Genomic DNA, 70,019 nt, shown 5'->3' with positions numbered 1-70,019 from the left:
AATGGGGGAGCTGAAAGAGAGGTATCATTTTCAATGGAAAAGCATTTAAAACAAGATTGAAGCTTTAACCAAGATTATTAGATGTACATCCTTGGAAAGAAATCACTTCATTTCTCTAATATTGACCTGACAAATAAGACAAACCTTTTCACTGAACTTGCTTATAATAAAGTGATGGAAATATCAAATGGAAATGTTAGAAACATCTTATTTTACCTGAGCCTTATACACTGTTCTATGTTAACTACAGTTTGGCTCACACATCTGTTCATTGAGGTTCCAATAGTCTCAATTTCTGTTACTGATCCTCCAGAGTGGACCCCAACAAGTGTCCCCCTGCCCAGTGTCATTGGGGCCAACAGATCGAGACTGAGTTTGGTTCCCAAGCAAAGGAAACTTTATATTTTGATCAGAGAATGGAGAGGTGAGAGCATGCACTACCCCGTGGGCTGTGGGCTGGGCTGCTGTGTAGAGATCCTGTCGGAGTCAGTGGGAGGGAGGGGGCGGAGCTCTCGAGGGCCGGGTTGGCTGCAGCTCAGGCTCTATATCGCGGAGTCTGCACTGGGCCCCAGGAGCTGAGGTGTCGACCCAGCCATTCTGCACTAGGAAATCTGGTCTGAAGTGCCGGGTGTGGAACCTCTGCATGCGGGACCCTAGGAGCACATGAAATTAGACAAAGCACAAAGGATAAAAAAGGTTAGACTTGACTTTATTGCCCAGATTCTATTTTTATCTCCCAGGGATTTTTAATGGGCTTTGCTGGGGACAAACCCCTCCTCTGCCTTTTGTCCCGTTCCTCATTCTTGGAGTGCTGAGGGTGCAGACCCTTCTTCTGTAACTGCTGAGTGCTGAGTTGGGAGCCCTCATACCCGGGGGCGAGGGTCAGAGCTTCTCCCCAGCAGCCTCCAGGTGACGTTGATTGTCCCCAGGACCCCTGCCTCCCTGCTCGTCCACCTGAGCACCAGCATTGGAAGTGTTATAGATTCTAATGGCCTTTAAGGGTCCAGGAAAGAGATGTGCAGAGACGCTGTGGGGGCCGGTTTCACCCCGCCCCACATTTGTTCGGCCACCTTAGGCTGACCGTTTCTGCCAGCCTAGATGCTCTGGCCAGTAGTCTGCGCTTTCTTCAATTAGGCCCCTGAATTAACGTACAAACAGCACCAGGTGTCAGAGCCCTGCCCGCTCAACTCCCTGACAGTCCAGGGTCAGTGGTGATCAAGGACCATGATGGCCACTGAGTCAACAGCCTTTTGAAGTAAACAGGAGTCCAGCCGGTCTTATTGGCCACCATCATCACGGTGTCTGTAGGCTTTTCTATGGTGACAGTGTGATATACGGTTCCCCCGCCAAGATTATTAGCTCCCCTCTGGGTGCAGTAAGTCCTGCAAGCAGTAGTCTACTCTTTTGGGACACACTCTTGTTGTTTTATGAGAGAAACTCCAGGTCAAGTGATGTTCACACGAGTCGTCATGGTGCCCCGTTGCCCCCGGTTATCTCTCTGGAGGTTGGAGTTGGAGGGCCTCCTCACTCGAGGTCGGTGTGCCCACGGAACGAACCCTGCAACTTCAGGGCATGGTTGGTGGTTAGGATCACCACGTGGGGTCCTTTTCCCTTAGGAAGGAGGTGGCCTTTTGGGCTGCTGATTTCCAGGTTTTTAGATACCGCCAGTATCTTGGCCAGATGTGGCAGTGGGCCAAGCCCCTTGGTGACTGTAGTTTATCCTACCTGGATGGCATTCTTGCATCGTTCCATTTCAAGTGGTCCCAGTTTTTGCAGTAATTCTCCAATGGCGATTCACCTTTCACTGGGAATGTAAAGGTCAAAGGGTTTAGCTAAATTAGGGAGTTCCAGGGCAAGGGTCTGAATTGACTGCTCTTTCCATTCTTGAAAGGCCACTTCTGGATTCTATTCAAAAGGATCATCATCTTTTCCTTTCAGTGTTTCATATAGAGGCCCAGCTAGTAGACTGTAATTAGGGATCCAGAAGCAGCAAACCCTGGCCTCCCCAGGAACCCCTAAGCTGTCTTCTAGTTTGAGAAAGGGGTAAGGCTGCAAATGGTTTCTTCCCTTTCCTGGGATGGGCTTCTCCGACCTTGTGTGAGAATGAAGCCCAGGCAGGTCACCGCAGTCTGTGATATTTGAGCTTTTTCTTGGACAACTTCTATCCTTTATTGGCTTGGTAGTTCAGAGGCCTCCTTAGTAGGGCTGGCGATCAGAATGTCGTCTGCGTACTGAAGGAGGGTTTCCTTTTCCAGAGGTAGAACTTTTAGGTCTTTAGCTAAGCTTTCCCCAAAGATGGTGTGGGAATTTTTGCACCCTTGGGGCAAGACGGCCCGGAAATATTGTTTTAGTTGTATGTTGAGTCCTGTCACTCACAAGCCAAAATTTCTTGTGACTCTGGGACTAATGGAATACAAAAGAAGGCATCATTGAAGACTAATACAGAATACCATGTCCTGGTGTTTGGTAGAATGACCAGCAGGGTGTAGGAATTAGGAGCAGCTGGAGGTATATCCTCGGTGGCTTCACTGACTGTCCTGACATCCTTTACCAGGTCCCCAGCAGCCCATGGGGCTCTCGTGGTCAGACCAATCCCCGGATACAGAGCTACCCTTGCAGGTACCGTGGCAGGGCTGGGCACACAGGAACCATGCACATAGCCCTCATTGCAGAGCACCCCCAGCTCACCTGTCACTCAGAGCTGACACAGAGCACCTCAGAGCAGGACTTGAACTAACAAACAGCAGCTGCAACAGTTCTGTGACCCTGGGCATCACTCTGTGCGGCCTCCCTCCACCTGGTCTTCCAGAGACTTCCACTGCACCCGGGGCACCAGGCCTCTGTCTCCAACCACCACCCACCCCTCCTCTCCCTGACTCCTGGGTTCCTCTCATTAGGAGAGGGTTTTCTTGAAGTTGTCTCCCACTCATGGGCTAGATAAAATGATTAGAAAATAAGCCAAAGCTGCAGCCCCTTGTCTATCCTGACTCTCAGGAGCCCACACCTGTTCCTTGGACCTGGCCGGTTCAGCAAGTTCCATTTTCTGCAACTGTGAGCCCCTGAGGGGTGATGATTGGCTGAGCTGGGCAGCCTTACCGTGCCGGCCAGCCCTCCCCAGGTGTGCCTGGGTTGAGATCAATATAAATACCACCCCAGGCAGCAAGAGCCCCTGCAGCCGTGCCTGACGCCATTTTCTCTGCCCTGTCAGCAGTCTCGGGGCTGGGCTGGTGGGAGGGAGTGAGAGGCCACAGCTTTGTGGGTGGCCTAGTGTGAGTGGGGCTCTGCTGGACTTTCTGCAGCAGTTGCCAGGCTGCCACCTGCTAAAGAAGAGGATGTGTCACCCATACCTGCTGCTGGAATTTCTCCCTGGGCAGAGGTGAGGAAGGAAAAAAGCAGTGGGGGCAGGGACAGGACGGGTATCTCAGGCAGGGAAATGGAAATCTTCCAGAAGAGCACCCAGGGCCAGGACCATCCTGGCTGGCCTGCAGGCACCAAGTCGGCTGGCATGCTGTCACTCGTGTGGCTCCATGGCCCTTCCTCTAGGCTTTCAAGTCCTTGTACATATTCATGTGTTTTACCTGGGAAGGTTGGGAACAGTTCAGCAGCAGCTGGCCTGGGGCTCATCTCACGTTTACTCACAGATGCCTCGGCACGGTCCCCCAGGCTTGTAATGAGGACACTCCTTGCGGGGGGGCTGCTGGCTGCATGCGAGACGATTCCCCACCTCTGACCAACTTCAGAATTGTCTACCACTGGAGCAAGTGCCCTGATAGGGTTTTCATCTGTATAACTGGTGGGTTCTGTTTTGTTTTTTTCTTTTTTGTTTCAAGGTAGGTTTTATTCCTCCTTTTTGTACTTATGGATGTAAGCATGGAAATAATTCATTCATATAAATACATGTATGTGAAGGGAATAACTTTTTTCCGTTTTTTAAAAAATTTTATTTTTCATTTTATTTTATTTATTTTTTATACAGCAGGTTCTTATTGGTTATCTATTTTATACATATAAATGTATACATGTCAATCCCAATCTCCCAACTCCTCCCACCACCAACCCCCCCATGGCTTTCCCCTCTTTGTGTCCATACATTTGTTCTCTACATCTGTGTCTCTATTTCTGCCCTTCAAACCGGTTCATCTGTACCATTTTTCTAGGTTCCACATATATGCGTTAATACACAATATTTGTTTTTCTCTTTCTGACTTACTTCACTCTGTATGACAGTCTCTAGATCCATCGACGTCTCTACAAATGACCCAATTTCATTCCTTTTTATGGCTAATAGTCCATTTTATATATGTACCACATCTTTATCCATTCGTCTGTCTGTGGGCATTTAAGTTGCTTCCATTACCTGGCTATTGTAAATAGTGCTGCAATGAACATTGTGGTGAATGTGTCTTTTTGATTTATGGTTTTCTCTGGGTATATGCGCAGTAGTGGGTTGCTGGATCATATGGTAATTCTATTTTTAGTTTTTTAAGGAACCTCCATACTGTTCTCCATAGTGACTATCAATTTACAATCCCACCAATCGTGGAAGAGGGTTCCTTTTCTCCACACCCTCTCCAGCATTTGTTGTTTGTAGATTTTCTGATGATGCCCATTCTAACAGGTGTGAGGTGATACCTCATTGTAGTTTTGATTTGCATTTCTCTAATAATTAGTGATGTAGAGCAGCTTTTCATGTGCTCCTTGGCCATCTCTACATCTTTTTGGAAGAAATGTCTATTTAGATCTTCTGCCCATTTTTGTATTGGGTTGTTTGTTTTTTTAATATTGAGCTGCATCAGCTGTTTATATATATTGGAGATTAATCCTTTGTCCATTGATTCAGTTGCAAATATATTCTCCCATTCTGAGGGTTGTCTTTTTGTGTTTGTAGTTTCCATTGCTTTGCAAAAGCTTTTACATTTCATTAGGTCCCATTTGTTTAGTTTTCTTTTTTATGTCATTACTCTAGGAGGTGGATCAAAAAAGATCTTGCTGTGATTTATGTTAGAGTATTCTTCCTATGTTTTCCTCTAAGAGTTTTATACTGTCCGGTCTTACATTAAGGTCTCTAATCCATTTTGAATTTATTTTTGTGTATGGTGTTAGGGGGTGTTCTAATTTCATTCTTTTACATGTAGCTGTCCATTTTTCCCAGCACCACTGATTGAAGACACTGTCTTTTCTCCATTGTATAGTCTTGCCTACTTTGTCATAGATTAGTTGACCATAGGTGTGTAGGTTTATCTCTGGGCTTCTTTCTTTTTTATTTTCCTTTTACACCTTTATTGGAGTATAATTGCTTTACAATGGAGTGTTAGTTTCTGCTGTATAACAAAGTGAATCAATTATACATATACATATATCACCATATCCCCTCCCTCTTACATCTCCCTCCCACCCTCCACATCCCACCCCTTTAGGTGGTCGCAAAACACCGAGCTGATCTCCCTGTGCTATGTGGCTGCTTCCCAGTAGCTATCAATGTTACATTTGGTAATGTATATATGTCCATGGCACTCTCTCACTTCGTCCCAGCTTACCCTTCCCCCTCCCCGTGTCCTCAAGTCCTTTCTCTATGTCTGTGTCCTTAATCCTGTCCTGCCCCTAGGTTCTTCATAAACTTTTTTCTTTAGATTCCATATATCTCTGTTAGCACACGGTATTTATTTTTCTCTTTCTGACTTACTTCACTGTGTAGGACAGACTCTAAGTTCATCCCCCTCACTACAAATAACTCAGTTTTGTTTCTTTTTATGGCTGAGTAATATTCCATTTATATATGTGCCAGATATTCTTTATCCATTCATCTGTCGATGGACACTTAGGTTGCTTCCATGTCCTGGCTATTGTAAGTAGAACTGCAATGAACATTGTTGTATATAACTCTTTTTGAATTATGGTTTTCTCAGGGCAAATGCCCAGTAGTTGGATTGCTGGGTCGTATGGTACTTCTATTTTTAGTTTTTTAAGGAACCTCTATACTGTTATCCCTGGTGGGTATAGCAATTTACATTCCCAGCAACAGTGCAAGAACGTTCCCTTTTCTCCAGTAAATGCCTCTCCAGCATTTATTGTTTGTAGATTTTTTGATGATTGCCATTCTGACTGCTGGGAGGTGATACCTCACTGTAGTTTTGATTTGCATTTCTCTAATGATTAGTGATGTTCAGCATCCTTTCATGTGTTTATTGGCAATCTGTATATCTCCTTTGGAGAAATGTCTATTTAGGTCTTCTGCCCATTTTTGGATTGTGTTGTTTGTTTTTGTGATATTGAGCTACACGAGCTGCTTGTAAATTTTGGAGATTAATCTTTTGTCATTTGCTTCATTTGAAAACATTTTCTCCCATTCTGAGGGTTGTATTTTCGTCTTGTTTATGTTTTCCTTTGCTGTGCAAAAGCTTTGAAGTTTCATTAGGTCCCATTTGTTTATTTTTGTTTTTATTTCCACTTCTCTAGGAGGTGGGTCAAAAAGGATCTTGCTGTGATTTATGTCATAGAGTGTTCTGCCTATGTTTTCCTCTAATAATTTTATAGTGTCTGGTCTAACATTTAGATCTCTAATTCATTTTGAGTTTATTTTTGTGTATGGTGTTATGGAGTGTTCTAATTTCATTCTTTCACGTGTAGTTGTCCAGTTTTCCCAGCACCACTTACTGAAGAGACTGTCTTTTCTTCATTGTATATCTTTGCCTCCTTTGTCATAGATGAGTTAGCCATAGGTACGTAGGTTTATCTCTGGGCTTTCTATCTTGTTCAATTGATCTATATTTCTGTTTTTGTGCCAGTACCATATAGTCTTGATTAATGTAGCTTTGTAGTATAGTCTGAAGTTAGGAAGTCTGATTCCTCCAGCTCTTTTAATTTCCCTCAAGACTGCTTTGGCTATTCGGGGTCTTTTGTGTCTCCATACAAATTTTAAGATTTTTTTGTTCTAGTTCTGTAGAAAATGCCAGTGGTATTTGATAGGGATTGCATTGAATCTGTAGCTTGCTTTGGGTACTATAGTCATTTTCACAATATTGGTTCTTCTAATCCAAGAACATGGTTTATACCTCCATATGTTTATATCATCTTTGATTTCTTTCAGCAGTGTCTTATAGTTTTCTGAGTACAGGTCTTTTACCTCCTTATGTAGGTTCATTCCTCCGTATTTTATTCTTTTTGTTGCAATGGTGAATGAGATTGTTTCCTTAATTTCGCTTTCTGATCTTTCATTGTTAGTGTATAGGAATGCAAGAGATTTCTGTGCATTAATTTTGTATCCTGCAACTTTACCAAATTCATTGATTAGCTCTAGTAGTTTTCTGGTGGCATCTTTAGGATTCACTATGTGTAGTATCGTGTCATTTGCAAACAGTGACAATTTTACTTCTTCTTTTCCAATTGTATTCCTTTTATTTCTTTTTCTTCTCTGATTACTGTGTCTAGGACTTCCAAAACTATGTTGAGTAATAGTGGTGAGAGTGGACATCCTTGTCTTGTTCCTGATCTTAGAGGAAATGCTTTTAGTTTTTCACTATTGAGAATGATGTTTGCTGTGGGTTTGTCATATACTGCCTTTATTATGTTGAGGTAGATTCCCTCTATGCCCATTTTTTGGAGACTTTTAATCATAAATTGGTGTTGAATTTTGTCGAAAGCTTTTCCTGCATCTATTGGGATGATCATATTTTTATTCTACAATTTGTTAATATGGTGTATCACATTGATTGATTTGTGTATATTGAAGAATTCTTGCATCCCTGGGATAAACCCCACCTGATCATGGTGCATGATCCTTTTAATGTGTTGTTCAATTCTGTTTCCTAGTATTTTGTTGAGGATTTTTACATCTATATTAATCAGTGATATTGGTCTCTAATTTTCTTTTTCTGTAGTATCTTTGTCTGGTTTTGGTATCAGGGTGATGGTGGCCTCATATAATGAGTTTGGGAGTGTTCCTTCCCCTGAAAAGTTCTGAAGAGTTTGAGAAGATTGGGTGTTAGCTCTTGTCTAAATGTTTGATAGAATTCACCTCTGATGCCATCTAGTTCTGGACTTTTGTTTGTTGGAAGATTTTTAATCACACTTTCAATTTCATTACTTGTGATAGGTCTGTTCATATTTTCTATTTCTTCCCGGTTCAGTCTTGGAAGGTTATACCTTTCTAAGAATTTGTCCATTTCTTCCAGGTTGTCCATTTTATTGGCATAGAGTTGCTTGTAGAGGTCTCTTAGGATGCTTTGTATTTCTGTGGTGTCTGTTACAACTTCTCCTTTTTCATTTCTAATTTTATTGATTTGAGTCCTCTCCCTCTTTTACTTGAGTCTGGCTACAGGTTTATCATTTTTGTTTATCTTCTCAAAGAACCAGCTTTTAGTTTTATTGATCTTTGCTATTGTTTTTATTTCATTTATTTCTGCTCTGATCTTTATGATTTCTTTCCTTCTATTAACTTTGGGTTTTGTTCTTCGTTCTCTAGTTCCTTTAGGTGTAGGGTTAGATTGTTTATTTGAGATTTTTCTGGTTTCTTGAGGTAGGCTTTTATTGCTATAAACTTCCCTCTTAGAACTGTTTTTGCTGCATCCCATAGGTTTTCAATCATCGTGTTTTTGTTGTCATTTGTCTCTAGGTAGTTTTTGATTTCCTCTTTTATTTCTTCAGTGATCTCTTGGTTATTTAGAAACGTATTGTTTAGCCTCCATGTGTTTGTTTTTTACGTTATTTTCCCTGTAATTGAGTTCTAATCTCATAGCATTGTGGTCGGAACAGCTGCTTGATATGATTTCAGTTTTCTTAAATTTACTGAGGCTTTATTTGTGACCCAAGATGTGATCTATCCCAGAGAATGTTCCGTGTACCATTGAGAAGAACTTGTAATCTGCTGTTTTTGGATGGAATGTCCTATAAATATCCATTAAATCTATCTGGTCTATTGTGTCATTTAAAGCTTGTGTTTCCTTATTAATTTTCTGTCTGGATGATCTCCATTGGTGTAAGTGAGGTGTTAAAGTCCCTTGCTATTATTGTGTTACTGTTGATTTCCTCTTTTATAGCTGTTAGCAGTTGCCTTATATATTGAGGTGTTCCTGTGTTGGGTACATATATATTTATAATTGTTATATCTTGGATTGATCCCTTGATCATTATGTAGTGTCCTTCCTTGTCTCTTGTAACATTCTTTATTTTAAAATCTATTTTATCTGATATGAGTATTGCTACTCCAGCTTTCTTTTGATTTTCATTTGCATGGAATATATTTTTCCATCCCCTCACTTTCAGTCTGTATGTGTCCCTAGGTCTGAAATGGGTCTCTTGTAGACAGCATATATATGGATCTTGTTTTTGTATCCATTCAGTGAGCCTGTGTCATTTGGTTGGAGCATTTAATCCATTCATGTTTAAGGTAATTATCAATATGTATGTTCCTATTATTATTTTCTTAATTGTTATGGGTTTGTCTTAGTGGGTCCTTTTCTTCTCTTGTGTTTCCCACTTAGAGAAGTTCCTTTAGCATTTGTTGTAGAGCTGGTTTCGTGGTGCTGAATTCTCTTAGCTTTTGCTTGTCTGTAAAGCTTTTGATTTCTCCATCAAATCTGAATGAGATACTTGCTGGGTGGAGTACTCTTGGTGGTAGGTTCTTCCCTTTCATCACGTTAAATTTATCATGCCACTCCCTTCTGGCTTGTAGATTTTCTGCTGAGAAATCAGCTGTTAACCTTATGGGAGTTCCGTTGTATGTTGTCATTTTTCCCTTGTTGCTTTCAATAATTTTTCTTTGTCTTTAATTTTTGTCAATTTGATTACTGTGTGTCTCGGCATTTTTCTCCTTTGGTTTATCCTGCCTGGGACTCTCTGCGCTTCGTGGACTTCGGTGGCTATTTCTTTTCCCATGCTAGGGAAGTTTTCAACTATAATCTCTTCAGATATTTTCTTGAGTCCTTTCTCTCTCTGTTCTCCATCTGGGACCCCTATAATGTGAATGTTGTTGCATTTAATGTTGTCCCAGAAGTCTCTTAGGTTGTCTTCATTTATTTTCATTCTTTTTCTTTATTCTGTTCCATGGCAGTGATTTCCAACTTTCTGTCTTCCAGGTCACTTATCCATTCTTCTGTCACAGTTATTCTGCTACTGATTCCTTCTAGTGTATTTTTCATTTCAGTTATTGTATTGTTCATCTCTGTTTGTTTGTTCTTTAATTCTTCTAGGTGTTTGTTCCTTAATTCTTCTAGGTCTTTGTTAAGCATTTCTTGCATCTTCTCGATCTTTGCCTCCATTATTTTTCTAAGGTCTTGGATCATCTTCACTATCATTATTCTGAATTCTTTTAATGGAAGGTTACCTATCCCCACTTCATTTCGTTGTTTTTCTGAGGATTTATCTTGTTCCTTGATCTGGTATAAAGTCCTCTGCCTTTTCATTTTCTCTATCTTTCTGTGAATGTGGTTTTCCTTCCACAGGCTGCAGAATTGTAGTTCTTCTTGCTTCTGCTGTCTGCTCTCCAGTGATTGAGTCTATCTGAGAGGCTTGTGCAAGCTTCCTTATGCGAGGGACTGGTGGTGGGTAGAGCTGGGTGTTGCTCTGGTGGGCAGAGCTTTAATCTGCTTGTCTGTGGACTAAATAAAAGTTTAATAAAAAGTTTAATCCGCTTGTCTGCTGAGGCATGGGACTGGGTTCCCTCCCTGTTGGTTGTTTGGACTGAGGTGACCCAGCACTGGAGCCTACCTTGCTCTTGGTGAGGCTAATGGTGGACTCTGGGAGAGTTCACGCCAAGGAGTATTTCCCAGAACTTCTGCTGTCAGTGTCGTTGTCCCCATGGTGAGCCGCAGCCACACCCCACCTCTGCAGGAGACCCTCTAAAACTAGCAGCTAGGTATGATCATTCACCTATGGGGTGACTGCTCCTTCCCCTGGGTCCTGATGTGCACACTACTTTGTGTGTGTCCTCCAAGAGGGGAGTCTCTGTTGAGACTCTGAGTCTCTGAGTGCAGTTGAGACTCTGAGTGGAGTCGCACAGACTCTGGGTCCTGTGAAACTTCGATGTTTTGTGGTTCTAGAAATCCTATAGGAGACGGTCCACAGCAGGTGAAGCTAATGCTGTCATAGAGGTGGTGAAACCAAAGATCTGCAGTTCCGACTAGAGGTGCTGATGTACAAACAGGACAAAATCATCTCATGTGAATGTAGTTCAGGCATGTTTAAAATGAATGCAGTCATGTTAATGCCTAACATCTTCTATCTTGTGCCTCTCCTCAAGGACCCCCTCCTCAGTTCCTGAGGCTCCTGTAAGTCGTGTACAGGGGAATGGAGAGTGGGCTCTGTCCAGTCTGAGCCCTGAGTTACCCTGTGTGTATCTTAGGATACTTTGTATTTCTGTGGTGGCTCTTGTAACATCATCTCTTTCAGTTCTGATTTATTTGGGCCCTCTCTTTTAAAAAAAGTACTACTGTTGTCTTTTATTCTTTACAGAAGTTTAATAAGTGTTTGATCTACTACCCTTACTCTATGTATACTTTTTGCCGTGAGATTTTTACTTTTGTTTGTTTTCTTGTTACTGTCAATAATTAGTGAGAATTCTTTTAAGCTACCTTCAACATTGCTTATAAAGCTGCTTTATTAGTGATGACAGAGCTTTAATGGAAGTCGTGTTCTGGTTGTAAACTAGAATGAAATGTGCCAGCAAAAAGTCCCTTAAGTGTATGTCTCATTACTTCTTGTTCTTTTTTTCCCTTTTTTCTCTCTTTTTTTTTCTTGTTCTTTTTTTAATTTTTATTTTTTATCAGAGCAAATTTGATTAAAATGTTTTGTTTGTTCTAGGTGTGTAAGATGTGGTTCTTTTACACATATACATGTATCTATACTTCTTCAGATCGTTTTCTCATGTAGCTTGTGACACAATGTTGAGTAGTCTTCTCTTGGTATTCCGTAGGTCTTTGGTGATTATATATTTCACATGTGTTCCTATATCTATGTTAACCCCAATATCCTAATGTATCCAGTCCTCACACCTTTCCATTTGGTGAACCTTAACTTTGTTTAATGAATCTGTGATTGCCTTTCTCTGTGGAAATATCTTCATTGGTATCAATTTTTAGCTAACACCTATAAGTGATATTATAGGATATGTGTCTTTTGCTGTCTGACTTAGTACAATTTGCCTGATTACCTCTAGAATCATCTACGGTGCTGCAAATGGCATTGTTTCATTTTTTTCCCTAGATAATATTCCATCTGTACATGTACCAGTTCTTCTTTGTCCACTCACCTCTTGATGGACTTTCTGGTTGCCTCCATGTCTTGGCTATTGTAATACTGCTGCACTGCACATTTGCCTGCCTGTGTCTTTCCAATTCTGTCTTCTTATGTTATAGGCCCAAGAGTGGGTCTCCTGTATCATATAGTATCTCAGGGTTTACCGTTTAAATGCACCATGATTCTGTGCTCATTAGTGGCTCTTTCCAGGTTACATCTCACTTAAAGTTGAGGGTATGCATTTCTCCACAACACCTTCAGCATTTATTTATTTATTTATTTTTAACATCTTTATTGAAGTATAATTGCTTTACAATGGTGTGCTAGCTTGTGCTTTACAACAAAATGAGTCAGTTATACATATACATATGTTCCCATATCACTTCCCTCTTGCGTCTCCCTCCCTCCCACCCTCCCTCCCCTCCAGGTGGTCACAAAGCACCGAGCTGATCTCCCTGTGTCATGCTGCTGCTTCCCACTAGCTATCTACCTTACGTTTGGTAGTGTATATATGTCCATGCCTCTCTCTCCCTTTGTCACAGCTTACCCTTCCCCCTCCCCATATCCTCAAGTCCATTCTCTAGTAGGTCTCTGTCTTTATTCCTGTTTTACCCCTAGGTTCTTCATGACATTTTTTCCCTTAAATTCCAGGTATATGTGTTAGCATACGGTATTTGTCTCTCTCTTTCTGACTTACTTCACTGTGTATGACAGACTCTAGGTCTATCCACCTCATTACAAATAGCTCAATTTCGTTTCTTTTTGTGGCTTCAGCATTTATTGTTTGTAGTTTTCTTGCTGATGGATATTCTGACTGGTGTGAGCTGATACCTCTTTGTGGTTGAATTTGCATATGACTCATAATCCTTTGAAATTGAGCTTTAAGGCATGTCCTTTTTATTTTTCAAACTGTGATTACAGCTTAGCTCTTCAAAGTGTTTTCTAAAGTATGTGTTACATTTTGAAATTTATTGGCCATTACCTCCCTCAAAACATTTTGAGGGCAGGTTTCATTTACAGCCCTGCAGTACTTGTTCACATGAAGTGACCATTAGCACAGGCTTTAAAGCTGCTTTTGCAGGTAACAGCCAGATTGCGGCAGCCTTTCTTTGTTCCCCATGCTGGTACTAGGGAAACAGAGCTTCCGGCCAGTGGTCTTCCTCGGTTATAAATTAGAGTGGAATGTGCCCGGATAAACCCCCAAAGGCTGATGTCTCCTTATTTTTGTTTGTTTTTTAAATTTAATTTATATTTTTATCAGAGTAATATTCCATTGTGTATATGGACCACTTCTTGGTGCATAGCTCTGTTGAGGGACATTTTCGTTGCTTCCAAGTGTTGGCTATATTAAATATTGCTGGAGTGCAAGATTGCCAGCCTGTGACTTTTTGATTCTCATTTTCTCAGGTGATAGGCCCAGCAGTGGGTGTGACTGATTGACTAGTAGCTCAATGTTTACCTTTTCAAAGCACCTCCATTGTGTTTTCATTAGTGGCTCTTACCATGTCTCCCTTAGAACCGAGGGTACGAACTTCTCCACAATCCCTTCAGCATTTATAGTTTGCAGCATTTTTGCTAATGGCCAATCTGACTGCTGTGACCTGATAGGTTTTTGTAATTTGGGTTGGCATGACTTTAAAAATTCCTAAAATTCATCATTTTCCACGCCTTTTTCCTTTCTGTTAAAAATCAAGTGTGAGTACAATATATCTCTTGAAGCTCTCTTCTTGGAAGGTTGCCCTCTTTTGAATTTTTGGTGGATATTCGACCCCAGGATTTTTTTGGAGGGCAGATGTCATTACAGAACTGCAAGTTTGGTTAATATTTAGTGACCATTAGCACTGGGTTTAAAGCTGCTGTTGTGGGAAACGGCCACAAGGAGGCAGCATTTGTCCTTTCCCAAATCTGAGTACTAGGGCAGCAGAGCCTTTCTGGAAGTTGTGGTCCTAGGTTTTAAGTTAGAATGGAATGTGCCAGGAGGAACGCCCATAAGTTTATGTCTCATTACATCTTGGTTTTTAAAATTTATTTAATCGGGGTAATGATTAGATATTGTTTGTCCAGATGTACACAATCTGGTTCATTTGTACAATATATATGTCTATTCATGTTCAGATCCTCTTCCCATGTAAAATATTACAGTGTTCCGTAGACCTCCCTTGCTATATGGTCCGTCTTTTTGCTATATGTTTATTATATGTATTTGTATATGTATGGTAATGTTAATCTTAATTTATCCATTCTGCCCACCTTTCCTTTTAGATAAGCATACTTAATTTCTAAGTCTGTGAGTGTCTTTCTCTGTGGAAATATGTTCATTTGTGTTAGTTATTAGATAACGCCTATAAGTGATATCATAGGATATAGGTCTTTTGCTTTCTGACTTACCTCATATTCTGTGATTATCTCCAAGCTCATCTATGGCACCTCAAATAGCAGTGTTTCATTGTTTTCCATGGCTAATATTCTATTGTGAACGTGGACCACTTCTTCTTCATCCATACATCTGTTGATGGACATTTTGGTGGCTTCACTGTCTTGGCTATTGTGAATAAGGCTGCAGTGTAGCTTTTGCAGCCCGCGTCTTCTCGATTCTGGTCTTCTCAGGTGAGAGGCCCAGTGGTGTGACTGCTGCATCGAATGGTATCTCAACTTTTACTTTTAATCGTAGCTCCTTTCTGTTCTCATTATTGGCTCTTACCATGTTACATCTCACCAGCAGCTAGAGGGTACACAGTTCTCTAAAACCCCTTCAGAATTTATTGTTTGTAGACCTTTTGCTGATGGTCAGTCGACTGGTGTGAGTTGAAACCTTTTTGTACATTAGATTTGCATGAGTCTAATAATTCCTGAGGTTGAGCTTTCACCCATTTTCCTTTTTTTAAACAAGAGAGTGAGTCAAACTTACCTCTTCATACTATCGTCTTGAAAAATTTGTCAGTTTTGAATTTTATTGTCCATTCCCTACCTCAGCACAGTTGTTTAGGGCAGGTGTCCTTTGCAGCCCTGAGTCCTTGTGAATGTTAAGAGAACATTAGCTGTGGGCTTAACGCTGCTCTTACGGAAAACGGCCACAAGGCAGCAGAATTTCTACATTTCCAACTCTGGGTTTTTGGGCAGCAGAGCCTTCCTGGAAATCGTGTTAGTAGGCTGCAAATTAGAGTGGAATGTGCCAGAGCACATCCCCAAGAGCTTATATCTCCTTACTTCTTGTTTGTTTTATAAATTTAATTTTTATTAATTATCAGAGCAAACTTGATAAAAATATTTTGTTTCTCCTAGGTGTACAGAATCTGGTTCATTATATCAATGTATCTGTCATTTATCTTTGCATTCTTTACCGTGTAGGTTATTACAGAGTGTTGCCTAGACCTCTCTTGGTATTCCATAGGTATTTTGTGATTATATATTTCATATGTATTAGTACATGTCTGTTAACCCTCATATCCTAATTCACACATTCCTTACACTTTTCCATTTGGTTAAACATAATTTTTTTTTCTTAATCCATGCTTTTCCTTCTCTTGGAAATAAGTTCATGAGTATCAACTTTTAGGTAACACCTAGAAGTGATGTCATAGGATATCTGTCTTTCACTTTCTTTCTTTAATTTGAGTGATTATCTCTAGGTCCTTATATGGTGGTGCAAACGGCACTGTTTCATTGTTTTCCATGGCTAATATTCCATTGTTTACATGGACCACTTCCTCTTTGTGCATTTTTCTGTTGATGGACATTTTGGTTTCTTCCAAGTCTTGGCTATGTTAAATATTCCTGCAGTACAGGATTGCCAGCCTGTGTCTTTTCCATTCTGCTCTGCTCAGGTGATAGGCACATCAAAGGACCTACCAGATCACATGGTAGCTCAATTTTTACCCTTAAACGCACCTCCATTATGTTCTCGCTACTGGCTGTTACCAGTTTACATCCCCCCAGCAGCTGGAGGGTACACAGTTCTCTGAAACCCCTTCAGCATTTATTCTTTGTAGACTTTTTGCTGAAGAACATTCTGACGGCTGTGAGGTGAACATTTCTGTAATTGGATTTGCATGGCTTTATTCATTGCTGATGTTGCGCATTTTTCAATTTCCTTTTATTTTAAAGAGAAAAAAAAGAAAAGACAAAATGTGCGTAAAATATGCCTCTTGACATTGTCTTCTTGAAATGTTGACGTCTTTTGAATTTTCTGGTCGATTACGACCCCAGGACATTTTTTGAGGCCCGGTGTCCTTTACAGTGCTGCACATATTTTGAATATTAAGTGAACATTACCTCTTGGTTTAAAGCTGCTGTTGTGTGAAACAGCCACAAGGCGGCAGCATTTCTCCTTTACCAAATCTGGTTACCAGGGCAATAGAGCCTTAATGGAAGTCCTGTTCTAGGTTGAAAATTAGAATGGGATGTGCCAGGAAAAATTCCTTTCAGTTTATGTCTCATTATTTCTTGTTCATATTTTTAATTTAATTTTTATTTTTTATCGCAGCAAATTTGATTACAATGGTTTTTTTTTTGTTCTAGGTGTGCAAGATGTGGTTCTTTCACACACATACATATATCTATTCTTCTTTGGAACCTTTTCCCAGGTAGGTTATGACACAATGTTGAGTAGTCTTCTCTTGGTATTCCATAGGTCTTTGGTGATTATATATTTCACATGTGTTTCTATATCTATGTTAACCCCAATATCGTAATGTATCCAATCCTCACACCTTTCGATTTGGGGAACCATAAGTTTGTTCAATGAATCTGTGGTTGCCTTTCTCTGTGGAAATATCTTCATTGTTATCAATTTTCAGGTAACACCTATAAGTGATATACGTTAGGTGTCTTTCGCTTTCTCACTTACTACAAGTTGCATGGTTACCTCTAGACTCATCTATGGTGCTGCAAATGGCATTGTTTCATTTTTTTCCCGAGCTAATATTCCATCTCTATATGTAACAGTTCCTCTTTGTCCACTCATCTGTTGATGGACTTTTGGTTGCTTCCATGTCTTGGCTATTGTAATACTGCTACAGTGCAGATTTGCCTGCCTGTGTCTTTCCAATTATGTCTTCTTATGTTATAGGCCCAGGAATGGGCCTGCTGGATCATATAGTAGCTCAATGTTTACCTTTTAAAGGCACCTCCACCCTGTTCCCATTAGTGACTCTTACCAGGTTACGTCCCACTTCAAATTAAGGGTATGCATTTCTCCACAACCTCTTCAGCATTGATCATTTGTAGTTTCTTTCCTGATGGTTATTCTGAATGGTGTGAGCTGATACCTCTGTGTGGTTGGATTTGCATGTGTCTCATAATCCTTTGAAATTGAGCTTTCAGGCATGTCCTTTTATTTTTCAAACGGTTATTACAGCTTAGTTCTTCAAATGGTTTTCTTGAAATATGTGCCACATTTTGAAATACTTTGGCCTTTACCTCCTGCAAAACATGATGAAGGCAGGTTTCCTTTACAGCCCTGCAGGACTTGTTCATATGAAGTGAAAATTAGCATAGGTTTTAAAGCTGCTTTTGCAGGTAATGGCCAGAGGGTGGAGCATTTCATAATTCTATGAAACGTAACTGAACACACAATATATATTTTTTCTTTTAAATTTCCATTGTTACTTTTTTAAAGTACAATTATAATTGAAGTTCTTTGTAACAAATGAAATTTAAAAAATTAAAGGAAAAGATAATATTTTACCACTTGCCATCCTTTCCCATTTACTGAAACGACCAGCATAATGTGTAGAGTTCTCATTTTATCCAGGTGTTCTATACATCTGGAATATCATGCTTCTCACTGTAGAAAAACAGATTTAGCTCTCACACTTTTTATAGGCTACATAACAGTCCATAGAACAGAAGTACCAACTATTTCAGACTTAGCTTTTTGAGGGACACTCAGGTTACTTTCTGTTTTATTTTGTTGTTCTTTTTCTGGGGGGGGGTAGGAGTTTATTATTTATTTATTTATTTTTGTTGTGTTGGGTCTGAGTTTCCGTGTGAGGGCTTTCTCTAGTTGTGGCAAGTGGGGGGCCACTCTTGATCTCGGTGCGCAGGCCTCTCACTATTGCGGCCTCTCTTGTTGCAGAGCACAGGCTCCAGATGCGAGGGCTCACTTGTTGTGGCTTATGGGCCTAGTTGCTCCATGGCATGTGGGATCCTCCCAGACCAGGGCTCGAACCTGTGTCCCCTGCATTAGCAGGCAGATTCTAACCACCGCACCACCAGCGAAGCCCCCTATTTTGTTGTTCTGCTAGTTTGTTTTAACCCAAGAAAATATTTTTTTAAATACAAAAAAACAAAATTAAGCTAGGGGTAAGGATTAGGGTTTAGGGTAAGGTTTAGGGTTAGGATACGGGTTAGGATTATTGTACAGCTTAGAGTATGGTTTAGGGTTATGGTTATGGTATGGGTTAGTGTTAGGGTACAGTTTAGGGTATGGCTATGGTTTAGTGTTAGGGTACGGGTTAAGGTATGGGTTAGTGTTAGGGTATGGGTTAGGATTAGGGTATGGTTTACATTCAGGGTTATGGTTAGGTTTAGTGTATGGGTTAGTGTTAGGTATGGGTTAGGGTAAGGGTTAGGGTTAGGTTTAGTGTTAAGGAAGGGGTACAGTTTAGGGTACAGTATAGGGAACAACAAAGGGTTAGGGTTAGGGTACGTGTTAGGGTACAGTTTAGTGTTAGTGTACGGGTTAGGATTAAGGTATGGTTTAGGGTAAGGTTTAGGGTTAGGGTTAGGGAACGGGTATGGTTTGGGGTACAGTTTAGGGTATGACCACGGGTTAGGAGTAGGGTAAGTGTTAGGGTATGGTTTAGTGTTAGTGTACAGGTTAGGATTATGGTACGGGATAGTGTAAGGGTTAGGGTTAGGGTTAGGGAATGGGTACAGATTAGGTTACAGGTTAGGGTATGACAACGGGTTAGGGTTAGGGTACGTGTTAGCGTATGGGTTAGGATTAGGGTACGGGTTAGGTTATGGGTTAATGTTAGGGGATGGGTTAGGATTAGGGTACGGGTTATGGTACGGTTTAGGGAAAGGGTTAGGATATGGGGTAGGGTAAGGATAAAGTTTAGTGTATGGCTATGTGTTACTGTTAGGGTACATGTTAGCGTACAGGTTAGTGTTTGTGTACAGCTTACGGTAAGGGTTAGGGTTAGGGAACGGGTACGGTCTCAGGTACAGGTTAGGGTACGGTAGCGGGATAGGGTTAGGGTACGTGTTAGGATGAGACTTCTTTGTAGTGCAGATTTGAATTTCCCGCTTGCTTGGTTGGCCAAAAAGGGCGTATGTGTTTTATCCTGAATATATTCAGGAAAAAACGCATACGCACTTTTTGGCCAAGTGCATCGTTCCCGAAGATCTGCCGCTTTTCATATGCTTTAAATGCAATTCCAATCTACCTCCTGAAATCTGTTTCCTGCAATTGTGCCTTGTTTCAAGTCCTCTTCACAGCCATACCTCAATATATTTTTGGACGATAGTTGTCCTTTATAACTCTGCAGGTTTGTGAATTGCAGTGCCCCTGAGCTCCTTTTTTCAACTCACTTTCTGTGAGCTGGCCACAAATCAACAGGATTGCTTCAGGCCCTATTCTGGTTCCGGCACGGCACGCTGAGTCTTTGGTTAATTCTACATCCTGGTGGGAAATTAGAGTGAAATGTGCCCGTCCAAACACCTACAGCTAGTCTCTCATTGGTTCTCCCTATTCCCGTTCATCCTCCGCAGAAATTGCAGAGTGTGCCAAACAGGAGGTTACAAGCACTGACTCTCCAAGTGGGGAGATTGTTAGTAAAGCATCTGGAATGGCGAACCCGAGTACCAGCGGATGAATAATGAGATGCGTTTTAGAAACCTTGCCCGATCACACTGTGGACCATCCTCTGGGTTTCCCACGCATGTTTTAGCTGTAGGAAGAATCCCTTAAACCTGGAGAGTTGGGACCCATGGAATGGGTAGCACGCAGTACTACTTCAAAGGGTTTGCATTTGCTCACCGAACCTCACCAATCCTCACAGCCCCAAGTGTCCAGCCTTATGTCTCTCCCAGCTGTGGGTGTAGATGTGGTAAATCCAGGTTTTGTCACAAGCCCTGAACGAATTATTTAAGAATTTATCTCTCTTTCACTGTCTTTGTGTTTTGATTTTGAAATTTATTTTTATAATGGGGTTTAGCTGATTTTCACTGCTGTGTTTATGCCGCTCGATGCACACTTGATCCTCTTACGGAGACATATAAACACATAGGTTTTAAGATTCTTACTAGTCAGATATATTCCTCTGCAGTGAATAGGGGGTGTTGAGTCCACTTCGTTGAACAAGGAGTATATCTTGTCTATTACTGGCTTATGGAACGGTATCTGTGCTAATTTCAATCTCTGGTTTTATGCAGCACCCCAACTCACCTTTCCCCTTAAGCAAGCAAAAGTTTGTTTTCTAAATGTGAGACTCTGTTCTGTTTTGTAATTCAGTTCATGTGTAGCCAAGTTTACATTCCCTCTATAAGTGATATCTTATAACTAGTTTCTTTTTCTGTGTGACTTATTTCACTCAGAATCATCTTACCTAAATCCACTCATTATGCTGCTACGGGCCTGATGACATTGATTTCATTGCAGAGTGATATTCTATTCTATGTAAGTACCACAACTTCTTTATCCATTTTTCTCTTTCTGGGATACTTAAGTTGTTCCGTTGTCGAGGTTCTTGTAAACACAGCAGCCCTAAACTTTGGGGTGGCTGAGTCTTGTTGATTTTAATTTTCCTAAGCTATAGGGCCATAGGTGGAAGTGCCCGAGTCTCTGTAACTTTATTTTTTAGAGGTTTCAGGAAACACCATACACTTCTCCAGAGTGGCTGTTGGCCATTTACATCCCGCCCATCAGCATAACAAGGCTCCCTGTTCTCCATGGCCTGTCCTGCCTTTCTGGTTTTTACATTTTTTTCAGATGGCCCATTTGACCGGTGGGAAGTGAGACTTCATTGTAGTGCGGATTTCCATTGCACGCTTCCTCGGTTGGCAAAAAAGGCCGTATGCGTTTTTTCCTGGATATATTCAGGAAAAAAACATGTGCATTTTTTGGCCAAGTGCATCATTGTCGAAGTTCTGCCGCTTTTCATATGTTTTAATGCAGTTTCCATCTACCTCCTGAAATATATTTCCTGCAATTGTGCCGTGCTTTCAAGTCCTCTTTGCAGCCTTACTTCAGTATATTTTTGGACGATAGCTGTCATTTATAACTCTGCAGGTTTATGAATTACAGTGCCCCTAAGGTCCTTTCTTCAACTCGCTTTCTTGTGAGCTGGCCGCAAAACCACAGGATTGCTTCAGGCCCTAATCTGGTTTCATCACGGCACGCTGAGCCTTTTGTTAATTCCTCTTCCTGGTGGGAAATTAGAGTGAAATGTGACCGTCCAAACACCTCCAGCTAGTCTCTCATTGGTTCTCCCTATTCCCGTTCAACCTCTGCAGAAACTGCTAACTGTGCTAAACAGGAGTTTTAAGGCACAGACTCTCCACTTGGGGAGATTTTTAGTAAAGCATCTGGAATGGCGAACCCGTGTACCAAGGGACAAAAAATGAGATGCGGTTTAGAAACGTTGCCCGATCACATGGTGTACAATCCTCTGGGTTTCCCATGCATGTTTTAGCTGTAGGAAGAATCCCTTAAACCAGGAGAGTTGGGACCCATGGAATGGGTAGCATACAGTATTACTTCAAAGGGTCTCCATTTGCTCACCGAACCTCACCAATCCTCTCAGCCCCAAATGTCCTGCCTTATGTCTCACCCAGCTGTGGGTGTAGATGTGGTAAATCCAAGTTTCATCACAAGCCCTGAACGAATTATTTAAGAACTTTCTCTCCTTCACTGTCTTTGTTTTTGAAATTTATTTTAATAATGGGGTTTAGTTGATTTTCATGGCTGTGTATAGTGCTCTACACACACTTGATTCTCTTACGGAGACATATAAATACATATGTTTTAATATTCTTATTGTCAGATATATTCCTCTGCAGTGAATAGGCGGTGTTGAGTCTAATTCGTTGAGCAAGGAGTATATCTCGTCTATTACATATTTGGCTTATGGAATAGTATCTGTGCTAATTTCAATCTCTGGTTTTACGTAGCACCCCAACTCATCATTCCCCTTAAGGAAGCATAAGTTTGTTTTCTAAATGTGAGACTCTGTTCTGTTTTGTAATTCAGTTCATGTGTAGCCAAGTTTACGTTCCCTCTATAAGTGATATCTTATGATAAGTTTCTTTTTCTGTGTGACTTATTTCCTTTGAATCATTGTACCTAAATCCATTCATTATGCTTGTACGGGCCGGACGACATTGATTTCATTGCTGAGTGATGTTCCATTGTACGTAAGTATGAAAACTTCTTTATCCATTTCTCTCTTTCAAGGATATTTAATTTGTACCGTAGTCGAGACTCTTGTAAACAGAGCAGCCCTAAACTTTGGGGTGGTTGTTTCTTGTTATTTTAATTTTCCTGAGTTATAGTGCTATAAGTAGGTTTAGGGTTAGGGTTAAAGTTAGGGTTAGGGAACGGGTATGGTTTAGGATGCGACAACGGTTTAGGGTGAGCGAAAGTGTTAGGGTACAGGTCAGTGTTAGTGTACCGTTTAGGATTAGGGTAAGTGTTAGGGTAATGCTTCAGGTTAGGGTTATGTTTAGGGAATGGGGACGGTTTAGGGTAGAGGTTAGGGTACGACAACAGTTTAGGGATAGCGTACATGTAAGGGTAAGTGTTAGTGTTAGCGTACGGGTTAGGATTAGGGGACGGGTTAGGGTAAGGCTTCGGGTAAGGGTTAGGGTTAGCGTTAGGGATAGGGGACGGTGACCATTTAGGGAACAGGTTAGGGTATGACCATGGTTGAGAGTCAGCATTCGTGTTAGGGTATGAGTTAGAGTTAGCGTATGGGTTAGGATTAGGGGACCGGATAGGGTAAGACTTCGGGTAAGGGTTAGGGATAGGGTTAGGGGACGGGGAAAGTTTAGGGTACAGGTTAGGGTACGACAAGAGTTTAGGGTGAGCGTACATGTTAGGGTATGGGTTAGTGTTAGAATACGGGTTAGAATTAGGGGACGGGTTAGGGTAAGGCTTCAGGTAAAGTTTAAGGTTAGGATTAGGGGACTGGGAAGGTTTAGGGTACAGGTTAGGGAACGACGATGGTTTAGGGTGAGTGTACATGTTAGGGCATGGGTTAGTGTTAGCATACGGGTTAGGATTAGGGGACAGGTTAAGGTAAGGCTTCGAGTAAAGGTTAGGGTTAGGGTTAGGGGACAGGGAAGTTTAGGGTACAGTTTAGGGTACGACAGTGGTTTAGGGTGAGTGTACGTGTTAGGGTACGGGTTAGTTTAGCGTACGGGTTAGGATTAGGGGACGGGTTAGGGTAAGGCTTCAGGTAAGGGTTAGGGTTAGGAGAGGGGGACAGTTTAGGGTACAGGTTAGGGTGTGACAGCAGTTTAGGGTGACCGTACGTGTTAAGGTATGGGTTAGTGTTAGCGTACGGGTTAGGATTAGGTGACGGGTTAGGGTAAGGCTTCAGGTAAGGGTTAGGGTTAGGGTTAAGGGACGGGGACGGTTTAGGGTACAGATTAGGGTACTACAACGGTTTAGGGTGAGTGTACGTGTTAGGATATGAGTTAGTGTTAGCGTACGGGTTAGGATGAGGGGACAGGATGGGATAAGGCTTCGGGTAAGTGTTAGGGTTAGGCTTATGGGACGGGGACGGTTTAGGGTACATGTTAGGGTACAACAACGGTTTAGGGTGAGCATAGGTATTAGAGTACAGGTTAGTGTTAGGGTATGGCTTAGGATTAGGGGACGAGTTAGGGTAAGGCCTCGGGTAAGTGTTAGGGTTAGGGGACAGGGTCGGATTAGGGTACAGTTTAGGGTACGACAATGGTAAAGGGTGAGCGTACGTGTTAGGGTACAGGATAGTGTCAGCGTACGGGTAAGGATTAGGGGAAAGTTTAGGGTACGGCTTCCAGTAAGGGGTACGGTTAGGGTTAGGGAATGGAGACGGTTTAGGGCACAGGTTAGGGTACAACAACAGTTTAGGGTGAGCATAAGTGTTAGGGTATGGGTTAGTGTTAGCGTACGGGTTAGGATTAGGGGACGGGTTAGGGTAAGGCTTCGGGTAAGGGTTAGGGTTACGGTTAGGGGATGGGGACGGTTTACGGTACAGGTTAGGGTACGACAAAGGTTTAGGGTGAGGCGTACGTGTTAGGGTATGGGTTAGTGTTAGCATACGGGTTAGGATTAGGGGATGGGTTAGCGTAAGGCTTCGGGTAAGGGTTAGGGTTAGGGGACGGGGACAGTTTAGGGGACAGGTAAGTGTACGACAATGGTTTAGGGTGCGCGTAAGTGTGAAGGCACGGGTTAGTGTTATCGTACGGGTTAGGATTAGGGGACGGGTTAGGGTAAGGCTTCGCTAGGGGTTAGGGTTAGGTAAGGGTTAGGGTTACTGTTAGGGTTAGGTGGACAGGGATGGTTTTGGGTAGAGGTTAAGGTACGACAATGGTTTAGGGTAAGCATACGTGTGAGGGCACGGGTTAGTGTTAGCGTACGGTTAAGATAAGGGGACGGGTTAGGGTTAGGGGACGGGGACGGTTTAGGGGACAGGTTAGGGTACGACAACGGTTTAGGGTGAGCGTACGTGTGACGGCACGGGTTAGTGTTAGCGAACGGGTTAGGATTAGGGGATGGGTTAGGGTAAGGCTTCGGGTAAGGGTTAGGGTTAGGGTTAGGGTTAGGGGATGGGGACGGTTTAGGGGACAGGTTAGGGTACGACAACGGTTGAGGGTGAACGTATGTGTGAGGGCTCGGATTAGTGTTAGCGTACGGGTTAGTATTAGGGGACGGGTTAGGGTAAGGCTTCGGGAAAGGGTTAGGGTTAGGGTTAGGGAACGGGGAAGGTTTAGGGGACAGGTTAGGGTACGCCAACAGTTTAGCGTGAGTGTACGTATGAGGGCACGGTTTAGTGTTAGCGAACGGGTTAGGACTAGGGGATGGGATAGGGTAAGGCTTCGGGTAAGGGTTAGGGTTAGGGTTAGGGGATGGAGACGGTTTAGGGGACAGGTTAGGGTACGACAACGGTTTAGGGTGAGAGTACGTGTGACGGCATGGGTTAGTGTTAGCGAACGGGTTAGGATTAGGGGATGGGTTAGGGTAAGGCTTCGGGTAAGGGTTAGGGTTAGGGTTAGGGTTAGGGGATGGGGACGGTTTAGGGGACAGGTTAGGGTACGACAACGGTTGAGGGTGAACGTATGTGTGAGGGCTCGGATTAGTGTTAGCGTACGGGTTAGTATTAGGGGACGGGTTAGGGTAAGGCTTTGGCTAAGGGTTAGGGTTAGGGGACGGGGACGGTTTAGGGGACAGGTTAGGGTACGACAACGGTATAGGGTGAGCGTACGCGTGAGGGCACGGTTTAGTGTTAGCGTAAGGGTTAGTATTAGGGGACGGATTAGAGTAAGACTTCAGGTAAGGGTTAGGGTTAGGGGACGGGGACGGTTTAGGGGACAGTTTAGGGTACGACAACAGTTTAGGGTGAGCATACGTGTGAGGCCACAGGTTAGTGTTAGCATACGAGTTAGGATTAGGGGACGGGTTAGTATAAGGCTTCGGGTAAGGGTTAGGGTTAGGGTTATTGGATGGGGACGGTTTAGGGGACAGGTTAGGGTACGACAACGTTTTAGGTTGAGCGTACGTGTGAGGGCATGGGTTAGTGTTAGCGTACGGGTTAAGATTAGGGGACGGTTTAGGGTAAGGCTTCAGGTAAGGGTTACGGTTAGGGTTAGGGGACGGGGATGGTTTAGGGGACAGGTTAGGGTACGACAACAGTTTAGGGTGAGCATACGTGTGAATGCAGGGGTTAGTGATAGCGTACGGGTTAGGATTAGGCAACGGGTTAGGGTAAGGCTTCGGGTAAGGGTTAGGGTTAGGGTTAGGGGACGGGGATGGTTTAGGGGACAGGTTAGGGTACGACAACGGTTTAGGTTGAGCGTACATGTGAGGGCACGGGTTAGTGTTGGCGTACGGGTTAGGATTAGGGACGGGTTAGGGTAAGGCTTCGGGTAAGATTTAGGTTTAGGGTTAGGGTTAGGTTTAGGGGACAGAGATGCTTTAGGGGACAGGTTAGGGTATGACAACGGTTTAGGGTCAGCGTACGTCTGAGGGCACGGGTTAGTGTTAGCGTGTGGTTTAGGATTAGGGGACGGGTTAGGGTAAGGCTTCGGGTAAGTGTTAGGGTTAGGGTTAGGATTAGGGGACGGGGACGGGGACGGTTTAGGGGACAGGTTAGGGTACGACAACGGTTTAGGGTGAGCGTAGGTGTGAGGGCATGGGTTAGTGTTAGCGTATGGGTTAGGATTAGGGGACAGGTTAGTCTAAGGCTTAGGGTAATGGTTAGGGTTAGGGTTAGAATTATGGTTAGGGTTAGGTGATGGGGACGATTTAGGGGACAGGTTACGGTATGACAATGGTTTAGTGTGTGCGTACGTGTGAGAGCATGGGTTAGTGTTAACGTACGGGTTAGGATTAGGGGACGGGTTAGGTTAAAGCTTCAGGTTAGGGTTGGTTAGGGGACGGTTTAGGAGACAGGTTAGTGTACGACAGCTGTCTGTGGTGAGCGTACATGTGAGGGCACAGGTTAGTGTTAGCGTACGGTTTGGGATTAGGAGACGGGTTAGGGTAAGACTTCTGGTAAGGTTAGGGTTAGGGTTAGGGGATGGGGACGGTTTAGGGGAGAGGTTAGGGTACGACAATGGTTTAGGGTGAGCGTACGTGTGAGGGCATGGGTTAGTGTTAGCATACGGGTTAGGATTAGGGAACGGGTTAGGTTAAGGCTTCGGGTAAGGTTTAGGGTTAGGGGACGGGGACCGGGATGGTTTAGGGGAGAGGGTAGGGTACGACAACGGTTTAGGGTGAGCGTACGTGTGAGAGCACGGGTTAGTGTTAGCGTACGGATTAGCATTAGGGGACGGGTTAGGGTTAGTGTTGGGGTTAGGGGACGGGGATGGTTTAGGGGACAGGTTAGGGTACGTCAAAGGTTTAGGGTGAGCGTACGTGCTAAGGGCACGGGTTAGTGTTAGCATACGGGTTAGGATTCGTGGACGGTTTCGGGTAAGGCTTCGGGTAAGGGTTAGGGTTAGGGCTAGGGTTAGGGGACGGGGACGGTTTAGGGGACAGGTTAGGGTACGAAAACTGTTTAGGGTGAGTATACGTGTGAGGGCACGAGTTGGTGTTAGCATATGGGTTAGGATTAGGGGACGAGTTAGGGTAAGGCTTCGGGTAAGGGATAGGATTAGGGTTAGTGTTAGGGGACGGGGACGGTTTAGGGGACAGGTTAGGGTACGCCAACGGTTTAGGGTGAGCGTACTTGTTAGGGCACTGGTTAGTGTTAGCGTACGGGTGAGGATTAGGGGACGGTTGAGGGGAAGGCTTGGGGGAAGGGTTAGGGTTAGGGTTTGGGCTAGGGTTAGGGTTAGGGGATGGGGATGGTTTAGGGTCCAGGTGAGGGTACGAGAACGCTTTAGGGTGAGCGTGCGTGTGAAGGCGCAGGTTAGTGTTAGCGTACGGGTTAGGATTTGGGGACGGGTGAGGGGAAGGCTTCGGGGAAGGTTCAGGGTTAGGGTTCGGATTTGGGTGCGGGTTAGGGGGCGGAGAGAGTTTAGGGTCCAGGTGAGCATACGACAACGGTTTAGGGGGAGAGTACGTGTGAGGGCATGGGTTAGTGATGGTGTACGGCTTAGGATTAGGGGATGGGTGAGGGAAAGGCTTCGGGGAAGTGTTAGGGTTAGGTTTCCGGCTAGGGTTAGGGTTAGGGGACGGGGAAGGTTTAGGGTTCAGTTAGGGTACGACAACGCTATAGGGGGAGCGTGCGTGTGAGGGCAGGGATACTGTTAGCGTACGGGTTAGGATTATGAGACGGGTGAGGGTCTGTCTTCAGGGAAGGGTTAGGGTTAGTGTTGGGTCTAGGGTAAGGGTTAGAGGACGAGGATGGTTTAGGGTCCAGGTGAGTGTACGACAACGGTTTCGGGGGAGCGTACGTGTGACTGCACGAGATAGTGTTAGCGTACTGTTTAGGATTAGGGGACGGGTGAGGGGAAGGCTTCGGGGAAGGGTTAGGGTTAGGGTAACTGCTAGGGTTAGGGTTACGGGACGGGGACGGTTTAGGGTCCAGGTGAGGGTACGACAACGGTTCAGGGGGAGCGTACCTGTGAGGGCATGGGTTAGTGTTAGCGTACGGGTTAGGATTAGGGTACTTGTGAGGGTCAGGCTTCAGGGAAGGGTTAGGGATAGGGTTAGGGCTAGGGTTAGGGTTAGGGGACGGGGACGGTTTAGGGTCCAGGTGAGTGTACGACAACGGTTTAGGGGGAGCGTACGTGTGAGGGCACAGGTTAGTGTAAGCGTACGGGTTAGGATTAGGGGACGGGTGAGGGGAAGGCTTCGGGGAAGGGTTAGGGTTAGGGTTCCGGCTAGGGTTAGGGTTACGGGACGGGGACGGTTTAGGGTCCAGGTGAGGGTACGACAACGGTTCAGGGGGAGTGTACCTGTGAGGGCACGGGTTAGTGTTAGCGTACGGGTTAGGATTAGGGGACGTGTGAGGGTCAGGCTTCGGGGAAGGGTTAGGGTTAGGGTTAGGGCTAGGGTTAGGGTTAGGGGACGGGGACGGTTTAGGGTCCAGGTGAGTGTACGACAACGGTTTAGGGGTAGCGTACGTGTGAGGGCACAGGTTAGTGTAAGCATACGGGTTAGGATTAGGGGAGGGGTGAGGGGAAGGCTTCGGGGTAGGGTTAGGGTTAGGGGACGGGGACGGTTTAGGGTCCAGGTGAGGGTACGACAACGGTTCAGGGGGAGTGTACCTGTGAGGGCACGGGTTAGTGTTAGCGTGTGGGTTAGGATTAGGGAACGGGTGAGGGGAACGCTTCGGGGAAGTGTTAGGGTTAGGGTTCGAGCTAGGGATAGTGTTAGGGGACGGGGACGGTTTAGGGTCCATATGAGAGTACCACAACGCTTTAGGGGGAGCGTACCTGTGAGGGCATGGGTTAGTGTTAGCGTACGGGTTAGGATTAGGGGACGGGTGAGGGGAAGGCTTCGGGGAAGGGATAGGGTTAGGGTTCGGGCTAGGGTTAGGGTTAGGGAATGGGGACGGTTTAGGGTCCAGGTGAGGGTATGACAACAGTTTAAGGGGAGCGTACATGTGAGGTCAAGGGTAAGTTTTAGCGTACGGGTTAGGTTTAGGGGACGGGTGAGTGGAAGGCTTCGGGGAAGTGTTAGGGTTAGGGTTCGGGCTAGGGTTAGGGTTAGGTGACGGGGACGGTTTAGGGTCCAGGTGAGGGTACGTCAACGGTTTAGGGGGAGCGTACGTGTGAGGGCAAGGGTTAGTGTTAGCGTGCGGGTTAGGATTAGGAGACGGGTGAAGGGAAGACTTCGGGGAAGGGTTAGGGTTAGGGTTCGGGCTAGGGTTAGGGTTAGGGGACAGGGACTGTTTAGGGTCCAGGTGAGGGTACGACAACTGTTCAGGTGGAGGGTACCTGTGAGGGCACGGGTTAGTGTTAGCGTACGGGTTAGGATTAGGGGACGGGTGTGGGGAAGGCTTCGGGGAAGGGTTAGGGTTAGGGTTCGGGCTGGGGTTAGGGTTAGGGGATGGGGACGGTTTAGGGTCCAGGTGAGGGTACGACAACGGTTTAGGGGGACCGTACATGTGAGGGCACAGATTAGTGTTAGCTTACGGGTTAGGATTAGGGGACGGGTGAGGGGAAGGCTTCGGGGTATGGTTAAGGTTAGGGTTCGGGGAAGGGTTAGGGTTAGGGGACGGGTCGGTTTAGTGTCCAGGTGATGGTACGACAACGATTTAGGGGGAGCGTACGTGTGAGGGCATGGTTTAGTGTTAGCGTATGGGTTAGGATTAAGGGACGGTTGAGGGGAATGCTTCGGGGAAGGGTTAGGGATAGGGTTCGGGCTAGGGTTAGTGTTAGGGGATTGGGACTGTTTAGTGTCCAGGTGATGGTAGGATAACGGTTTAGGGGGAGCGTACGTGTGCGGGCACGGGTTAGTGTTAGCGTACGGGTTAGGATTAGGGGATGTGTGAGGGGAAGGCTTCGGGGAAGTTTAGGGTTAGGGTTTGGGTTGGGGTGCGGGTTAGGGGGCGGAGACAGTTTAGGGTCCAGGTTAGCGTTTGACAACGGTTTAGGGGGAGCGTACGTGTGAGGACATGGGTTAGTGTTGGTGTACGGGTTAGGATTAGGGGATGGGTGAGGGGAAGGCTTCGGGGAAGGGTTAGGGTTAGGTTTCGGGCTAGGGTTAGGGTTAGGGGACGGGGACGGTTTAGGGTCCAGGTGAGGGTACAACAACGGTTTATGGGTAGCGTACGTGTGAGGGCACAGGTTAGTGTTAGCGTATGGGTTAGGATTAGGGGACGAGTGAGAGGAAGGCTTCGGGGAGGTGTTAGGGATAGGGTTCGGGTTAGGGTTAGGGTTAGGGTACGGGGACGGTTTAGGGTCCAGGTGAGGGTACGACAGCGGCTTAGGGGGAGTGTAAGTGTGAGGGCACGGGTTAGTTTTATCGTACGGGTTAGGATTAGGGGACAGGTGAGGGGAAGGCTTCAAGGAAGGGTTAGGGTTAGGGCTCGGGCTAGGGTTAGGGTTAGGGTTAGGGGATGGTTTAGGGTCCAGGTGAGGGTGCGACAACGGTTTAGGGGGAGTGTATGTGTGAGGGCATGAGTTAGTGTTAGCGTACGTGTTAGGATTAGGGGACGGGTGAGGGGAAGGCTTCTGGTGTTAGGGTTAGGGTTCGGGCTAGGGTTAGGGTTAGGGGACGGGGACGGTTTAGGGTCCAGGTGAGGGTACGACAACGTTTCAGGGGGAGCGTAAGTTGGAAGACACGTGTTAGTGTTAGCGTATGGGTTAGGATTAGGGGAGGGGTGAGGGCAACACTTCAGGCTAGACTTAGGGTTAGGGGACGGGGACGGTTTAGGGTCCAGGTGAGGGTATGACAACGGTATACGGGTAGCGTACGTGTGAGGGCACGGGTTAGTGTTAGCGTACAGGTTAGGATTAGGGGACGGGTGAGGGGAAGGCTTCGGGGATGGGTTAGGGTTAGGGTTGGGGCTAGGGTTAGGGTTAGGGGACGGGGACGGTTTAGGGTCCAGGTGAGGGTAGGACAACGCTTTAGGGGGAGCGTGCGTGTGAGGGCACGGGTTAGTGTTAGCATACGGGTTAGGATTAGGGGACAGGTTAAGGTAAGGCTTCGAGTAAAGGTTAGGGTTAGGGTTAGGGGACGGGGAAGTTTAGGGTACAGTTTAGGGTACGACAGTGGTTTAGGGTGAGTGTACGTGTTAGGGTACGGGTTAGTTTAGCGTACGGGTTAGGATTAGGGGACGGGTTAGGGTAAGGCTTCAGGTAAGGGTTAGGGTTAGGAGAGGGGGACAGTTTAGGGTACAGGTTAGGGTGTGACAGCAGTTTAGGGTGACCGTACGTGTTAAGGTATGGGTTAGTGTTAGCGTACGGGTTAGGATTAGGTGACGGGTTAGGGTAAGGCTTCAGGTAAGGGTTAGGGTTAGGGTTAAGGGACGGGGACGGTTTAGGGTACAGATTAGGGTACTACAACGGTTTAGGGTGAGTGTACGTGTTAGGATATGAGTTAGTGTTAGCGTACGGGTTAGGATGAGGGGACAGGATGGGATAAGGCTTCGGGTAAGTGTTAGGGTTAGGCTTATGGGACGGGGACGGTTTAGGGTACATGTTAGGGTACAACAACGGTTTAGGGTGAGCATAGGTATTAGAGTACAGGTTAGTGTTAGGGTATGGCTTAGGATTAGGGGACGAGTTAGGGTAAGGCCTCGGGTAAGTGTTAGGGTTAGGGGACAGGGTCGGATTAGGGTACAGTTTAGGGTACGACAATGGTAAAGGGTGAGCGTACGTGTTAGGGTACAGGATAGTGTCAGCGTACGGGTAAGGATTAGGGGAAAGTTTAGGGTACGGCTTCCAGTAAGGGGTACGGTTAGGGTTAGGGAATGGAGACGGTTTAGGGCACAGGTTAGGGTACAACAACAGTTTAGGGTGAGCATAAGTGTTAGGGTATGGGTTAGTGTTAGCGTACGGGTTAGGATTAGGGGACGGGTTAGGGTAAGGCTTCGGGTAAGGGTTAGGGTTACGGTTAGGGGATGGGGACGGTTTACGGTACAGGTTAGGGTACGACAAAGGTTTAGGGTGAGGCGTACGTGTTAGGGTATGGGTTAGTGTTAGCATACGGGTTAGGATTAGGGGATGGGTTAGCGTAAGGCTTCGGGTAAGGGTTAGGGTTAGGGGACGGGGACAGTTTAGGGGACAGGTAAGTGTACGACAATGGTTTAGGGTGCGCGTAAGTGTGAAGGCACGGGTTAGTGTTATCGTACGGGTTAGGATTAGGGGACGGGTTAGGGTAAGGCTTCGCTAGGGGTTAGGGTTAGGTAAGGGTTAGGGTTACTGTTAGGGTTAGGTGGACAGGGATGGTTTTGGGTAGAGGTTAAGGTACGACAATGGTTTAGGGTAAGCATACGTGTGAGGGCACGGGTTAGTGTTAGCGTACGGTTAAGATAAGGGGACGGGTTAGGGTTAGGGGACGGGGACGGTTTAGGGGACAGGTTAGGGTACGACAACGGTTTAGGGTGAGCGTACGTGTGACGGCACGGGTTAGTGTTAGCGAACGGGTTAGGTTTAGGGGATGGGTTAGGGTAAGGCTTCGGGTAAGGGTTAGGGTTAGGGTTAGGGTTAGGGGATGGGGACGGTTTAGGGGACAGGTTAGGGTACGACAACGGTTGAGGGTGAACGTATGTGTGAGGGCTCGGATTAGTGTTAGCGTACGGGTTAGTATTAGGGGACGGGTTAGGGTAAGGCTTCGGGAACGGGTTAGGGTTAGGGTTAGGGTTAGGGAACGGGGAAGGTTTAGGGGACAGGTTAGGGTACGCCAACAGTTTAGCGTGAGTGTACGTATGAGGGCACGGTTTAGTGTTAGCGAACGGGTTAGGACTAGGGGATGGGATAGGGTAAGGCTTCGGGTAAGGGTTAGGGTTAGGGTTAGGGGATGGAGACGGTTTAGGGGACAGGTTAGGGTACGCCAACAGTTTAGCGTGAGTGTACGTGTGAGGGCACGGTTTAGTGTTAGCGAACGGGTTAGGACTAGGGGATGGGATAGGGTAAGGCTTCGGGTAAGGGTTAGGGTTAGGGTTAGGGGATGGAGACGGTTTAGGGGACAGGTTAGGGTACGACAACGGTTTAGGGTGAGAGTACGTGTGACGGCATGGGTTAGTGTTAGCGAACGGGTTAGGATTAGGGGATGGGTTAGGGTAAGGCTTCGGGTAAGGGTTAGGGTTAGGGTTAGGGTTAGGGGATGGGGATGGTATAGGGGACAGGTTAGGGTACGACAACGGTATAGGGTGAGCGTACGCGTGAGGGCACGGTTTAGTGTTAGCGTAAGGGTTAGTATTAGGGGACGGATTAGAGTAAGACTTCAGGTAAGGGTTAGGGTTAGGGGACGGGGACGGTTTAGGGGACAGTTTAGGGTACGACAACAGTTTAGGGTGAGCATACGTGTGAGGCCACAGGTTAGTGTTAGCATACGAGTTAGGATTAGGGGACGGGTTAGTATAAGGCTTCGGGTAAGGGTTAGGGTTAGGGTTAGGGTTATTGGATGGGGACGGTTTAGGGGACAGGTTAGGGTACGACAACGTTTTAGGTTGAGCGTACGTGTGAGGGCATGGGTTAGTGTTAGCGTACGGGTTAAGATTAGGGGACGGTTTAGGGTAAGGCTTCAGGTAAGGATTACGGTTAGGGTTAGGGGACGGGGATGGTTTAGGGGACAGGTTAGGGTACGACAACAGTTTAGGGTGAGCATACGTGTGAATGCAGGGGTTAGTGTTAGCGTACGGGTGAGGGTTAGAGGACGGGTGAGGGTCAGGCTTCGGGGAAGGGTTAGGGTTAGGGTTCGGGTTAGGGTTAGCTTTAGGGGACGGGTCGGTTTAGGGAGAGGTGAGGGTACGACAACGCTTTAGGGGGAGCGAACATGTGACGGCGTGTGTTAGTGTTAGCGTACGGGTTAGGGTTAGAGGACGGGTGAGGGTCAGGCTTCGGGGAAGGGTTAGGGTTAGGGTTCGGGTAAGGGTTAGGGTTAGGGGAAGTGGACAGTTTAGGGTCCAGGTGAGGGTACAACGCTTTAGGGGGAGCGTGCGTGTGAGGGCGTGTGTTAGTGTTAGCGTACGGGTTAAGATTAGGGGACGGGTGAGGGTCAGGCTTCGCGGAAGGGTTATGGTTAGTGTTCGGGCTAGGGTTAGGGTTAGGGGATGGGGACGGTTTAGGGTCCAGGTGAGGGTAGGACAACGCTTTAGAGGGAGCGTGCGTGTGAGGGCGCTGGTTAGTGTTAGCGTACGGGTTAGGATTAGGGGACGGGTGAGGGTCAGGCTTCGGGGAAGGTTTAGGGTTAGGGTTCGGGCTAGGGTTAGGGTTAGGGGACGGGGTCGGTTTAGGGTCCAGGTGAGGGTACGACAATGCTTTAGGGGGAGTCTGCGTGTGAGGGCGCAGGTTAGTGTTATCGTACGGGTTAGGATTAGGGGACGGGTGAGGGTCAGGCTTCGGGGAATGGTTAGGGTTAGGTTTCTGGCTATGTTTAGGGTTAGGGGACGGGGACGGTTTAGGTTCCAGGTGAGGGTACGACAACACTTTAGGGTGAGCGTGCGAGTGAGGGCGCTGGTTAGTGTTAGCGTACGGGTTAGGATTAGGGGACGAGTGAGGGTCAGGCTTCGGGGAAGTGCTAGGGTTAGGGTTCGGGCTAGGGTTAGGGTTAGAGGACGGGGACGCTTTAGGGTCCAGGTTAAGGTACGACAACGCTTTAGGGTGAGCGTGCGTTTGGGGGCGCGGGTTAGTGTTAGCGTACGGGTTAGGATTAGGGGACGGGTGAGGTTCAGGCTTCGGCGAAGGGTTAGGGTTAGGGTTCGGGCTAGGGTTAGGGTTAGGGGACGGGGACGGTTTAGGGTCCAGGTGGGGGTACGACAATGCTTTAGGGGGAGCGTGCGTCTGAGGGCGAGGGTTATTGTTAGCGTAGGGGTTAGGATTAGGGGACGGGTGAGGGTCAGGCTTCGGGGAAGGGTTAGGTTTAGGGTTCGGCCGAGGGTTAGGGTTAGGATACGGGGACGGTTTAGGGTCCAGGTGAGGGTACGACAACGCTTTAGGTTGAGCGTGATTGTGAGGGCGAGGGTTAGTGTTAGGGTACGGGTTAGGATTAGGGGACGGGTGAGGGTCAGGCTTCAGGGAAACGTTAGTGTTAGGGTTCGGGCTAGGATTAGGGTTAGAGGACGGGGACGGTTTAGGTTCCAGGTGAGGGTACAACAACGCTTTAGGGGGAGCGTGCGTGTGAGGGCGCAGGTTAGTGTTAGCGTACGGGTTAGGATTAGGGGACGAATGAGGGTCAGGCTTCGGGGAAGGGTTAGGATTAGGGTTCGGGCTGTGGTTAGGGTTAGGGGACGGGGACGGTTTAGGGTGCAGGTGAGGGTACGACAACGGTTTAGGGTGAGCATGCGAGTGAGGGCGCTGGTTAGTGTTAGCGTAGGGGTTAGGAATAGGGGACGAGTGAGGGTCAGGCTTCGGGGAAGGGTTAGGGTAAGGGTTCGGGCGAGGTTTAGTGTTAGGATACGGGGACGGTGTAGGGTCCAGGTGAGGGTACGACAGTGCTTTAGGGGGAGGGTGCATGTGTGGGCGCTGGTTAGTGATAGCGTACGGGTTAGGATTAGGAGACGGGTGAGTGTCAGACTTTGGCGAAGGGTTAGGGTTAGGGTTCGGGCTAGGGTTAGGGTTAGGGGACCGGGACGGTTTAGCGTCCATGTGAGGGTACGACAACGCTTTAGGGAGAGCGTGCCTGTGAGGGTGTGGGTTAGTGTTAGCGTACGGATTAGGATTAGGGGAAGGGTGAATGTTAGGCTTTGGGGAAGAGTTAGGGTTAGGGTTCGGGCTAGGGTTAGGGTTAGGGGACGGGGAAGGTTTAGGGTCCAGGTGAGGGTACAACAACGCTTCAAAGGGAGCGTGCGTGTAAGGGTGTGGGTTAGTGTTAGCGTACGGGTTACGATTAGGGGAAGGGTGAGGGTCAGGCTTCGGGGAAGGGTTAGGGTTAGGGTTCGGGCTAGGGTTAGCATTAGGGGACGGGGACGGTTTAGGGTCCAGGTGAGGGTACGACAACGCTTTAGGGGGATCGGGCGTGTGAGGGCGCGGGTTATTGTTAGCGTACGGGTTAGGATTAGGGGACGGGTGAGGGTCAGGCTTCGGGGAAGGGTTAGGGTTTGGGTTCGGGCCAGGGTTAGGGGACGGGGACGGCTTAGGGTCCAGGTGAGGGTACGACAACGATTTAGGGGGAGGGTACGTGTGTGGGCGCGGGTTAGTGTTAGCGTAAGGTTTAGGATTAGGGGATGGGTGAGGATCAGGCTTCGGGGAAGCTTTAGGGTTAGGGTTCGGGCTAGGGTTTGGGTTAGGGGACGGGGACGGTTTAGGGTCCAGGTGAAGGTATGGCAATGATTTTTGTGAGCGTATGTGTGAGGGCACGGGTTAGTGTTAGCGTACGTGTTAGGATTATGGGACGGGTGAGGCTCAGGCTTCGGGGAAGTTTTAGGGTTAGGGTTCGGGCTAGTGTTAGTGTTAGGGGACGGGGCCGGTTTAGGGTCCAGGTGAGGGTACGACAACGCTTTAGGGGGAGTGTGAGTGTGAGGGTGCGGGTTAGTGTTAGCGTACGGCTTAGGATTAGGGGACGGGTGAGGGTCAGGCTTCTGCGAAGTGTTAGGGTTAGGGTTCGGGCTAGGGTTAGGGTTAGGGGACGGGGACGATTTAGGGTCCATGTGAGGGTATGACAGCGCTTTAAGGGGGGAGTGCATGTGAGGGCGCGGGTTAGTGTTAGCGTACGGTTTAGGATTAGGGGACGGGTGAGTGTCAGGCTTAGGCGAAGGGTTAGGGTTAGGGTTCGGGCTAGGGTTAGGGGACGGGGACGGGGAAGGTTTAGGATCCAGGTGAGGGTACGACAACGTTTTAGGGGGAGCGTGCATGTGAGGGCGCGGGTTAGTGTTTGCGTACGGGATAGGATTAAGTGACGGGTGAGGGTCAGGCTTCAAGGAAGGGTTAGGGTTAGGGTTCGGGCTAGGGTTAGGGTTAGGGGACGGGGACGGTTTAGGGTCCAGGTGAGGGTACGACAACGCTTTAGGTTCAGCATGCGTCTGAAGGCGCGGGTTAGTGTTAGCGTACGGGTTAGGATTAGGGGACGGGTGAGGGTCAGGCTTCGGGGAAGGGTTAGGGATAGGGATAAGGCTACGGTTAGGGTTAGGGGACTGGGACGGTTTAGGGTCCCGGTGAGGGTACGACAACGCTTTAGGGGGAGCGTGTGTGTGAGAGTGTGGGTTAATGTTAGCGTACGGGTTAGGATTAGGGGACGGGTGAGGGTCAGGCTTCGGGGAAGAGTTAGGGTTAGGGGACGGGGACGGTTTAGGGTCCAGGTGAGGGTACAACAACGCTTTAGGGGGAGCGTGCGTGTGAGGGCGCGGGTTAGTGTTAGCGTACGGGTTAGGATTAGGGGACGGGTGAGGGTCAGCCTTCGGGGAAGTGTTAGGGTTAGGGTTCGTGCTAGGGTTAGGGTTAGGGTACGGGGACGGTTTAGGGTCTAGGTGAGGGTACGACAACGCTTAAGGGGGAGCGTGCGTTTGAGGCCGTGGGTTAGTGTTAGCGTACTGGTTAGGATTAGGGCACGGGTGAGGGTCAGGCTTCGGGGAAGGGTTAGGGTTAGGGTTCGGGTTAGGGTTAGGGGACGGGGACGGTTTAGGGGCCAGGTGAGGGTACGACAACGCTTTAGGGGGAGCGTGCGTGTGAGGGCGCGGGTTAGTGTTAGCGTACGGGTTAGGATTAGCGGACGGGTGAAGGTCAAGTTTCGGGGAAGGGTTAGGGTTAGGGTTCGGGCTAGCTTTAAGGTTAGGGGATGGGGACGGTTTAGGGTCCAGGTGAGGGTACGACCACGCTTTAGGGGTAGCGTGCGTGTGAGGGCGTGGGTTAGTGTTAGCGTACGGGTTAGGATTAGGGGACGGGTGAGGGTCAGGCTTCGGGGAAAGGTTAGGGTTATGGTTCGGGCTAGGGTTCGGGTTAGGGGACGGGGACGGTTTAGGGTCCAGGTGAGGGTACGACAACGCTTTAAAGGGAGAGTGCATGTGAGGGCGCGGTTTAGTGTTAGCGTACGGTTTAGGATTAGGGGACGGGTGAGTGTCAGGCTTAGGCGAAGTGTTAGGGTTAGGGTTCGGGCTAGGGTTAGGGTTAGGGGACGGGATCGGTTTACTATCCAGGTGAGGGTACGACAACGTTTTAGGGGGAGCGTGCGTGTGAGGGCGCGTGTTAGTGTTAGCGTACGGGTTAGGATTAGGGAACGGGTGAGGGTCAGGCTTCGGGGAAGGGTTAGGTTTAGGGTTTGGGCTAGGATTTGGGTTAGGGGACGGGGACGGTTTAGGGTCCAGGTGAGGGTACGACAATGCTTTAGGTTAAGCATGCGTCTGAATGTGCGGGTTAGTGTTAGCTTACGGGTTAGGATTAGGGGACGGGTGAGTGTCAGGTTTCGGGGAAGGGTTAGGGTTAGGGTTCGTGCTAGGTTTAGGGTTAGGGGACGGGGACGGTTTAGGGTCTAGATGAGGGTACGGCAACACTTTAGGGTGAGCGTGAGTGTGAGGGCGCGGGCTAGTGTTAGCGTACGTGTTAGGCTTACGGGACGGGTGAGGGTCAGGCTTCGGCGAAGTGTTAGTGTTAGGGTTCGGGCTAGGGTTAGTGTTAGAGGACGGGGATGGTTTAGGGTCCATGTGAGGGTACGACAACGCTTTAGGGGGAGTGTGCGTGTGAGGGCACGTGTTAGTGTTAGCGTACGTGTTAGGATTAGGGGACGGGTGAGGGTCAGGCTTCGGGGAAGGGTTAGGGTTAGGGTTCGGGCTAGGGTTAGTGTTAGGGGACTGGGATGGTTTAGGGTCCAGGTGAGGGTACGACAACGCTTTAGGGGGAGCGGTCGTGTGAGGGCGCGGGTTAGTGTTTGCGTACGGGATAGGATTAGGTGACGGGTGAGGGTCAGGCTTCAAGGAAGGGTTAGGGTTAGGGTACGGGCTAGGGTTAGGGTTAGGGGACGGGGACGGTTTAGGGTCCAGGTGAGGGTACGACAACGCTTTAGGTTGAGCATGCGTCTGAGGGCGCGGGTTACTGTTAGCGTACGGGTTAGGATTAGGGGACGGGTGAGGGTCAGGTTTCGGGGAAGTGTTAGGGTTAGGGTTCAGGCTAGGGTTAGGGTTAGGGGACGGGGATGGTTTAGGTTCCAGGTGAGGGTCCGACAACGGTTTAGGGGGAGTGTGCGTGTGCGGGCGCGGGTTAGTGTTAGCGTACGGGTTAGGATTATGGCACGGGTGAGGGTCAGGCTTCGGGGAAGTGTTAGGGTTAGGGTTCATTCTATGGTTAGGGTTAGGGAACGGGGACGGTTTAGGGTCCAGGTGAGGGTACGACAACGCTTTAGGGGGAGTGTGCGTGTGCGGGCGCGGGTTAGTGTTAGCGTACGGGTTAGGATTAGGGGACGTGTGAGGGTCAGGGTTCGGGGAAGGGTTAGGGTTAGGGTTCGGGCTAGCTTTAAGGTTAGGGGATGGGGACGGTTTAGGGTCCAGGTGAGGGTACGACAACGCTTTAGGGGGAGCGTGCGTGTGAAGGCGTGGGTTAGTGGTAGCGTACGGGTTAGGATTAGGGAACGGCTGAGGGTCAGGCTTCGGGGAAGGTTTAGGGTTAGGGTTAGGGCTAGGGTTAGGGTTAGGGGACGGGGACCGTTTAGGGTCCAGGTGAGGGTACGACAACGCTTTAGGGGGAGTGTGCGTGTGAGGGCGCGTGTTAGTGTTAGCGTACGCGTTAGGATTAGGGGACGGGTGAGCGTCAGGCTTCGGGGAAAGGTTAGGGTTATGGTTCGGGCTAGGGTTCGGGTTAGGGGATGGGGACGGTTTAGGGTCCAGGTGAGGGTATGACAACGCTTTAGGGGGAGCGTGCGTGTGAGGGCGCTGGTTAGTGTTAGGGTACGGGTTAGGAATAGGGGACGGGTGAGGGTCAGGCTTCGGGGAAGTGTTAAGGTTAGGGTTCGGGCTAGGGTTAGGGTTAGGGGATGGGGACGGTTTAGGGTCCAGGTGAGGGTACGACAACGCTTTAGGGGGAGCGTGCGTGTGAGGGCGCGGGCTAGTGTTAGCGTACGGGTTAGGATTAGGGGACGGGTGAGGGTCAGGCTTCGGGGAAAGGTTAGGGTTATGGTTCGGGCTAGGGTTCGGGTTAGGGTACGGGAACGGTTTAGGGTCCAGGTGGGGGTACGAGAACGCTTTAGGGGGTGCGTGCGTGTGAGGGAGCGGGTTAGTGTTAGCGTGCGGGTTAGCATTAGGGGACGGGTGAGGGTCAGACTTCGGGGAAGGGTTAGGGTTAGGGTTAAGTCTAGGGTTAGGGTTAGGGGACGGGGACGGTTTAGGGTCCAGGTGAGGGTACGACAACGCTTTAGGGTGAGCGTGCGTGTGAGGGCGCGGGTTAGTGTTTGCGTACGGGATAGGATTAGGTGACGGATGAGGTTCAGGCTTCAAGGAAGGGTTAGGGTTAGGGTTCGGGATAGGGTTAGGATTAGGGGACTGGGACGGTTTAGGGTCCAGTTGAGGGTACGAGAACGCTTTAGGTTGAGCATGCGTTTGAGGGCGCGGGTTAGTGTTAGCGTACGGGTTAGGATTAGGGGACGGGTGAGGGTCAGGCTTCGGGGAAGGGTTAGGTTTAGGGTTAGGGCTAGGGTTAGGGTTAGGGGACGGGGACGGTTTAGGGTCCAGGTGAGGGCACGACAACGCTTTAGGGGGAGCGTGCGTGTGAGGGCGTGGGTTAGTGTTAGCGTACAGGTTAGGATTAGGGGACGGGTGAGGGTCAGACTTCGGGGAAGGGTTAGGGTTACGGTTCATTGTAGGGTTAGGGTTAGGGGACGGGGACGATTTAGGGTCCAGGTGAGGGTACGACAACGCTTTAGGGGGAGCGTGCATGTGAGGGCGCGGGTTAATGTTAGCGTACGGGTTACGATTAGAGGACGGGTGAGGGTCAGGCTGAGGCGAAGGTTTAGGGTTAGGGTTCGGTCTAGGGTTAGGGTTAGGGTACGGGGACGGTTTAGGGTCCAGGTGAGGGTACGACAACGCTTTAGGGGGAGCGGGCGTGTGAGGGCGCGGGTTAGTGTTTGCGTACGGGTTAGGATTAGGGGACGTGTGAGGGTCAGGCTTCGGGGACGGGTTAGGGTTAGGGTTCGGGCTAGGGTTAGGGTTAGGGGACGGGGACGGTTTAGGGTCCAGGTGAGGGTACGACAACGCTTTAGGGGGAGCGTGCGTGTGAGGGCGCGGGTTAGTGTTAGCGTACGGGTTAAGATTAGGGGACGGGTGATGGTCAGGCCTCGGGGAAGTGTTAGGGATAGGGTTCGGGCTAGGGTTAGGGTTAGGGGACGGGGACAGTTTAGAGTCCAGTTGAGGGTATGACAATGCTTTTGGGGGAGCGTGCGTGTTAGGGCGTGGGTTAGTGTTAGCGTACGGGTTAGGATTAGGGGACGGGTGAGTGTCAGGCTTCGGGGAAGAGTTAGGGTTAGGAGACGGGGATGGTTTAGGGTCCAGTTGAGGATATGACAACGCTTTAGGGGGAGCGTGCGTGTGAGGGCGCGGGTTAGTGTTAGCGTACGGGTTAGGATTAGGGGACGGGTTAGGGTCAGGCCTCGGGGAAGTGTTAGGGTTAGGGTTCGGGCTAGGGTTAGGGTTAGGGGACGGGGACGGTTTAGGGTCCAGTTGAGGGTACGACAACGCTTTAGGGGGAGCGTGCGTGTGAGGGCGTGGGTTAGTGTTATCGTACGGGTTAGGATTACGGGACGGGTGAGGGTCAGCCTTCGGGAAAGTGTTAGGGTTAGGGTTTGGGCCAGGGCTAGGGTTAGGGTACTTGGACGGTTTAGGGTCCAGGTGAGGGTACGACAACGCTTTATGTTGAGCATGCGTCTGAGAGCACGTGTTAGTGTTAGCGTACGTGTTAGGATTACGGGACAGGTGAGGGTCAGGCTTCGGGGAAGGGTTAGGGTTAGGGTTTGAGTTAGGGTTAGGTGACGGGGACGATTTAGCGTCAAGGTGAGTGTACGAAAACGCTTTAGGGTGAGCGTTAGTGTGAGGGCAAGGGTTAGTGTTAGCGTACGGGTTAGGATTAGGGGACGGGTGAGGGTCAGGCTTCGGGGAAGGGTTAGGGTTAGGGTTCGGGCTAGGGTTAGTGTTAGGGGACGGGGACGGTTTAGGGTCCAGATGAGGGTATGACAACACTTTAGGGTGAGCGTGAGTGTGAGGGCGCGGGTTAGTGTTAGCGTACCGGTTAGGATTAGGGGACGGGTGAGGGTCAGGCTTCGGGGAAGGGTTAGGGTTAGGGTTCGGGCTAGGGTTAGGGTTAGGGGACGGAGACGGTTTAGGGTCCAGGTGAAGGTACGACAACGCTTTAGGGGGAGCGTGCGTATGAGGGCGTGGGTTGGTGTTAGCGTCCGGGTTAGGATTAGGGGACGGGTTAGGGTCTGGCTTCGGGGAAGTGTTAGAGTTAGGGTTCGGGCTAGGGTTAGGGTTAGGGTACGGGGACGGTTTAGGGTCCAGGTGATTGTACGACAACGGTTTAGTAGGAGCGTGCATGTGAGGGAGCGGGTTAGTGTTAGCGTACGGGTTAGGATTAGGGGACGGGTGAGGGTCAGGCTTCGGAGAAGGGTTAAGGTTAGGGTTCGGGCTAGGGTTAGTGTTAGAGGACGGGGATGGTTTAGGGTCCATGTGAGGGTACGACAACGCTTTAGGGGGAGTGTGCGTGTGAGGGAACGTGTTAGTGTTAGCGTACGTGTTAGGATTAGGGGATGGGTGAGGGTCAGGCTTCGGGGAAGGGTTAGGGTTAGGGTTCGGGCTACGGTTAGTGTTAGGGGCCTGGGATGGTTTAGGGTTCAGGTGAGGGTACGACAACGCTTTAGGGGGAGCGGTCGTGTGAGGGCGCGGGTTAGTGTTTGCGTACGGGATAGGATTAGGTGACGGGTGAGGGTCAGGCTTTAAGGAAGGGTTAGGGTTAGGGTTCGGGCTAGGGTTAGGGTTAGGGGACGGGGACGGTTTAGGGTCCAGGTGAGGGTACGACAACGCTTTAGGTTGAGCATGCGTGTGAGGGCGCGGGTTAGTGTTAGCGTACGGGTTAGGATTAGGGGACGGGTGAGGGTCAGGCTTCGGGGAAGGGTTAGGGTTACGGTTAGGGCTAGGGTTAGGGTTAGGGGACGGGGACGGTTTAGGGTCCAGGTGAGGGCACGACAACGCTTTAGGGGGAGCGTCCGTGTGAGGGCGCGGGTTATTGTTAGCGTACGGGTTAGGAATAGGGGAAGGGTGAGGGTCAGGCTTCGGTGAAGGGTTAGGGTTAGGGTTCGGGCTAGGGTTAGGGTTAGGGGACGGGGACGGTTTAGGGTCCAGGTCAGGGTATGACAACGCTTAAGGGGGAGCGTGCGTGTTAGGGCGTGGGTTAGTGTTAGGGTACGGGTTAGGATTAGGGCACGGGTGAGGGTCAGGCTTCGGGGAAGTGTTAGGGTTAGGGTTCAGGCTAGGGTTAGGGTTAGGGGATGGGGATGGTTTAGGTTCCAGGTGAGGGTACGATAACGGTTTAGGGGGAGTGTGCGTGTGCGGGCGCGTGTTAGTGTTAGCGTACGGGTTAGGATTAGGGCACGGGTGAGGGTCAGGCTTCGGGGAAGGGTTAGGGTTTGGGTTCATTCTAGGGTTAGGGTTAGGGGACGGGGACGGTTTAGGGTCCAGGTGAGGGTACGACAACGCTTTAGGGGGAGTGTGCGTGTGCGGGCGCGGGTTAGTGTTAGCGTACGGGTTAGGATTAGGGGACGTGTGAGGGTCAGGCTTCGGGGAAAGGTTAGGGTTAGGGTTCGGGCTAGCTTTAAGGTTAGGGGATGGGGACGGTTTAGGGTCCAGGTGAGGGTACGACCACGCTTTAGGGGGAGCGTGCGTGTGAAGGCGTGGGTTAGTGTTAGCGTACGGGTTAGGATTAGGGGACGGCTGAGGGTCAGGCTTCGGGGAAGGTTTAGGGTTAGGGTTAGGGCTAGGGTTAGGGTTAGGGGACGGGGACGGTTTAGGGTCCAGGTGAGGGTACGACAACGCTTTAGGGGGAGCGTGCATGTGAGGGCGCGGGTTAATGTTAGCGTACGGGTTAGGATTAGAGGACGGGTGAGGGTCAGGCTGAGGCGAAGGTTTAGGATTAGGGTTCGGTCTAGGGTTAGGGTTAGGGTACGGGGACGGTTTAGGGTCCAGGTGAGGGTACGACAACGCTTTAGGGGGAGCGTGCGTGTGAGGGCGCGGGTTAGTGTTAGCGTACGGGTTAAGATTAGGGGACGGGTGATGGTCAGGCCTCGGGGAAGTGTTAGGGATAGGGTTCGGGCTAGGGTTAGGGTTAGGGGACGGGGACAGTTTAGAGTCTAGTTGAGGGTATGACAATGCTTTTGGGGGAGCGTGCGTGTTAGGGCGTGGGTTAGTGTTAGCGTACGGGTTAGGATTAGGGGACGGGTGAGGGTCAGGCTTCGGGGAAGAGTTAGGGTTAGGAGACGGGGATGGTTTAGGGTCCAGGTGAGGGTATGACAACGCTTTAGGGGGAGCGTGCGTGTGAGGGCGCGGGTTAGTGTTAGCGTACGGGTTAGGATTAGGGGACGGGTTAGGGTCAGGCCTCGGGGAAGTGTTAGGGTTAGGGTTCGGGCTAGGGTTAGGGGACGGGGACGGTTTAGGGTCCAGTTGAGGGTACGACAACGCTTTAGGGGGAGCGTGAGTGTGAGGGTGTGGGTTAGTGTTATCGTACGGGTTAGGATTACGGGTCGGGTGAGGGTCAGCCTTCGGGGAAGTGTTAGGGTTAGGGTTTGGGCCAGGGTTAGGGTTAGGGTACTTGGACGGTTTAGGGTCCAGTTGAGGGTACGACAACGCTTAAGGGGGAGCGTGCGTGTGAGGCCGCGGGATAGTGTTAGCGTACTGGTTAGGATTAGGGCACGGGTGAGGGTCAGGCTTCGGGGAAGGGTTAGGGTTAGGGTTCGGGCTAGGGTTAGGGTTAGGGGACGGGGACGGTTTAGGAGCCAGGTGAGGGTACGACAACGCTTTAGGGGGAGCGTGCGTGTGAGGGCGCGGGTTAGTGTTAGCGTACGGGTTAGGATTAGGAGACGGGTGAGGGTCAGGCTTCGGGGAAGGGTTAGGGTTATGGTTCGGGCTAGGGTTAGAGTTAGGGGACGGAGACGGTTTAGGGTCCAGGTGAGGGTACGACAACGCTTTAGGGGGAGCGTGCGTGTGAGGGCGCGGGTTAGTGTTAGCGTACGGGTTAGGATTATGGGACGGGAGAGGGTCAGGCTTCGGAGAAGGGTTAGGGTTAGGGTTCGGGCTAGGGTTAGGGTTAGGAGACTGGGAAGGTTTAGGGTCCAGGTCAGGGTACGACAACGCTTTAGGGGGAGCGGGCGTGTGAGGGCGCGGGTTAGTGTTTGCGTACGGGTTAGGATTAGGGGACGGGTGAGGGTCAGGCTTCGGGGAAGGGTTAGGGTTAGGGTTCGAGTTAGGGTTAGGTGACGGGGACGATTTAGGGTCAAGGTGAGTGTACGAAAACGCTTTAGGGTGAGCGTTAGTGTGAGGGCAAGGGTTAGTGTTAGCGTACGGGTTAGGATTAGGGGACGGGTGAGGGTCAGGCTTCGGGGAAGGGTTAGCGTTAGGGTTCGGGCTAGGGTTAGTGTTAGGGGACGGGGACGGTTTAGGGTCCAGATGAGGGTATGACAACACTTTAGGGTGAGCGTGAGTGTGAGGGCGCGGGTTAGTGTTAGCGTACCGGTTAGGATTAGGGGACGGGTGAGGGTCAGGCTTCGGGGAAGGGTTAGGGTTACGGTTTGGGCTAGGGTTAGGGTTAGGGGACGGAGACGGTTTAGGGTCCAGGTGAAGGTACGACAACGCTTTAGGGGGAGCGTGCGTATGAGGGCGTGGGTTGGTGTTAGCGTCCGGGTTAGGATTAGGGGACGGGTTAGGGTCTGGCTTCGGGGAAGTGTTAGAGTTAGGGTTCGGGCTAGGGTTAGGGTTAGGGTACGGGGACGGTTTAGGGTCCAGGTGATTGTACGACAACGGTTTAGTAGGAGCGTGCATGTGAGGGAGCGGGTTAGTGTTAGCGTACGAGTTAGGATTAGGGGTCGGGTGAGGGTCAGGCTTCGGAGAAGGGTTAGGGTTAGCGTTAGGGCTAGGGTTAGGGTTAGGGGACGGGGACGGTTTAGGATCCAGGTGAGGGTACGACAACGCTTTAGGGGGAGCCTGCGTGTGAGGGCGCGGGTTAGTGTTAGCATCCGGGTTAGGATTAGGGGACGTGTGAGGGTCAGGCTTCGGGGAAGGGTTAGGGTTAGGGTTCGGGCTAGGGTTAGGGTTAGGGGAAGGGGACGGTTTAGGGTCCAGGTGAGGGTACGACAACGCTTCAGTGTGAGCGTGAGTGTGAGGGCGCGGGTTAGTGTTAGCGTACGGCTTAGGATTAGGGGACGGGTGAGGGTCAGGCTTCGGCGAAGTGTTAGGGTTAGGGTTCGGGCTAGGGTTAGGGTTAGGGGACGGGGACGGTTTAGGGTCCAAGTGAGGGTACGACAACGCTTTAAGGGGAGAGTGCATGTGAGGGCGCGGGTTAGTATTAGCGTACGGTTTAGGATTAGGGGACGGGTGAGTGTCAGGCTTAGGCGAAGGGTTAGGGTTAGGGTTCGGGCTAGGGTTAGGGGACGGGGACGGGGACGGTTTAGGATCCAGGTGAGGGTACGACAACGTTTTAGGGGGAGCGTGCGTGTGAGAGCGCGTGTTAGTGTTAGCGTACGGGTTAGGATTAGGGAACGGGTGAGGGTCAGGCTTCGGGGAAGGGTTAGGTTTAGGGTTTGGGCTAGGATCAGGGTTAGGGGACGGGGACGGTTTAGGGTCCAGGTGAGGGTACGACAATGCTTTAGGTTAAGCATGCGTCTGAATGCGCGGGTTAGTGTTAGCGTACGAGTTAGGATTAGGGGACGGGTGAGGTTCAGGTTTCGGGGAAGGGTTAGGGTTAGGGTTCGTGCTAGGTTTAGGGTTAGGGGACGGGGACGGTTTAGGGTCTAGATGAGGGTACGACAACACTTTAGGGTGAGCGTGAGTGTGAGGGCGCGGGCTAGTGTTAGCGTACGTGTTAGGATTACGGGACGGGTGAGAGTCAGGCTTCGGCGAAGTGTTAGTGTTAGGGTTCGGGCTAGGGTTAGCGTTAGAGGACGGGGATGGTTTAGGGTCCATGTGAGGGTACGACAACGCTTTAGGGGGAGTGTGCGTGTGAGGGCACGTGTTAGTGTTAGCGTACGTGTTAGGATTAGGGGACGGGTGAGGGTCAGGCTTCGGGGAAGGGTTAGGGTTAGGGTTCGGGCTACGGTTAGTGTTAGGGGCCTGGGATGGTTTAGGGTCCAGGTGAGGGTACGACAACGCTTTAGGAGGAGCGGTCGTGTGAGGGCGCGGGTTAGTGTTTGCGTACGGGATAGGATTAGGTGACGGGTGAGGGTCAGGCTTCAAGGAAGGTTTAGGGTTAGGGTTCGGGCTAGGGTTAGGGTTAGGGGACGGGGACGGTTTAGGGACCAGGTGAGGGTACGACAACGCTTTAGGTTGAGCATGCGTTTGAGGGCGCGGGTTAGTGTTAGCGTACGGGTTAGGATTAGGGGACGGGTGAGGGTCAGGCTTCGGGGAAGGGTTAGGGTTAGGGTTAGGGCTAGGGTTAGGGTTAGGGGACGGGGACGGTTTAGGGTCCAGGTGAGGGCACGACAACGCTTTAGGGGGAGCGTGCGTGTGAGGGCGCGGGTTATTGTTAGCGTACGGGTTAGGAATAGGGGAAGGGTGAGGGTCAGGCTTCGGTGAAGGGTTAGGGTTAGGGTTCGGGCTAGGGTTAGGGTTAGGGGACGGGGACGGTTTAGGGTCCAGGTGAGGGTATGACAACGCTTAAGGGGGAGCGTGCGTGTTAGGGCGTGGGTTACTGTTAGCGTACGGGTTAGGATTAGGGCACGGGTGAGGGTCAGGCTTCGGGGAAGGGTTAGGGTTAGGGTTCATTCTAGGGTTAGGGTTAGGGGACGGGGACGGTTTAGGGTCCAGGTGAGGGTACGACAACGCTTTAGAGGGAGTGTGCGTGTGCGGGCGCGGGTTAGTGTTAGCGTACGGGTTAGGATTAGGGGACGTGTGAGGGTCAGGCTTCGGGGAAAGGTTAGGGTTAGGGTTCGGGCTAGCTTTAAGGTTAGGGGATGGGGACGGTTTAGGGTCCAGGTGAGGGTACGACCACGCTTTAGGGGGAGCGTGCGTGTGAAGGCGTGGGTTAGTGTTAGCGTACGGGTTAGGATTAGGGGACGGCTGAGGGTCAGGCTTCGGGGAAGTGTTAGGGTTAGGGTTCGGGCTAGGGTTAGGGTTAGGGGACTGGGATGGTTTAGGGTCCAGGTGAGGGTACGACAACGCTTTAGGAGGAGTGTGCGTGTGCGGGCGCGGGTTAGTGTTTGCGTACGGGATAGTATTAGGTGACTGGTGAGGGTCAGACTTCAAGGAAGGGTTAGGGTTAGGGTTTGGGATAGGGTTAGGGTTAGGGGACGGGGACGGTTTAGGGTTCAGGTGAGGGTAGGACAACGCTTTAGGTTGAGCATGCATCTGAGGGCGCGGGTTATTGTTAGCGTACGGGTTAGGATTAGGGGACGGGTGAGGGTCAGGCTTCGGGGAAGGGTTAGGGTTAGGGTGAGGTCTAGGGTTAGGGTTAGGGGACGGGGACGGTTTAGGGTCCAGGTGAGGGTACGACAACGCTTAAGGGGGAGCGTGCGTGTGAGGGCGTGGGTTAGTGTTAGTGTACGGGTTAGGATTAGGGCACGGGTGAGGTTTAGGCTTCTGGGCAGGGTTAGGGTTAGCGTTAAGGCTAGGGTTAGGGTTAGGGGACGGGGACGGTTTAGGGTCCAGGTGAGGGCACGACAACGCTTTAGGGGGAGCGTGCGTGTGAGGGCGCGGGTTAGTGTTAGCGTACAGGTTAGGAATAGGGGAAGGGTGAGGGTCAGGCTTCGGTGAAGGGTTAGGGTTAGGGTTCGGGCTAGGGTTAGGGTTAGGGGACGGGGACGGTTTAGGGTCCAGGTGAGGGTACGACAACGCTTAAGGGGGAGCGTGCGTGTGAGGGCGTGGGTTAGTGTTAGCGTACGGGTTAGGATTAGGGCACGGGTGAGGGTCAGGCTTCGGGGAACTGTTAGGGTTAGGGTTCAGGCTAGGGTTAGGGTTAGGGGACGGGGATGGTTTAGGTTCCAGGTGAGGGTACGACAACGCTTTAGGGGGAGTGTGCGTGTGCGGGCGCGGGTTAGTGTTAGCGTACGGGTTAGGATTAGGGCACGGGTGAGGGTCAGGCTTCGGGGAAGGGTTAGGGTTACGGTTCATTCTAGGGTTAGGGTTAGGGGACGGGGACGGTTTAGGGTCCAGGTGAGGGTACGACAACACTTTAGGGGGAGTGTGCGTGTGCGGGCGCTGGTTAGTGTTAGCGTACGGGTTAGGATTAGGGGACGTGTGAGGGTCAGGCTTCGGGGAAAGGTTAGGGTTAGGGTTCGGGCTAGCTTTAAGGTTAGGGGATGGGGACGGTTTAGGGTCCAGGTGAGGGTACGACCACGCTTTAGGGGGAGCGTGCGTGTGAAGGCGTGGGTTAGTGTTAGCGTACGGGTTAGGATTAGGGGACGGCTGAGGGTCAGGCTTCGGGGAAGGTTTAGGGTTAGGGTTAGGGCTAGGGTTAGGGTTAGGGGCGGGGACGGTTTAGGGTCCAGGTGAGGGTACGACAACGCTTTAGGGGGACCGTGCGTGTGAGGGCGCGGGTTAGTGTTAGCGTACGGGTTAGGATTAGGGGACGGGTGAGGGTCAGGCTTCGGGGAAAGGTTAGGGTTAGGGTTCGGGCTAGGGTTCGGGTTAGGGGAAGGGGACGGTTTAGGGTCCAGGTGAGGGTACGACAACGCTTTAGGGGGAGCGTGCGTGTGAGAGCGCGGGTTAGTGTTAGGGTACGGGTTAGGATTAGGGGACGGGTGAGGGTCAGGCTTCGGGGAAGAGTTAGGGTTAGGAGACGGGGATGGTTTAGGGTCTAGGTGAGGGTACGACAACGTTTTAGGGGGAGCGTGCGTGTGAGGGCGCGTGTTAGTGTTAGCGTACTAGTTAGGATTAGGGAACGGGTGAGGGTCAGGCTTCGGGGAAGGGTTAGGTTTAGGGTTCGGGCTAGGTTTAGGGTTAGGGGACGCGGACGGTTTAGGGTCCAGGTGAGGGTACGACAATGCTTTAGGTTAAGCATGCGTTTGAAGGTGCGGGTTAGTGTTAGCGTACGGGTTAGGATTAGGGTTCGGGTGACCGTTTGGCTTCGGGGGAGGGTCAGGTTTATGGTTCGGGCTAAGGTTAGGGTTAGGGGACTGGGAAGGTTTAGGGTCCAGGTCAGGGTACGACCACGCTTTAGGGTGAGCGTGCGTGTGAGGGCGTGGGTTAGTGTTTGCGCATGGGTTAGGATTAAGGGACGGGTGAGGGTCAGGCTTCGGGGAAGGGTTAGGGTTAGGGTTCGGGCTAGGGTTAGGGTTAGGGGACGGGGACGGTTTAGGGTGTAGATGAGGGTACGGCAACACTTTAGGGTGAGCGTGAGTGTGAGGGCGCGGGCTAGTGTTAGCGTACGTGTTAGGCTTACGGGACGGGTGAGGGTCAGGCTTCGGCGAAGTGTTAGTGTTAGGGTTCGGGCTAGGGTTAGTGTTAGAGGACGGGGATGGTTTAGGGTCCATGTGAGGGTACGACAACGCTTTAGGGGGAGTGTGCGTGTGAGGGCACGTGTTAGTGTTAGCGTACGTGTTAGGATTAGGGGACGGGTGGGGGTCAGGCTTCGGGGCAGGGTTAGGGTTAGCGTTAAGGCTAGGGTTAGGGTTAGGGGACGGGGACGGTTTAGGGTCCAGGTGAGGGCACGACAACGCTTTAGGGGGAGCGTGTGTGTGAGAGCGTGGGTTAGAGTTAGCGTACGGGTTAGGATAAGCGGACGGGTGAAGGTCAGGCTTCGGGGAAGGGTTAGGGTTAGGGTTCGGGCTAGCTTTAAGGTTAGGGGATGGGGACGGTCTAGGGTCCAGGTGAGGGTACGACCACGCTTTAGGGGGAGCGTGCGTGTGAAGAAGCGGGTTAGTTTTAGCGTACGGGTTAGGATTAGGGGACGGGTGAGGGTTAGGCTTCGGGGAAGGGTTAGGGTTAGGGTTCGGGCTAGGGTTAGGGTTAGGCGATGAGGACGGTTTAGGGTCCAGGTGAGGGTACGACAACGCTTTAGGGGGAGCGTGCGTGTGAGGGCGCGGGTTAGTGTTAGCGTACGGGTTAGGATTAGGGGACGGGTGAGGGTCAGGCTTCGGGGAAAGGTTAGGGTTGTGGTTCGGGCTAGGGTTCGGGTTAGGGGACGGGAACGGTTTAGGGTCCAGGTGAGGGTACGACAACAGTTTAGGGGGAGCATGCGTGTGAGGGTGCGGGTTAGTGTTAGCGTGCGGGTTAGGATTAGGGGACGGGTGAGGGTCAGACTTCGGGGAAGGGTTAGGGTTAGGGTTAAGTCTAGGGTTAGGGTAAGGGGACGGGGACGGTTTAGGGTCCAGGTGAGGGTACGACAACACTTTAGGGGGAGCGTGAGTGTGAGGGTGCGGCTTAGTGTTAACGTCCGGGTTAGGATTAGGGGACGGGTGAGGGTCAGGCTTAGGCGAAGGTTTAGTGTTAGGGTTTGGGCTAGGGTTAGGGTTAGGGGACGGGGACGATTTAGGGTCCAGGTGAGGGTACGACAACGCTTTAGGGGGAGCGTGGGGGTGAGGGCGCGGGTTAGTGTTAGCGTACGGGTTAGGATTAAGGTTCGGGTGACCATCAGGCTTCGGGGGAGGGTTAGGTTTATGGTTCGGGCTAAGGTTAGGGTTAGGGGACTGGGACGGTTTAGAGTCCAGGTCAGGGTACGACCGCACTTTAGGGTGAGCGTGCGTGTGAGGGCGTGGGTTAGTGTTTGCGCATGGGTTAGGGTTCGGGGACGGGTGAGGGTCAGGCTTCGGGGAAGGTTTAGGGTTATGGTTCGTGCCAGGGTTAGGGTTAGGAGACGGGGACGGTTTAGGGTCCAGGTCAGGGTACGACAACACTTTAGGGGGAGCCTGCGTGTGAGGGCGTGGGTTAGTGTTAGCGTACGGGTGAGGCTTAGGGGACGGGTGAGGGCCAGGCTTCGGCGAAGTGTTAGGGTTAGGGTTCGGGCTAGGGTAAGCGTTAGGGGACGGGGATGGTTTAGGGTCCAAGTGAGGATACGACAACGTTTTAGGGGGAGCGTGCGTTTGAGGGCGCGGGTTAGTGTTAGAGTACGGGTTAGGATTAGGGGACGGGTGAGGGTCAGGCTTCGGGGAAGGGTTAGGGTTAAGGTTCAGGCTAGGGTTAGGGTTAGGGGAAGGGGACGGTTTAGGGTCCAGGTGAGGGTACGACAACGCTTTAGGGGGAGAGTGCATGTAAGGGCGCGGGTTAGAGTTAGCGTACGGAGTAGGATTAGGGGACGGGTGAGGGTCAGGCTTCGGGGAAGTGTTAGGGTTAGGGTTCGGGAAAGGGTTAGGGTTAGGGGACGGGGACGGTTTAGGGTCCAGGTGAGGGTACGAAAAGGCTTTAGGGGGCGCGTGCGTGTGAGGGCGCAGGTTAGTGTTAGCGTACGGGTTAGGATTAGGGGACGGGTGAAGGTCAGGCTTCGGGGATGGGTTAGACTTAGGGTTCGGGCTAGGTTTAGTGTTAGAGGACGGGGATGGTTTAGGGTCCATGTGAGGGTACGACAACGCTTTAGGGGGAGCGTGCGTGTGAGGGCACGTGTTAGTGTTAGCGTACGTGTTAGGATTAGGGGACGGGTGAGGGTCAGGCTTCGGGCAAGGGTTAGGGTTAGGGTTCGGGCTAGGGTTAGTGGTAGGGGACTGGGATTGTTTAGGGTCCAGGTGAGGGTACGACAACGCTTTAGGGGGAGCGGTCGTGTGAGGGCGCGGGTTAGTGTTTGTGTACGGGTTAGGATTAGGTGACGGGTGAGTGTCTGGCTTCAAGGAAGGGTTAGGGTTAGGGTTCAGGCTAGGGTTACGGTTAGGGGACGGGGACGGTTGAGGGTCCAGGTGAGGGTACGACAACGCTTTAGGGGGAGCGATCGTGTGAGGGCGCGGGTTAGTGTTAGCATACGGGTTAGGATTAGGGGACGGGTGATGGTCAGGCCTCGGGGAATGGTAAGGGTTCGGGTTTGGGCTAGGGTTAGGGTTAGGGGACGGGGACGGTTTAGGGTCCACGTGAGGGTACGACAACACTTTAGGGGAAGCGTGCGTGTGAGGGCGCGGATTAGTGTTAGAGTACGGGTTAGGATTAGGGGACGGGTGAGGGTCAGGCTTCGGGGAAGGGTTACGGTTAGGGCTAGGGTTAGGGTTAGGGGACGGGGACAGTTTAGGGTCCAGGTGAGGGTACAACAACGCTTTAGGGGGAGCGTGCGTGTGAGGGCGCGGGTTAGTGTTAGCGTACGGGTTAGGATTACGGGACGGGTGAGGGTCAGGCTTCGGGGAAGGGTTAGGGTTAGGGTTCAGGCTAGGCTTAGGGTTAGGGGACGGGGACGGTTTAGGGTCCAGGTGAGGGTACGAGAACGCTTTAAGGGGAGCGTGTGTGTGAGGGCGCGGGTTAGTGTTAGCGTACGTGTTAGGAGTAGTGGACAGGTGATGGTCAGGCCTCGGGGAAGTGTTAGGGTTAGGGTTCGGGCTAGGGTTAGGGTTAGGGGACGGGGACGGTTTAGGGTCCAGGTGAGGGTACGACAATGCTTTAGGGGATGCGTGCGTGTGAGGGCGTGGGTTAGTGTTAGCGTACGGGTTAGGATTAGGGGACGGCTGAGGGTCAGGCTTCGGGGAAGAGTTAGGGTTAGGGGACGGGGACGGTTTAGGGTCCAGGTGAGGGTACGACAACGCTTTAGGGGGAGCGTGCGTGCGAGGGCGCGGGTTAGTGTTAGTGTACGGGTTAGGAGTAGGGGACGGGTGAGGGTCAGGCTTCTGGGAAGGGTTAGGGTTAGGGCTAGGGTTAGGGTTAGGGGACGGGGTCGGTTTAGGGTCCAGGTGAGGTTACGACAACGCTCTTGGGGGAGCGTGCTAGTGAGGGGGCAGGTTAGTGTTAGCGTACGGGTTAGGATTAGGGGCCGGGTGAGGGTCAGGCTTCGGGGAAGGGTTAGGGTTAGGGTTCGGGCTACTGTTAGGGTTAGGGGATGGGGACGGTTTAGGGTCCAGGTGAGGGTACGACAATGCTTTACGGGGAGCGTGCGTGTGAGGGTGCGGGTTAGTGTTAGCGTGGGGGTTAGGATTAGGGGACGGGTGAGCGTCAGACTTCGGGGAAGGGTTAGGGTTAGGGTTAAGTCTAGGGTTAGGGTTAGGGCACGGGGACGGTTTAGGGTCCAGGTGAGGGTACGACAACACTATAGGGGGAGCGTGAGTGTGAGGGCGCGGGTTAGTGTTAACGTCCGGGTTAGGATTAGGGGACGAGTGAGGGTCAGGCTTAGGCGAAGGTTTAGGGTTAGGTTTCGGGCTAGGGTTAGGTTTAGGGGACGGGGACGGTTTAGGGTCCAGGTGAGGGTACGACAACGCTTTAGGGGGAGCGTTCGTGTGAGGGCGCGGGTTAGTGTTAGCGTACGGGTTAGGATTAGGGGACGGATGAGGGTCAGGCTTCGGGGAAGGGTTAGGGTTAGGGTTAGGGCTACGGTTAGGGTTAGGGGACAGGGTCGGTTTAGGGTCCAGGTGTGGGTACGACAACGCTTTAGGGTGATCGTATTGTGAGGGCGTGGATTAGTGTTAGCGTACGGGTTAGGATTAGGGGACGGGCGAGTGTCAGGCTTCGGCGAAGTGTTAGGGTTAGGGTTCGGGCTAGGGTTAGGGTTAGGGGACGGGGACGGTTTAGGGTCCAGGTGAGGGTACAACAACGCTTTATGGTGAGCGTTCGTTTGAGGGCACGGGTTAGTGTTAGCGTACGGGTTAGGATTAGGGGACGGGGGATGGTCAGGCTTCGGGGAAGGGTTAGGGTTAGGGTTCAGGCTAGGGTTAGGGTTAGGGGACGGGTACGGTTTAGGGTCCACGTGAGGGTACGACAACGCTTTAGGGGGAGCGTGCGTTTGAGGGCGCGGGTTAGTGTTAGCGTACGGTTTAGGATTAGGGGACGGGTGAGTGTCAGGCTTCGGGGAAGGTTTAGGGTTAGGGTTCGGACTAGGGTTAGGGTTAGAGAACGGGGATGGTTTAGGGTCCAGGTGACGGTACGACAACGCTTTAGGGTGAGCGTGCGTGTGAGGGCGCGGGTTAGTTTTAGCGTACGTGTTCGGATTAGGGGACGGGTGAGGGTCTGGGTTCGGGCTAGGGTTAGGGTTAGGGGACGGGGACGGTTTAGGGTCCAGGTGAGGGTACGACAACGCTTTAGGGGGAGCGTGCGTGTGAGGGCGCGGGTTAGTGTTAGTGTCTGGGTTAGCATTAGGGGACGGGTTAGGGTCAGGCTTCGGCGAAGTGGTAGGGTTAGGGTTCGGGCTAGGGTTAGGGTTAGGGGACGGGGACGGTTTAGGGTCCAGGTGAGGGTACGACAACGCTTTAGGGTGAGTGTGCGTCTGAGGGCACGGGTTAGTGTTAGCGTACGGTTTAGGATTAGGGGACGGGTGAGGGTCAGGCTTCGGGGAACGGTTAGGGTTAGGGTTCGGGCTAGGGTTAGGGTTAGGGGACAGGGACAGTATAGCATCCAGGTGAGGGTACGACAACTCTTTAGGGTGAGCGTGAGTGTGAGGGCGCGGATTCGTGTTAGCGTACGGGTTAAGATTAGGGGACGGGTGAGGGTCAGGCTTTGGGGAAGTGTTAGGGTTAGGGTTCGGGCTAGGGTTAGGGTTAGGGGATGGGGACGGTTTAGGGTCCAGATGAGGGTATGACAACACTTTAGTGTGAGCGTGAGTGTGAGGGCGTGGGTTAGTGTTAGCGAACGGGTTAGGATTAGGGGACGAGTGAGGGTCAGGCTTCGGGGAAGGGTTAGGGTTAGGGTTCGGTCTAGGGTTAGGGTTAGGTGACGGAGACGGTTTAGGGTCCAGGTGAGGGTACGACAACGCTTTAGGGGGAGCGTGCGTGTGAGGGCGCGGGTTGGTGTTAGCGTACGGGTTAGGATTAGGGGACGGGTGATAGGCCTCGGGGAAGTGTTAGGGTTAGGGTTCGGGCTAGGGTTAGGGTTAGGGGACGGGGATGGTTTAGGGTCCAGTTGACGGTACGACAATGCTTTAGGGTGAGCGTGCGTGTGAGGGCGTGGGTTAGTGTTAGCGTACGAGTTAGGATAGGGGACGGGTGAGTGTCAGGCTTCGGGGAAGTGTTAGGGTTAGGGTTCGGGCTACGCTTAGGGTTTGGGTTAGGGGACGGGGACGGTTTAGGGTCCACGTGAGGGTACGACAACGCTTTAGGGGGAGCGTGAATGTGAGGGCGCAGGTTAGTGTTAGCGTATGGGTTAGAATTAGGGGACGGGAGTGGGTCAGGCTTCGGGGAAGGGTTAGGGTTAGGGTTAGGGCTAGGGTTAGGGTTAGGGGACGGGGACGGTTTAGGGTCCAGGTGAGGGTATGACAACGCTCTTGGGGGAGCGTGCGAGTGAGGGCGTGGGTTCGTGTTAGCATATGGGTTAGGATTAGGGGACGGGAGAGGGTCAGGCTTCGGCGAAGTGGTAGGGTTAGGGTTCGGGCTAGGGTTAGGGTTAGGGGACGGGGACGGTTTAGGGTCCAGATGAGGGTACGACAACACTTTAGGGGGAGATTGCGTGTGAGGGTGCGGGTTAGTGTTAGCGTACGGTTTAGGATTAGGGGACGGGTGAGGGTCAGGCTTCGGGGAAGGGTTAGGGTTAGGGTTCGAGCTAGGGTTAGGGTTAGGGGACGGGGACAGTTTAGGGTCCAGGTGAGTGTACGACAACTCTTTAGGGTGAGCGTGCGTGTGAGGGCGCGGGTTCGTGTTAGCGTACGGGTTAAGATTAGGGGACGGCTGAGGGTCAGGCTTCGGGGAAGGGTTAGGGTTAGGGTTCGGACTAGGGTTAGGGTTAGGGTTAGGGGACGGTTTAGGGTCCAGGTGAGGGTACGACAACGCTTTAGGGTGAGTGTGCATGTGAGGGCGCGGGTTAGTGTTAGCGTACGGGTTAGGATTAGGGGACGTGTGAGGATCAGGCTTCGGGGAAGGGTTAGGGTTAGGGTTCGGGCTGGGGTTAGGGTTAGGGGACGGGGACGGTTTAGTGTCCAGGTGAGGGTACGACAATGCTTTAGGGGGCGCGTGCGTGTGAGGGCGCGGGTTAGTGTTAGCGTACGGGTTAGGATTAGGGAACGGGTGAGGGTCAGGCTTCCGGGAAGGGCTAGGTTTAGGGTTAGGGCTAGGGTTAGGGTTAGGGGACGGGGACGGTTTAGGGTCCAGGTGAGGGTACGACAACGCTTAAGGGGGAGCGTGCGTGTGAGGGCGGGGGTTAGTGTTAGCGTACGGCTTAGGATTAGGGCACGGGTGAGGGTCAGGCTTCGGGGAAGTGTTAGGCTTAGGGTTCAGGCTAGGGTTAGGGTTAGGGGACGGGGACGGTTTAGGGTCCAGGTGAGGGTACGACAACGCTTTAGGGGGAGCGTGTGTGTGAGGGCGCGGGTTAGTGTTAGCGTACGGGTTAGGATTAGGGGACGGGTGAGGCTCAGGCTTCAGGGAAGGGTTAGAGTTAGGGCTATGGCTAGCGTTAGGGTTAGGGGACGGGGACGGTTTAGGGTCCCGGTGAGGGTACGACAACGCTTTACGGGGAGCGTGCGTGTGAGGGCGTGGGTTAGTGTTAGCGTACGGGTTAAGATTAGGGGACGGGTGATGGTCAGGCCTCGGGGAAGTGTTAGGGTTAGGGGACGGGGACGGTTTAGGGTCCAGGTGAGGGTACGACAACCCTTTAGGGGGAGCGTGCGTGTGAGGGCGCGGGTTAGTGTTAGCGTCCGGGTTAGGATTAGGGGACAGGTTAGGGTCAGGCTTCGGCGAAGTGGTAGGGTTAGGGTTCGGGCTAGGGTTAGGGTTCAGGGACGGGGACGGTTTAGGGTCCAGGCGAGGGTACGACAACGCTTTAGGGGGAGCGTGCGTGTGAGGGCGCGGGTTAGTGTTAGCGTACGGGTTAGGATTAGGGGACGGTTGAGGGTCAGGCTTCGGCGAAGTGTTAGGGTTAGGGTTTGGGCTATGGTTAGGGTTAGGGGACGGGGACGTTTTAGGATCCAGGTGAGGGTACGACAACGCTTTAGGGTGAGCGTGCCTGTGAGGGCGCGGGTTAGTGTTAGCGTACGGGTTTGGATTAGGGGACGGGTGAGGGTCAGGCTTCGGGGAAGGGTTAGGGTTAGGTTTCGGGGTAGGGTTAGGGTTAGGGGACGGGGACGGTTTAGGGTCCAGGTGAGGGGACGACAACGCTTTAGGGTGAGCGTGCGTGTGAGGGCGCGGGTTAGTGTTAGCGTACGGTTTAGGATTAGGGGACGGGAGAGGGTCAGGCTTCGGGGAACGGTTAGGGTTAGGGTTTGGGCTAGGGTTCGGGTTAGGGTACGGGGACGGTTTAGGATCCAGGTGAGGGTACGACAACGCTTTAGGGGGAGCGTTCGTTTGAGGGCGCGTATTAGTGTTAGCGTACGGGTTAGGATTATGGGACGGGTGAGGGTCAGGCTTCGGGGATGGGTTAGAGTTAGCGTTCGGGAAAGGGTTAGGGTTAGGGGACGGGGACGGTTTAGGGTCAGGTGAGGGTACGACAACGCTTTAGTGGGAGCGTGCGTGTGAGGGCGCGGTTTAGTGTTAGCGTCCGTGTTAGAATTAGGGGATGGGTGAGGGTCAGGCTTCGGGGAAGGGTTAGGGTTAGGGTTCGGGCTAGGGTTAGGGTTAGGGGATGGGGTCGGTTTAAGGTCCAGGTGAGGGTACGACAACACTTTAGGGGGAGCGTGCGTGTGAGGGCGCGGGTTAGTGTTAGCGTACTGGTTAGGATTAGGGGACGGGTGAGGGTCAGGCTTCGACGAAGTGTTAGGGTTAGGGTTCGGGCTAGGGTTAGGGTTAGGGGACGGGGACGGTTTAGGATCCAGGTGACGGTACGACAACGCTGTAGGGTGAGCGTGCGTGTGAGGGCGCGGGTTAGTGTTAGCGTACGGGTTAGGATTAGGGGCCGGGTGAGGGTCAGGCTTCGGGGAAGGGTTAGGGTTAGGGTTCGGGCTACTGTTAGGGTTAGGGGATGGGGACGGTTTAGGGTCCAGGTGAGGGTACGACAATGCTTTACGGGGAGCGTGCGTGTGAGGGTGCGGGTTAGTGTTAGCGTGGGGGTTAGGATTAGGGGACGGGTGAGCGTCAGACTTCGGGGAAGGGTTAGGGTTAGGGTTAAGTCTAGGGTTAGGGTTAGGGCACGGGGACGGTTTAGGGTCCAGGTGAGGGTACGACAACACTATAGGGGGAGCGTGAGTGTGAGGGCGCGGGTTAGTGTTAACGTCCGGGTTAGGATTAGGGGACGAGTGAGGGTCAGGCTTAGGCGAAGGTTTAGGGTTAGGTTTCGGGCTAGGGTTAGGTTTAGGGGACGGGGACGGTTTAGGGCCCAGGTGAGGGTACGACAACGCTTTAGGGGGAGCGTTCGTGTGAGGGCGCGGGTTAGTGTTAGCGTACGGGTTAGGATTAGGGGACGGATGAGGGTCAGGCTTCGGGGAAGGGTTAGGGTTAGGGTTAGGGCTACGGTTAGGGTTAGGGGACAGGGTCGGTTTAGGGTCCAGGTGTGGGTACGACAACGCTTTAGGGTGATCGTATTGTGAGGGCGTGGATTAGTGTTAGCGTACGGGTTAGGATTAGGGGACGGGCGAGTGTCAGGCTTCGGCGAAGTGTTAGGGTTAGGGTTCGGGCTAGGGTTAGGGTTAGGGGACGGGGACGGTTTAGGGTCCAGGTGAGGGTACAACAACGCTTTATGGTGAGCGTTCGTTTGAGGGCACGGGTTAGTGTTAGCGTACGGGTTAGGATTAGGGGACGGGGGATGGTCAGGCTTCGGGGAAGGGTTAGGGTTAGGGTTCAGGCTAGGGTTAGGGTTAGGGGACGGGTACGGTTTAGGGTCCACGTGAGGGTACGACAACGCTTTAGGGGGAGCGTGCGTTTGAGGGCGCGGGTTAGTGTTAGCGTACGGTTTAGGATTAGGGGACGGGTGAGTGTCAGGCTTCGGGGAAGGTTTAGGGTTAGGGTTCGGACTAGGGTTAGGGTTAGAGAACGGGGATGGTTTAGGGTCCAGGTGACGGTACGACAACGCTTTAGGGTGAGCGTGCGTGTGAGGGCGCGGGTTAGTTTTAGCGTACGTGTTCGGATTAGGGGACGGGTGAGGGTCTGGGTTCGGGCTAGGGTTAGGGTTAGGGGACGGGGACGGTTTAGGGTCCAGGTGAGGGTACGACAACGCTTTAGGGGGAGCGTGCGTGTGAGGGCGCGGGTTAGTGTTAGTGTCTGGGTTAGCATTAGGGGACGGGTTAGGGTCAGGCTTCGGCGAAGTGGTAGGGTTAGGGTTCGGGCTAGGGTTAGGGTTAGGGGACGGGGACGGTTTAGGGTCCAGGTGAGGGTACGACAACGCTTTAGGGTGAGCGTGCGTCTGAGGGCACGGGTTAGTGTTAGCGTACGGTTTAGGATTAGGGGACGGGTGAGGGTCAGGCTTCGGGGAACGGTTAGGGTTAGGGTTCGGGCTAGGGTTAGGGTTAGGGGACAGGGACAGTATAGCATCCAGGTGAGGGTACGACAACTCTTTAGGGTGAGCGTGAGTGTGAGGGCGCGGATTCGTGTTAGCGTACGGGTTAAGATTAGGGGACGGGTGAGGGTCAGGCTTTGGGGAAGTGTTAGGGTTAGGGTTCGGGCTAGGGTTAGGGTTAGGGGATGGGGACGGTTTAGGGTCCAGATGAGGGTATGACAACACTTTAGTGTGAGCGTGAGTGTGAGGGCGTGGGTTAGTGTTAGCGAACGGGTTAGGATTAGGGGACGAGTGAGGGTCAGGCTTCGGGGAAGGGTTAGGGTTAGGGTTCGGTCTAGGGTTAGGGTTAGGTGACGGAGACGGTTTAGGGTCCAGGTGAGGGTACGACAACGCTTTAGGGGGAGCGTGCGTGTGAGGGCGCGGGTTGGTGTTAGCGTACGGGTTAGGATTAGGGGACGGGTGATAGGCCTCGGGGAAGTGTTAGGGTTAGGGTTCGGGCTAGGGTTAGGGTTAGGGGACGGGGATGGTTTAGGGTCCAGTTGACGGTACGACAATGCTTTAGGGTGAGCGTGCGTGTGAGGGCGTGGGTTAGTGTTAGCGTACGAGTTAGGATAGGGGACGGGTGAGTGTCAGGCTTCGGGGAAGTGTTAGGGTTAGGGTTCGGGCTACGCTTAGGGTTTGGGTTAGGGGACGGGGACGGTTTAGGGTCCACGTGAGGGTACGACAACGCTTTAGGGGGAGCGTGAATGTGAGGGCGCAGGTTAGTGTTAGCGTATGGGTTAGAATTAGGGGACGGGAGTGGGTCAGGCTTCGGGGAAGGGTTAGGGTTAGGGTTAGGGCTAGGGTTAGGGTTAGGGGACGGGGACGGTTTAGGGTCCAGGTGAGGGTATGACAACGCTCTTGGGGGAGCGTGCGAGTGAGGGCGTGGGTTCGTGTTAGCATATGGGTTAGGATTAGGGGACGGGAGAGGGTCAGGCTTCGGCGAAGTGGTAGGGTTAGGGTTCGGGCTAGGGTTAGGGTTAGGGGACGGGGACGGTTTAGGGTCCAGATGAGGGTACGACAACACTTTAGGGGGAGATTGCGTGTGAGGGTGCGGGTTAGTGTTAGCGTACGGTTTAGGTTTAGGGGACGGGTGAGGGTCAGGCTTCGGGGAAGGGTTAGGGTTAGGGTTCGAGCTAGGGTTAGGGTTAGGGGACGGGGACAGTTTAGGGTCCAGGTGAGGGTACGACAACTCTTTAGGGTGAGCGTGCGTGTGAGGGCGCGGGTTCGTGTTAGCGTACGGGTTAAGATTAGGGGACGGCTGAGGGTCAGGCTTCGGGGAAGGGTTAGGGTTAGGGTTCGGACTAGGGTTAGGGTTAGGGTTAGGGGACGGTTTAGGGTCCAGGTGAGGGTACGACAACGCTTTAGGGTGAGTGTGCATGTGAGGGCGCGGGTTAGTGTTAGCGTACGGGTTAGGATTAGGGGACGTGTGAGGATCAGGCTTCGGGGAAGGGTTAGGGTTAGGGTTCGGGCTAGGGTTAGGGTTAGGGGACGGGGACGGTTTAGTGTCCAGGTGAGGGTACGACAATGCTTTAGGGGGCGCGTGCGTGTGAGGGCGCGGGTTAGTGTTAGCGTACGGGTTAGGATTAGGGAACGGGTGAGGGTCAGGCTTCCGGGAAGGGCTAGGTTTAGGGTTAGGGCTAGGGTTAGGGTTAGGGGACGGGGACGGTTTAGGGTCCAGGTGAGGGTACGACAACGCTTAAGGGGGAGCGTGCGTGTGAGGGCGGGGGTTAGTGTTAGCGTACGGCTTAGGATTAGGGCACGGGTGAGGGTCAGGCTTCGGGGAAGTGTTAGGCTTAGGGTTCAGGCTAGGGTTAGGGTTAGGGGACGGGGACGGTTTAGGGTCCAGGTGAGGGTACGACAACGCTTTAGGGGGAGCGTGTGTGTGAGGGCGCGGGTTAGTGTTAGCGTACGGGTTAGGATTAGGGGACGGGTGAGGCTCAGGCTTCAGGGAAGGGTTAGAGTTAGGGCTATGGCTAGCGTTAGGGTTAGGGGACGGGGACGGTTTAGGGTCCCGGTGAGGGTACGACAACGCTTTACGGGGAGCGTGCGTGTGAGGGCGTGGGTTAGTGTTAGCGTACGGGTTAAGATTAGGGGACGGGTGATGGTCAGGCCTCGGGGAAGTGTTAGGGTTAGGGGACGGGGACGGTTTAGGGTCCAGGTGAGGGTACGACAACCCTTTAGGGGGAGCGTGCGTGTGAGGGCGCGGGTTAGTGTTAGCGTCCGGGTTAGGATTAGGGGACAGGTTAGGGTCAGGCTTCGGCGAAGTGGTAGGGTTAGGGTTCGGGCTAGGGTTAGGGTTCAGGGACGGGGACGGTTTAGGGTCCAGGCGAGGGTACGACAACGCTTTAGGGGGAGCGTGCGTGTGAGGGCGCGGGTTAGTGTTAGCGTACGGGTTAGGATTAGGGGACGGTTGAGGGTCAGGCTTCGGCGAAGTGTTAGGGTTAGGGTTTGGGCTATGGTTAGGGTTAGGGGACGGGGACGTTTTAGGATCCAGGTGAGGGTACGACAACGCTTTAGGGTGAGCGTGCCTGTGAGGGCGCGGGTTAGTGTTAGCGTACGGGTTTGGATTAGGGGACGGGTGAGGGTCAGGCTTCGGGGAAGGGTTAGGGTTAGGTTTCGGGGTAGGGTTAGGGTTAGGGGACGGGGACGGTTTAGGGTCCAGGTGAGGGGACGACAACGCTTTAGGGTGAGCGTGCGTGTGAGGGCGCGGGTTAGTGTTAGCGTACGGTTTAGGATTAGGGGACGGGAGAGGGTCAGGCTTCGGGGAACGGTTAGGGTTAGGGTTTGGGCTAGGGTTCGGGTTAGGGTACGGGGACGGTTTAGGATCCAGGTGAGGGTACGACAACGCTTTAGGGGGAGCGTTCGTTTGAGGGCGCGTATTAGTGTTAGCGTACGGGTTAGGATTACGGGACGGGTGAGGGTCAGGCTTCGGGGATGGGTTAGAGTTAGCGTTCGGGAAAGGGTTAGGGTTAGGGGACGGGGACGGTTTAGGGTCAGGTGAGGGTACGACAACGCTTTAGTGGGAGCGTGCGTGTGAGGGCGCGGTTTAGTGTTAGCGTCCGTGTTAGGATTAGGGGATGGGTGAGGGTCAGGCTTCGGGGAAGGGTTAGGGTTAGGGTTCGGGCTAGGGTTAGGGTTAGGGGATGGGGTCGGTTTAAGGTCCAGGTGAGGGTACGACAACACTTTAGGGGGAGCGTGCGTGTGAGGGCGCGGGTTAGTGTTAGCGTACTGGTTAGGATTAGGGGACGGGTGAGGGTCAGGCTTCGACGAAGTGTTAGGGTTAGGGTTCGGGCTAGGGTTAGGGTTAGGGGACGGGGACGGTTTAGGATCCAGGTGAGGGTACGACAACGCTGTAGGGTGAGCGTGCGTGTGAGGGCGCGGGTTAGTGTTAGCGTACGGGTTAGGATTAGGGGACGGGTGAGGGTCAGGCTTCGGGGAAGGGTTAGGGTTATGTTTCGGGGTAGGGTTAGGGTTAGGGGACGGGGACGGTTTAGGGTCCAGGTGAGGGTACGACAACGCTTTAGGGTGAGCGTGCGTGTGAGGGCGCGGGTTAGTGTTAGCGTACGGGTTCAGATTAGGGGACGGGTGAGGGTCAGGCTTCGGGGAAGTGTTATGGTTAGGGTTTGAGCTAGGGTTAGGGTTAGGGGACGGGGACGGTTTTGGGTCCAGATGAGGGTACGACAACAGTTAGGGGGAGCGTGCGTGTGAGGGCGCGGGTAAGTGTTAGCGTTCGGGTTAGGATTAGGGGACGGGTGAGGGTCAGGCTTCGGGGAAGTGTTAGAGTTAGGGTCCGGGCTAGGGTTAGGGTTAGGTGACGGGGACGGTTTAGGGTCCAGGTGATTGTACGACAACGCTTTAGTAGGAGCGTGCGTGTGACGGCGCAGGTTAGTGTTAGCGTACGGGTTAGGATTAGGGGACGGGTGAGGGTCAGGCTTCGGAGAAGGTTTAGGGTTAGCGTTAGGGCTAGGGTTAGGGTTAGGGGACGGGGACGGTTTAGGGTCCAGGTGAGGGTACGACAACGCTTTAGGGGGAGCGTGCTAGTGAGGGCGCGGGTTAGTGTTAGCCTCCTGTTAGGATTAGGGGACGGGTGAGGGTCAGGCTTCGGGGAAGGGTTAGGGTTAGGGTTCGGGCTATGGTTAGGGTTAGGGGACGGGGACGGTTTAGGGTCCAGGTGAGGGTACGACAACGCTTTAGGGTGAGCGTGAGTGTGAGGGCGCTGGTTAGTGTTAGAGTACGGGTTAGGATTAGGGGACGGGTGAGGGTCAGGCTTCGGGGAAGTGTTAGGGTTAGGTTTCGGGGTAGAGTTAGGGTTAGGGGACGGGGACGGTTTAGGGTCCAGGTGAGGGTACGACAACGCTTTAGGGTGAGCGTGCGTGTGAGGGCGCGGGTTAGTGTTAGCGTACGGGTTAAGATTAGGGGACGGGTGAGGGTCAGGCTTCGGGGAAGTGTTAGGGTTAGGGTTCGGGCTAGGGTTAGGGTTAGGGGACGGGGACGGTTTAGGGTCCAGGTGAGGGTACGACAACGCTTTAGGGGGAGCGTGCGTGTGAGGGCGTGGGTTAGTGTTAGCGTACGGGTTAAGATTAGGGGACGGGTGATGGTCAGGCCTCGGGGAAGTGTTAGGGTTAGGGTTCGGGCTAGGGTTAGGGTTAGGGGACGGGGATGGTTTAGGGTCCAGGTGAGGGTACGACAATGCTTTAGAGGGCGCGTGCATGTGAGGGCGCGGGTTAGTGTTAGCGTACGGGTTAGGATTAGGGGACAGGTGAGGGTCAGGCTTTGGGAAAGGTTTAGGGTTAGGGTTCAGACTAGGGTTAGGGTTAGGAGACGGGGACGGTTTAGGGTCCAGGTGAGGGTACGACAACGCTTTAGGGTGAGCGTGCGTGAGAGGGCGCGGGTTAGTGTTAGCGTATGGGTTAGGATTAGGGGACGGGTGAGGGTCAGGCTTCGGCGAAGTGTTAGGGTTAGGGTTCGGGCTAGGGTTAGGGTTAGGGGATAGGGACGGTTTAGGGTCCAGTTGAGGGTACGACAACGCTTTAGGGGGAGCGTGCAGGTGAGGGCGCGGGTTAGTGTTAGCGTCCGGGTTAGGATTAGGGAACGGGTGAGGGTCAGGCTTCGGGGAAGGGTGAGGGTTAGGGTTCAGGCTAGGATTAGGGTTAGGGGACTTGGAAGGTTTAGGGTCCAGGTGAGGGTACGACAACGCTTTATGGGGAGCGTGCGTTTGAGGGCGCGGGTTAGTGTTTACGTACGGGTTAGGATTAGGGGACGGGTGAATGTCAGGCTCCGGGGAAGGGTTAGGTTTAGGGTTCGGGCTACGGTTAGGGTTAGGAGTCGGGGACGGTTTAGGGTCCAGGTGAGGGTACGACAATGCTTTAGGTTAAGCATGCGTCTGAGGGTGTGGGTTAGTTTTAGCGTACGTGTTAGGATTAGGGGACGGGTGAGGGTCAGGCTTCGGGGAAGGGTTAGGTTTAGGGCTCGTGCTAGGGTTAGGGTTAGGGGACGGGGACGCTTTAGGGTCTAGATGAGGGTACGACAACACTTTAGGTTGAGCGGGAGTGTGAGGGCGCGGGTTAGTGTTAGCGTACGGGTTAGGATTACGGGACGGGTGAGGGTCAGGCTTCGGGGAAGATTTAGGGTTAGGGTTAGGGCTAGGGTTAGGGTTAGGGGACGGGGACGGTTTAGGGTCCAGGTGAGGGTACGACAACGCTTTAGGGGGAGCGTGCGTGTGAGGGCGCGGGTTAATGTTAGCGTACGGGTTAGGATTAGGTGACGGCTGAGGGTCAGGCTTCGGGGAAGGGTTAGGGTTAGGGTTTGGGCTAGGGTTATGGTTAGGGGACGGGGACGGTTTAGGGTCCAGGTGAGGGCACGACAACGCTTTAGGGGGAGCGTGCGTGTGAGGGCGTGGGTTAGTGTTAGCGTACAGGTTAGGATTAGGGGACGGGTGAGGGTCAGACTTCGGGGAAGGGTTAGGGTTAGGGTTCATTGTAGGGTTAGGGTTAGGTGACGGGGACGATTTAGGGTCCAGGTGAGGGTACGACAACGCTTTAGGGGGAGCGTGCATGTGAGGGCGCGGGTTAGTGTTAGCGTACGGGTTAGGATTAGAGGACGGGTGAGGGTCAGGCTGAGGCGAAGGTTTAGGGTTAGGGTTCGGTCTAGGGTTAGGGTTAGGGTACGGGGACGGTTTAGGGTCCAGGTGAGGGTACGACAACGCTTTAGGGGGAGCGTGCGTGTGAGGGCGCGGGTTAGTGTTAGCGTACGGCTTAAGATTAGGGGACGGGTGATGGTCAGGCCTCGGGGAAGTGTTAGGGATAGGGTTCGGGCTAGGGTTAGGGTTAGGGGACAGGGACAGTTTAGAGTCCAGTTGAGGGTATGACAATGCTTTTGGGGGAGCGTGCGTGTTAGGGCGTGGGTTAGTGTTAGCGTACGGGTTAGGATTAGGGGACGGGTGAGGGTCAGGCTTCGGGGAAGAGTTAGGGTTAGGAGACGGGGATGGTTTAGGGTCCAGGTGAGGGTACGACAACGCTTTAGGGGGAGCCTGCGTGTGAGGGCGCGGGTTAGTGTTAGCATCCGGGTTAGGATTAGGGGACGTGTGAGGGTCAGGCTTCGGGGAAGGGTTAGGGTTAGGGTTCGGGCTAGGGTTAGGGTTAGGGGAAGGGGACGGTTTAGGGTCCAGGTGAGGGTACGACAACGCTTCAGTGTGAGCGTGAGTGTGAGGGCGCGGGTTAGTGTTAGCGTACGGCTTAGGATTAGGGGACGGGTGAGGGTCAGGCTTCGGCGAAGTGTTAGGGTTAGGGTTCGGGCTAGGGTTAGGGTTAGGGGACGGGGACGGTTTAGGGTCCAAGTGAGGGTACGACAACGCTTTAAGGGGAGAGTGCATGTGAGGGCGCGGGTTAGTGTTAGCGTACGGTTTAGGATTAGGGGACGGGTGAGTGTCAGGCTTAGGCGAAGGGTTAGGGTTAGGGTTCGGGCTAGGGTTAGGGGACGGGGACGGGGACGGGGACGGTTTAGGATCCAGGTGAGGGTACGACAACGTTTTAGGGGGAGCGTGCGTGTGAGAGCGCGTGTTAGTGTTAGCGTACGGGTTAGGATTAGGGAACGGGTGAGGGTCAGGCTTCGGGGAAGGGTTAGGTTTAGGGTTTGGGCTAGGATCAGGGTTAGGGGACGGGGACGGTTTAGGGTCCAGGTGAGGGTACGACAATGCTTTAGGTTAAGCATGCGTCTGAATGCGCGGGTTAGTGTTAGCGTACGGGTTAGGATTAGGGGACGGGTGAGGTTCAGGTTTCGGGGAAGGGTTAGGGTTAGGGTTCGTGCTAGGTTTAGGGTTAGGGGACGGGGACGGTTTAGGGTCTAGATGAGGGTACGACAACACTTTAGGGTGAGCGTGAGTGTGAGGGCGCGGGCTAGTGTTAGCGTACGTGTTAGGATTACGGGACGGGTGAGAGTCAGGCTTCGGCGAAGTGTTAGTGTTAGGGTTCGGGCTAGGGTTAGTGTTAGAGGACGGGGATGGTTTAGGGTCCATGTGAGGGTACGACAACGCTTTAGGGGGAGTGTGCGTGTGAGGGCACGTGTTAGTGTTAGCGTACGTGTTAGGATTAGGGGACGGGTGAGGGTCAGGCTTCGGGGAAGGGTTAGGGTTAGGGTTCGGGCTACGGTTAGTGTTAGGGGCCTGGGATGGTTTAGGGTCCAGGTGAGGGTACGACAACGCTTTAGGGGGAGCGGTCGTGTGAGGGCGCGGGTTAGTGTTAGCGTACGGCTTAGGATTAGGGGACGGGTGAGGGTCAGGCTTCGGGGAAGGGTTAGGGTTAGGGTTAGGGCTAGGGTTAGGGTTAGGGGACGGGGACGGTTTAGGGTCCAGGTGAGGGCACGACAACGCTTTAGGGGGAGCGTGCGTGTGAGGGCGCGGGTTATTGTTAGCGTACGGGTTAGGAATAGGGGAAGGGTGAGGGTCAGGCTTCGGTGAAGGGTTAGGGTTAGGGTTTGGGCTAGGGTTAGGGGACGGGGACGGTTTAGGGTCCAGTTGAGGGTACGACAACGCTTTAGGGGGAGCGTGAGTATGAGGGCGTGGGTTAGTGTTATCGTACGGGTTAGGATTACGGGACGGGTGAGGGTCAGCCTTCGGGGAAGTGTTAGGGTTAGGGTTTGGGCCAGGGTTAGGGTTAGGGTACTTGGACGGTTTAGGGTCCAGTTGAGGGTACGACAACGCTTAAGGGGGAGCGTGCGTGTGAGGCCGCGGGATAGTGTTAGCGTACTGGTTAGGATTAGGGCACGGGTGACGGTCAGGCTTCGGGGAAGGGTTAGGGTTAGGGTTCGGGCTAGGGTTAGGGTTAGGGGACGGAGACGGTTTAGGGTCCAGGTGAGGGTACGACAACGCTTTAGGGGGAGCGTGCGTGTGAGGGCGCGGGTTAGTGTTAGCGTACGGGTTAGGATTATGGGACGGGAGAGGGTCAGGCTTCGGAGAAGGGTTAGGGTTAGGGTTCGGGCTAGGGTTAGCGTTAGGAGACTGGGAAGGTTTAGGGTCCAGGTCAGGGTACAACAACGCTTTAGGGGGAGCGGGCGTGTGAGGGCGCGGGTTAGTGTTTGCGTACGGGATAGGATTAGGTGACGGGTGAGGGTCAGGCTTCAAGGAAGGGTTAGGGTTAGGGTTCGGGATAGGGTTAGGGTTAGGGGACGGGGACGGTTTAGGGTCCAGGTGAGGGTAGGACAACGCTTTAGTTTGAGCATGCATCTGAGGGCGCGGGTTATTGTTAGCGTACGGTTTAGGATTAGGGGACGGGTGAGGGTCAGGCTTCGGGGAAGGGTTAGGGTTAGGGTTAGGTCTAGGGTTAGGGTTAGGGGACGGGGACGGTTTAGGGTCCAGGTGAGGGTACGACAACGCTTAAGGGGGAGCGTGCGTGTGAGGGCGTGGGTTAGTGTTAGTGTACGGGTTAGGATTAGGGCACGGGTGAGGGTCAGGCTTCTGGGCAGGGTTAGGGT

This window comes from Grampus griseus (genome assembly GCF_964374135.1).
Source record: "Grampus griseus genome assembly, contig: HAP1_SCAFFOLD_158, whole genome shotgun sequence".
Lineage (NCBI taxonomy): Eukaryota > Metazoa > Chordata > Mammalia > Artiodactyla > Delphinidae > Grampus > Grampus griseus.
The sequence above is the reverse complement of the archived record's forward strand: the minus strand, read 5'-3'. Positions refer to the sequence as shown.